The following is a 55244-nucleotide window of genomic DNA, read 5'->3' as shown; positions in this document are numbered from 1 at the left end:
ACATTATTTGTCCATATCTACTGCATCTCTGTGATCTTTATCCCTATCTATTGTTATCTGTATATACTTTTTGCTGTGTGTGTGTGATTTCACTCCTAGGCATATTCCCAAAAGAAATGAGTACCCATGTACACCAACAGATATGTATGGATAAGTAGATTGGGACATATTCATGGAATGGAATCCCATATACCAATGAAAAAGGACAAAGCACAGCTACATGCCCCAACATGGATAAATCTAATAGACAATGATTAACAAAAGAAGAGCAATTGAAGAGACAACAGATGGTAAGAGTCTACTTATATAAAGTTCAAGAACAGACAAAAATAATCTGTGGTGGTGGAAATGGGTTAATTCCAGGGTTGGGAGGATGGTACTGACCAGAAGTGGACATTGGAGAATATTCTGAGGGACTGAAAAGGTTTCCATGTCTTGATTACCCTCCCTCTGAAGAGAGGAGAACACTTCCTGAGACACTAGCTTGCTGTACTCCCTCTTTGCCTGACAAAGAATAAATCTGCTCTTTCTTTCTCCTTCGAAACTCTGTCTCCGTATCTCATATCAGCATTGTGTACAGAGGACCAATATTTTGGCGTCAGTAATGGTCTTCTGAGTTTGTACGAATCTACAAACTCGTTGAGTTGCACATATTCATTATGCACAGCTTTTTTTTTTTGTATGTAAAAAATTACTTAATTAAAAGAAAAGAAAATAGAAATAACCTTCTATGAATGAAAGGCATCAATCTGGTCTCTGATGGAAGGAAGTAAGATTCAGGTGGAGAATATAGCATGATCAAGTTGTTGTTGGGCATATGTTGGGGCCGAGAGGCGAATGCAGAGAGAAAGGCCATGGTGGGACATTCAGCATCTCACAAACGTGGGCCTCCATCTGGAAGAGATCAGCTCAGTGATTTGATAACTTCATCTTTGTAGGACTTGATCAAAAAGCAGCTTATAAGTAATAGCTAATGTGAAGACATCTATAGCTAAGATATTTCTTTAAAAAGCAGAAGAAAAGAGACTTCCTTCTTCTGATCCCTTCCCCTGCTCCCCGCAAATTTGCAAGTTTATTTTGGTCAGAAATAGCAAATCAGAATGGAAACTAACACCTTGGCCCTCTTGGCCCTGTTCGGACTTTGCACTTCCAGCCTGGCTGGGTTGTTGGTCCATGAACTAAATTCTGAATATTGGCCCTAATGCCCACTTATTCTGGAACTCATCATTCTCCTTCATGTGTCAAGGCTTATTTAATCTCTCCAGCATCATCTGAAATCACATATCCTTCAAGAAACCATTTATTGTGGATTATCAAAAACACTAATTTGAAAAGATACATGCATCCTAAAGTTCATAGAAGCATTATTGACAATTGCTAACATATAGAAGTAACCTGAGTGTCCATCAACAGATGAATGGAAAAAAGATGTGGTATACACACACCCTGGAATACTTCTAAGCCATAAAAAGGGATGAAAATTTGCCATTTGCCATTTGCAGCAACATGTATGAACATGGAGGGCATTATGCTAAGTGAAGTAAATCAGGCAGAGAAAGATAAAAACTTTATGATATCACTTAGAGGTGGGATCTGAAAAATACAAAAAAACTGGTAAGTATATAATAAAAGAGAAGCAGACTCACAGATGTAGAGCACAAGTTACCAGTGGGGAGGAGGGGCAACGTGAGGATGGGGAAGTGGGAGGTGCGACAGTGTTTTCATTGTCACATCTGGGGGGGTGGTACTGCTAGCCTCTAGTGGGTGGGGCTTACAACAGGCTCCCACAGCAAAGAATAATCCAACTCCAATGTCAATAATCCCAAGATACAGAAAAAATATGTAGAGCATAATTAAAAATTTTCTAACATTAGTAGGAGCTCTGAGCATAGAGCTTATATGTAACTTTTATTTTCTTCTATTTCAAATCCATGTTTCTAAGATTTCTATAAGAAAGGTACTTTAAGATTTTTAAACATCATTTTATTATGAAAACTTGCCAAGCTGCAAGAATTGTACAGTGAATGCCCATGTACCTGAGAGAGGCTGGGACCTGGGACCCTTCGTTGCAGTGGTTCCACCTGGACAAACATCTCCCTGAACAACAAAAGGCAAAATGGGACTAATAACTTCACATATGCACAGATGGGGGCAAATTATGAACAATAAGATACAAAAATGCCACAAGCCAGTTGCCATTTCTGAGGGGTGGGAGCAAAATCAGGTCCTGCACACGAACCTGGAATCTTCAGTGAACATTTTACTTGTGTTTTTACAATGTATCTCCATGTCTGCATTGCCCTCTCACTTCATTCGTTCATCTTACTTTTAAAAATTAATTCATTTTTTTATTGGAGGATAGTAGCTTTACAGAATTTTTTTGTTTTCTGTCAAACCTCAACATGAATCAGCCACAGGTATACATATATCCTTTCCCTTTTGAACCTCCCTTGCATCTCCCTTACCATCCCACCCCTCTAAGTTGATACAGAGCCCCTGTTTGAGTTTCCTGAGCCATACAGCAAATTCCCATTGGCTATCTATTTTGCATATGGTAATGTAAGTTTCCCTGTTACTCTTTCCATACATCTCACTCTCTCCTCCTCTCTCCCCATGTCCATAAATCTATTCTCTATGTCTGTTTCTCCACTGTTGCCCTGTAAATAAATTCTTCAGTGCCGTTTTTCTAGATTACATATATATGCGTTGCTGCTGCTGCTGCTAAGTTGCTTCAGTCGTGTCCGACTCTGTGCGACCCCATAGATGGCAGCCCATCAGGCTCTTCTGTCCCTGGGATTCTCCAGGCAAGAATGCTGGAGTGGGTTGCCATTTCCTTCTCCAATGCATGCATGCATGCTAAGTTGCTTCAGTCACGTCTGACTCTGTGTGACCCCATGGACAGCAGCCCACTAGGCTCCTCTGTCTACAGAGTTCTCTAGGCAAGAAGACTGGAGTGGGTTGCCATTTCCTTCTCTCATATATGCGTTAGAATATGATATTTATCTTTCTCTTCCTGACTCACTTCACTCTGTATAATAGGTTCTAGGTTCACCCACCTCATTAGAACTGACTCAAATACGTTCCTTTTTAGGGCTGAATAATATTCCACTGTGTATATGTACCACAGCTTCTTTATCCGTTCATCTGCCGATGGACATCTACATTGCTTCCATGTTCTAGCTATTGTAAATAGTGCTGCAATGAACAATGGGATACATGTGTCTTCTTCAATTTTGGTTTCCTCAGGGTATATGCCTAGGAGTGGGATTGCTGGATCATATGGTGGTTTTATTCCTAGTTTTTAAGGAATCTCCATACCGTCTTTCATAGTGCCTGTATCAATCTACATTCCCACCAACAGTGCAAGAGCATTCCCTTTTCTCCACACCCTCTCCAGCATTTATTGTTTGTAGACTTTTTTGGTGATGGCCATTCTGACTGATGTGAGGTGATATCTAATTGTAGTTTTGATTTGCATTTCTCTAATAATGAGCGATGTTGAGCATCTTTTCATGTGTTTGTTAGCCATCTGTATGTCTTCTTCAGAGAAATGTCTGTTTATATCTGTTTCCCACTTTTTGATTGGGTTGTTTGTTTTTCTGGTATTGAGTTGTATGAGTCTCTTGTATATTTTGGAAATTAATCCTTTGTCAGTTGTTTCATTTGCTATTATTTTCTCCCATTCTTAGGGTTGTCTTTTCACCTTGCTTATAGTTTCCTTTGCTGTGCAAAAGGTTTTAAGTTGAATCAGGTCCCACTTGTTTACTTTTGCTTCTATTTCCATTACTCTAGAAGGTGGGTCATAGAGGATCTTGCTTTGATTCATGTCATCGAGTGTTCTGCCTATGTTTTCCTCTAAGAGTTTTATAGCTTCTGGTTTTACATTTAGGTCTTTAATCCATTTTGAGTTTATCTTTGTGTATGGTGTTAGGAAGTGTTCTAACTTCATTTTTTACATGTAGCTGTCCAGTTTTCCCAGCACCATTTATTGAAGAGGCTGTCTTTACACCATTGTATATTCTTGCCCCCTTTGTCAAAAATGAGGTACCCATAGGTGCATGGGTTTATTTCTGGGATTTCTATCTTGTTCCATTGGTCTATATTTCTGTTTCTGTGCCAGTACCATATGATTTTGATGACTGTAGCTTAGTAATATAATCTGAAGTCAGGAAGGTTGATTCCTCCAGCTCCATTCTTCTTTCTCAAGACTGCTTTGGCTATTTGGGGTCTTTTGTGTTTCCATAAGAATTGTGTAATTTTTTGTTCTAGTTCTGTGAAAAAAATTCATTTGGAATTTGATAGGAATCACACAAAATCTGTAGATTGCATTTGGTAGTATAGTCATTTTCACAATATTGATTCTTCCTACCCAGGAACATGGAATATCTCTCCATCTGCTTGTGTCATCTTTGATTCTTTCATTAGTGTCTTATAACTTTCTGTGTAACAGTTCTTTTGTTTCCTTAGGTAAATTTATTCCTAGATATTTAATTCTTTTTGTTGCAATAGTGAATGGGATTGATTCCTCAATTTCTCTTTCCAATTTTTCATTGTTAGCATATAGAAATGCAAGTGATTTCTGTGTATTGATTTTGTATCCTGCAACTTAAATTCACTGATTAGCTCTAGGAATTTTGTGACATTCATCTTATTTTTTAAAATGCATTTCAGAGTAAGTTGCAGCCTTAAGTTGACCGTCTCTGTTTCTGTATTTAAAAAAAAAAATGCTGTTCTCTTTAGTTTCTCATTAGAATACTAGAAGATGGTCCCACAGTAGCGGTTACAAAATCCCCAATTCTCCTTGAGAAATACCAGAGATAAAGACATATAAGTTCCTATTTCTGTTCTCATTTTGTCATGATGGCTCGAAGTCTCTTTTTGCCTTTGAGTGGTAAGTCATTAAAATATTTTATTCTCTCTTAACAAAAACAGATATTGTATATTAATACATATATGTGGAATCTAGAAAAAAGGTACTGATGAATCTATTTGCAGGGCAGGAATAGACACAGGCACAGAGGATGGATTTGTGGACACAGGGGAAGGTGAGGGGCAGGGAGGCAAGAAGTAGGTGAGACAAATTGAGAAATAGCATTGAAACATACACTTTATCATGTGTAAAATAGATAGCTAGTGGGGAGATGCTGTATAACACAGAAAGTGCAACTCAGTGCTCTGTGACAACTTTGAGGGGTGGACTGGGGTGGGGGGCAGTGGGGGTGAAGTTCAAGAGACAGGTGACATATGTATACTTAGGGCTGACTCACGTTATTGTATGGCAGAAGCCAACACAACATTATAAAGCAATTATCCTCCAATTAAAAATAACTTAAAAAATAATAAAAAATTTTAAAAATATATTTTATTCTCTTTAAATAGAAATAGCAAGGACACTTCAACTCTCATACTCTGTTTTCAACACTGTGGCTTGGGCAGGGGGCATCCACCTGGTTTGTTCTTTTAAACCATGGCTGAGGTATGTGTCCTATGGAAATACCTGGAGGAATTAAGATAGGGCACTTCAAAATGATTTCATCAGGCAATGGGGCTCTTCAAAGCTTGCAATCTCTTATACTCCATCATACAAGGGGTGGTTGTTGTTGTACTGTGCTCAGTCGTGTCCTACTCTTTGCAACCCCATGGACAGAGGAGCCTGGCGGGCTACAGTCCACTGGATTTTCCAGGCAAGAATGTTGGAGTGGGTTGTCATTTTCTTCTCCAGGAGATCTTTGCCACCTTGTCTCCTGCAACTCCTGCATTGGCAGGCAGATTCTTTACTACTGAGCCAGCTGGGAAGCCCTTGCAAAACATGAATCTCATGTAAGAATGGATTATTTCGTGTCAGGGCCAGGTTTTTGGCATGGAAAGCTGTCCCGTGCTCATTGTTCTTCCTGAAACTGAGTTTGATTCTTCCGGATCTATTTGCTTAGTGAGCCAGAATTTCCATACTTGGGTCCTCTAAGTCTCTTAGCTGATGACTCAGAGCATGCAAATTGCTTGTAAATTTACTGAGCGTGCAGATTGCTTGTAAAATTGCAATGTTGCTCTTTCTGTATGAACGTACCTTGATGGGAACTAAAAATTGATGAGTATCTTTCTTGTTTCAGAGAAATCACGTTTGCTTCCTGCTCCTAATTTTGGAAGCCCCAACATGTATTTTATAAAACATATTGAAATTGCTCCTCATTCCATGCTATGTGTTTTTGTTTTACTAAAAATACAAAGAGGACTTCTAGAATTATACTTTTTAATTTACTTGCCCATGATAAACTCGTTCAATTGTCCAAGTCCTGTGACTTTCTCTTTTGGCCACACTGGATCTTACTTCCCGGACCAGGAATCCAATCCAGCCCCTCAGTAACGAAAACACAGAATCCTAACCACTGAACGACCAGGGAATTCCCCAACTCTTTTGACTTTTATGAAACACTTGTCCAGTGAGAAAACCTAACTTCTGCATTATTTTCAAATAAAATAAAGTGCTAATGAATGTTAAATTCAACAATTGACGAAGCCACATTTTGCTACCTATGTAACTATATAGGGGCTTCCTTGGTGGCTCAGACAGTAAAGAATCTGCCTGCAATTCAATTCAGGCAGCCCAGGTTTGATCCCTGGGTCATGACAATCCCCTGGAGAAGGAAATGACAATCCTCTTCAGTATTCTTGCCTGGAAAATCCCATGGACAGAAGAACCTGGTGGGCTATAGTCCATGAGGTCGCAAAGACTGAGCAACTAACACTTTCACTTTGCTTTTTTTCATAGACTTATAAAAGGCATTAAAGTAAATAATTATTTGTCAGTATTATTCAGCTTTCTAAATTTTCACGTTTCATCCATTTTTATCCTTGACATCTCAAAAATATTTTTATCAATCTGTGAATGTTTGTTGATTATGATCAACTGACTTTTAGCTCTCAAGGACCAAACAGTCTCTAGAGAGCCAAAATTGTGTTGAATGTGCTTAATGTGTTTAGAGAAAGTATTCAAGAGCTATTTGGGGGAGGAAAGTAAAGTCAGCCTCGACAGATTCAGGCCACCAGAAAGTATTTAAAAAATTAAACTCCCCTTTTGTTTTCTCCCCCAGGACTTTCCTGCTTAATTTTCTCTCTGAATATTCCTAACGCATCACTTCAAGGTACGTGGGTGATGGGCAGAATGAATCTGGAATAGTTTGTGTAGCCTGTGTTTCTACAGATGTTGGGTTTTTGTTTTTTTTTTTTTTTGGACCGCACCCAGAGGCATGTGGGACCCTAGTTCCCTGACCAGGGATCAAACCCATAGCCCCTGCACTGGAAGGTGGAATCTTAACCACTGGACTGCTAGGAAAGTCCCTATAGATGTTTCTTTACAAAGCAGTTTGAGGATAAGCAGAACAACTTTCTCTTTCCCCAAATTCAGAGTTAAAAAGAGAAACATGGAAATGGTAAGCATTTGCTCAAACTCATGTGACTCTCCAAGTAATTCTAGCCTTCACAGTTTTTCCTACCATGCTACATTTATGACACTTAAAAACAAGTAGCTTTATTGGCTCATTCTTACTGTGTAACTGAGGCTATTTACACAAAGAATCCACAAAAGTCAGAAGAACAATTATATAGAAATAATAAAGAGAAAACTATTCTTTTTATTATGTGTGCATGCTAAGTCTCTTCAGTTGTGTCTGACTCTTTGCAAAACCCTATAGATTGTAAGCTGCCAGGCTCCTCTGTCCATGGGATTCTCCTACATATATATACACACCTATTTATGGGCTTCCGTGATGGCTCAGTGGTAAAGAATCTGCCTGCAGTGCAGGAGACACAGGCTTGATCCTTGGGTCAGGAAGACCCCCTGGAGTAGGAAATGGCACCCCACTCCAGTATTCTTGCCTGGAGAATCCCATGGACAGGGTAGCCTAGTGGGCTACAGTCCATAGGGTTGCAAAGAGTTAGACATGGCTGAGTGACTGAGAATGTCGTACCTATTGACTTATTTATATAGTTATTTTAAAAGTATATATTAATATAAATATAGACAAATAGGTGTATATTTAAATATATATACATACATAACTATAGACATTTAAAAATATATATTATATATATAATTAAGTAAATATGTGTATATTTAAACACATGAGTCACAGTAAAAAGAGTGATCATCTTTTATTATTTCCATATAATTTTTGTGGGTTCTTTGTACAAATAGCCTATGTATGTTAAATAGTATGTACGTAAATATAAACATGCATTTACATACATAAGTAGGTAAATAGATATAGATACAGACCAAAATTTGATAAATGCAGATATGACTATGTATGTATTATTTACAAATGCAGTTACAGTTTATGCATTTTACAATATCTTTTTATTTCACCTAATACATCCTGAATATCTCTTGTCAATCAGACATAGCATTCCATTTTGTTAATATACCACAGTTTATTGATCCATTTTCCTGTTGATGGACTCCTGATTTTCTGATTTTCTGATGGTTGACTATGATGAAGAGGGCTGCTGTGAAGCCTATTGAACAAAGTCTTCATGTACAAGTCTTTCTGTGGACATATGCTCTCATTTTTCTTGAGGAATTTCTCGAAGAAGAATCACTGGATCATAGGATGACCAAATATGTAGAATTATTTTCATCTTGTAAATGATAAAATGAAGGCAAAAAATTAAGAAAATGCAATCTAGCCTGGGAAATTAAAAATCATGAGACTTGCCTTGTGGTCCAATGGTTATAACTCTATGTTTTCACTGCAAGGGGCATGGGTTTGATCCCTATTCTGGGAACTAAGGTCCCTCATGCTGTGCCTCCTGGCCAATAAAAATAAATAGTTAGGAAGTATTATCTTCATGAATATTTACTGGGAGATTGCCTTGGGACATTAACTTTTTAAGATTATATTTTAAAAATTTTCTTTTTGGCTATCCTGGGTCTTTGATGCTGCACAGGCTTTTCTCTAGTTTTGGAGAGTAGAGGCAACTCTCTAACTGTGGTGCAGCTTCTCACTGTGGTGGCCTCTCTTGTCATCGAGCATGGATTCTAGGATACTTAGGCTTCAGTACTTGCAGCGCATGGGCTCTGTAGTTGTGGCAAATGGGCTCAGTTGCTCCAAGACGTGTGGGATCTTCCTGGACCAGGAATCGAATCCACATCTCCTGAACTGGCAGGTGGATTCTTTACCACTGAGCCACCAGGGAAGCCTCTAAGATTACATTTTGAACTCAGGGATGATCAGTCTGTCTTCCTGTTCACTCCTGTCCACCATTCCACACCAAGATGGTCTCCATCTCATGGCTGTCCCACTGCTCAAGAAAACCTTCTGCTAGAGAATTCCCTGGCTGTCCAGAGGTTAAGACTCCACACTTTCAACACAAAAGACCCAGGTTCAATCTCTGGTTGGGGAACTAAGATCCTACATGCCATGTGGCAGGGCCGAAAAAGAAAAAAAAAAAAAAACCATCTTCTGCTAGATTTTCTCGTACTTAGTCATCTCGGCTTGCCCTGATGACACTTGCCCTGGTCATCCTACAGAATTTCTCTTCCTGACCCTCTCTTAACTTCTGGCTTCTTTTTTTCAAATTTATTTTTAATTGGAAGGATAATTGCCTTATGGTATTGTGTCGGTTTCTGCCATACATCAATATGAATCAGCTATCAGTTCAGTTCAGTCGCTCAGTGTCCAATTCTTTGAGACCCCATGGACTGCAACGTGCCAAGCTTCCCTGTTCATCACCAACTCCTGGAGCTTGCTCACACTCATGGCTGTACATATGTCCCTTTCCTCTTGAACCTCCCTCCCACCTCCCACCCCATCCCACCCCTTTAGGTTGTTACAGAGCACTGGGTTTGAGCTTCATGCTTCATACAGTAAAATTTTCACTGGCTATCTAATTTTACATATGGTAATGTATGTTTCAATGTTACTTTCTCAATTCATCCCACCTCGGCCTTCTTCCTGTGGTTGTTCAGTCATTAAGTCATGTCTGACTCTTTGTGGCCCCATGGACTGCAGCACACCAGACTTCCCTGTCCTTCACCATCTCCTGGAGTTTGCTCAAACTTATGTCCATTGTGGAGAAGGAAATGGCCACCCACTCCAGTACTCTTGCCTGGAGAATCCCAGGGACAGGGGAGCCTGGTGGGCTGCTGTCTATGGGATCGCACAGAGTCGGATACGACTGAAGTGACTTAGCAGCAGCAGCATGTCCACTGAGTTGGTGATGTCATCCAACCATCTCATTCTCTGTCACCCCCTTCTCTGTCACCTTCTCCTTTTGCCCTCAATATGGCTTCTTACATCTATTTGCAATCCTTTCCATATGGGATTCCCTTGCCCCCTCATAAAAATATAAGCTCTGTGGAACCAGGACCTGGAGTGCTTTCATTAACTGGTGGGGAAGAGAATGGTAAACCAAGTGCTGAACCTAAGGAACACTCTGTAGTGGACCGAACACCTGCCTGATAGGATAGTGACATGGACTGAACTCACTCATTTGACCTTTGATGGATCCTTAGTCACAGATGTGAATGAATGCATGGATACCCGGGCCTGCCCTTCGAAAGCCACCTGCACGAACACTGTGGGAAGCTACTTCTGCACCTGTAAATCTGGATATGAATCAAGCAATGGGAAGAGACAGTTTAATGATCCTGGAGTGACGTGCATAGGTGAGTGTTATTCCAGTAAGAACATTCTAGAAAAAGAGTAGGTCTACTCATCCCTCCTATTGAGAGATTGGACCTAAATTTTGATAATAACTGATCAAATCAATGGCTTTGATAGTGGAGACCTACACGCTAGGCATGAAAAACAATCTTTTTTTGTTGAATAGCATTAAAGAGCCCTTAAATTCTTTAGCTCAAGGATCTTTTTGTTTAGACTGCATAGTCTTTGGATCTAAGTGCTAAGTAAGAAGGAATGTTACCAGGGATGTATAAAAGGCGTCTGTCCTCAATTTGGGATATTTTAAAGTCCATATTAATAAGGGGTTGGCAGATATGTATAGCCTAATGAGTTTTTCTCATTTGGAAACGTTGTTGTTCAGTTGCTAAGTCATGTCATACTCTTTGCAACCCCATGGACTGCAGCATGCCAGGCTTCCCTATCCTTCACTACCTCCCAGAGTTTGCTCAAATTCTTGTGCATTGAGTTGGTAATGCTATCTAACTGTCTTATTCCTCTGCTACCCTCTTCTTCCTTTGCCTTCAACCTTTCCCAGCATCAGGGTCTTTCTCAATGAGTTAGCTCTTCACTTCAGGTGGCCAAAGTATTGGAGCTTCAGCTTTAGCATCAGTCCTTCCAATGAATATCCAGGACTGATCTCCTTTAGAATTAATTGATTTGATCTCCTTGCTGTCCAAGGGACTCTCAAGAGTCTTCTCCAGCGTCACAATTTGAAGGCATCAATTCTTTGGTGCACGGCCTTCTTCATGGTCCAACTCTCACATCCGCATACGACTACTGGAAAAATCACAGCTTTGACTATACAGACCTTTGTTGGCATTGGCAAAATGATGTCTCTGCTTTTTAATATGCTGTCTAGATTTGTCATAGCTTTCCTTCCAAGGAGCAAGTTTCCTAATATACTAAAAAAAAAAAATAGAGTTCACACAAAATTTTATTACTACTATTTTGGGGTTTCAAAAAACTGTAAGCACTTACATTTGTGTTTATAGCAAAAAATTAATGAGAAGGTTATAAAGATTTGTGCATGGGAATTTGTTTTCATTATATGTTCTAACACGTTATTGCTTCGGTTTAGAAAGTAGTTTTTAGAAAGTGTTTTATAAGAACTTAACTTCTAAAACACATTAGTGGTTTTTCAAATGTTGTTCCTGATTTTTTCAAATGGAGAAATCAACTCATTTAAAAAAGTTGTTTATATATTTAGTTTTTAGGTAGAAATTTTCTCAGGAGTAGGATTATGGAATCATATGATAACTCTATTCTTATTTTTTTTAAGCACTCCACACTGTTCTCCATAGAGTGGCTGTATCAATTTACATTCCTACCAACAATGTAGGAGCGTTCCCTTCTCTCCACACCCTCTTCAGAGTGTATTGCTTGTAGACTCTGAACATAAGAATACCAACTGTGCCCAAGACACAGAAAACGTGAGCTTGTCGTAAAGTCGTCTTAGTTCTTCCGTTGTTTTCTACACAGATGAGTTCCGTGTATGCTCAGTCACTCAGTCACAGCCCGACCCCAGGGACTATAGCCCACCAGGCTCCTCTTGTCCATGAAACTTTCCAGGCAAGACTGCTGAAGTGGATTACCATTTTCCTGACCACATCTCTTGTGTCTCCTGCCTTGGCAGGTGGATTCTTTACCACTAGCACCACCTGGGAAAGCCCAGTGAATTCCATTCTGTTTTCTAAATCTTACTCCACTGTTTCCTTTGGGGATTTCTTGTATGGTGTTTCCATATTCTCTTACACTTTGTCACTTCCTCTGAGACATATTTTCTAAACTCATACTTTAAAAATGGGACCTAATTAAACTTAAAAGCTTCTGCACAACTAAGGAAACTATTAGCAAGGTGAAAAGGCAGGCTTCAGAATGGGAGAAAATAATAGCAAATGAAGCAACGGACAAACAACTAATCTCAAAAATATACAAGCAACTCCTACAGCTCAACTCCAGAAAAATAAATGACCCAATCAAAAAATGGGCCAAAGAACTAAATAGACATTTCTCCAAAGAAGACATACAGATGGCTAACAAACACATGAAAAGATGCTCAACATCACTCATTATCAGAGAAATGCAAATCAAAACCACTATGAGGTACCATTTCACGCCAGTCAGAATGGCTGCAATCCATAAGTCTACAAGCAATAAATGCTGGAGAGGGTGTGGAGAAAAGGGAACCCTCTTACACTGTTGGTGGGAATGCAAATTAGTACAGCCACTATGGAGAACAGTGTGGAGATTCCTTAAAAAACTGGAAATAGAACTGCCATACGACCCAGCAATCCCACTGCTGGACATACACACTGAGGAAACCAGAAGGGAAAGAGACACGTGTACCCCAATGTTCATCGCAGCACTGTTTATAATAGCCAGGACATGGAAGCAACCTAGATGTCCATCAGCAGATGAATGGATAAGAAAGCTATGGTACATATACACAATGGAGTATTACTCAGCCATTAAAAAGAATACATTTGAATCAGTTCTAATGAGGTGGATGAAACTGGAGCCTTTTATACAGAGTGAAGTAAGCCAGAAGGAAAAACACCAATACAGTATACTAACGCATATATATGGAATTTAGAAAGATGGTAACAATAACCTGGTGTACGAGACAGCAAAAGAGACACTGATGTATAGAACAGTCTTATGGACTCTGTGGGAGAGGGAGAGGGTGGGAAGATTTGGGAAAATGGCATTGAAACATGTAAAATATCATGTATGAAACGAGATGCCAGTCCAGGTTCGATGCACGATACTGGATGCTTGGGGCTGGTGCACTGGGACGAACCAGAGGGATGGTATGGGGAGGGAGGAGGGAGGAGGGTTCAGGATGGGGAACACATGTATACCTGTGGCAGATTCATTTTGATATTTGGCAAAACTAATACAATTATGTAAAGTTTAAAAATAAAATAAAATTTAAAAAAAAAGAATACATTTGAATCAGTTCTGATGAGATGGATGAAACTGGAGCCTATTATACAGAGTGAAGTAAGCCAGAAAGAAAAACACCAATACAGTATACTAACGCATATATATGGAATTTAGAAAGATGGTAACAATAACCCTGTGTACGAGACAGCAAAAGAGACACCGATGTATAGATCAGTCTTATGGACTCTGTGGGAGAGGGAGAGGGTGGGGAGATTTGGGAGAATAGCATTGAAACATGTATAATATGTATGAAACGAGTCGCCAGTCCAGGTTCGATGCACGGTACTGGATGCTTGGGGCTGGTGCGCTGGGACGACCCAGAGGGAGGGTAGGGGAGGGAGGAGGGAGGAGGGTTCAGGATGGGGAACGTGGGTATACCTGTGGCGGATTCATTTCAATATTTGGCAAAACTAATACAATATTGTAAAGTTTAAAAATTAAATAAAATTAAAAAAAAAAATCTACTCACCACTCTCTCTTCCTTCTACTGTTTTTTAAACAATAAATAAATATGTATGTTAGTTAGTGTTAGTCGTTCATTCATGTCCAACTCTGAAACGCCTAGCCCACCAAGCTCCTCTATCCATGGGACTTTCCAGGCAAGAATACTAGAATGGGTTGACATTTCCTTCTCCAAGGCATATTCCTGACACAGAGATTGAGCCTGGGTCTTCCACATTGCAGGCAGATTCACTATACTCTGAGTCACCAGGGAAGCCCATATTAAACTATTTTTTTTAAGTAATACGTATTCAACTATTTTTTCATGTAAAAAAATGTCTGATGTATTTATTGTTGTTTTTCAGTCGCTAAGTTGTGTCCAACTCTTTGCAACCCCATGGACTGTAGCATGCCAGGCTTTCCTGTCTTTAACTATCTTCCAGAGTTTGCTCAGATTCATGTCCATTGAGTCAGTGAAGCTATCTAACCATGTCATCTAACTGATTATTCTACTCTTATTTTCCTTGCTTGTAGTTACCCTTCATTAGCGTGGTATTAGGGCTTCCCTGGTGACTCAGACAGTAAAGAATATACCTTCCTGTCATCATCCTCATGGATGGGCTCCAACACTAGGGAAAAAAATGTTTTATATACTCCAATAAAAATTGATTTAAAGAAAGGAAAATAAATATGAGTAATCCTGTTCACTGCTCTGGCACTGGCTGACCATCTCGGTTGGGTTGGCACTTAGTGGTTTTCTAGAGGCAAAACTTTCAGCTTTATATTGAGACAGGCTTGAGCAAACCAAGGTGAGTGCCTTGAAATGCACAGACTGTGACCTGTGTGTGGCAGACATGCCACAGATGTGGCATGAAAAGGTGAACTCATGGAGCCCTGAGTGACCCCATGGAGCCCTGTCACTGACTGATTCACTTTTCATCCTTTTCCTGCCACAGATAAGAATGAATGCCTGAACAGCACAGCATGCCCACTGACAGCCACGTGTACTAACACCTGGGGAAGCTACTTATGTGTCTGCAATCCTGGGTTTGAGACACCTGCTGGGAGAGCTCACTTTACTGGCTCCAGAGGAACTTGCATAGGTAAGCAGATTCTCTGACGCCTTCCGGTGAAAATTTCCTCAGAGAAAGAGTTGAGGAAAACAAACAATGCATCAGTACAGGTCTTACTTCAATATGCTATAACCTTTCAATTCCTCAGTATCTAAACACTGTCACTTGATACAGCTGTTTATTGTGCATAACATGTATGCATGTGTGTCAGTCGCTTCAGCTGGTTCAGTTCTTTGCGATCCCATGGACCGTAGCCTGCCAGGCTGCTCTGTCCATGGGATTCTCCAGGCAAGAATACTGCAGTGGGTTACCATTTCCTTCTCCAAGGGATATTCCCGACCCAAAGATCAAACCCTGGTCTCCCACATTGCAGGCAGATTCATTACAGTCTGAGCCACCAGGGAAGCCCAAATATGTTTTAAATTAGTTTTTTAATTTTTAATTAAAAAAATTTTATTGAAGTATTTATTGCTGTTGTTCAGTCACTTAGTTGTATCCAACTCTTGCAACCCCATGGACTGCAGCATGCCAGGCTTCCCTGTCTTTAACTGTCTCCCAGAGTTTGCTCAGATTCATGTCCATTGAGTCAGTGAAGCTATCTAACCATGTCATCTAACTGATTATTCTACTCTTATTTTCCTTGCTTGTAGTTACCCTTCATTAGCGTGGTATTAGGGCTTCCCTGGTGACTCAGACAGTAAAGAATATACCTTCCTGTCATCATCCTCATGGATGGGCTCCAACACTAGGGAAAAAAATGTTTTATATACTCCAATAAAAATTGATTTTAAAAATGGAAAATAAATATGAGTAATCCTGTTCACTGCTCTGGCACTGGCTGACCATCTCGGTTGGGTTGGCACTTAGTGGTTTTCTAGAGGCAAAACTTTCAGCTTTATATTGAGACAGGCTTGGGCAAACCAAGGTGAGTGCCTTGAAATGCACAGACTGTGACCTGTGCGTGGTGGACATGCCACAGACGTGGCATGAAAAGGTGAACTCATGGAGCCCTGAGTGACCCCATGGAGCCCTGTCACTGACGAATTCACTTTTCATCCTTTTCCTGCCACAGATAAGAATGAATGCCTGAACAGCACAGCGTGTCCACTGACAGCCACGTGTAATAACACCTGGGGAAGCTACTTATGTGTCTGCAATCCTGGGTTTGAGACACCTGCTGGGAGAGCTCACTTTACTGGCTCCAGAGGAACTTGCATAGGTAAGCAGATTCTCTGACGCCTTCCGGTAAAAATTTCCTCAGAGAAAGAGTTGAGGAAAACAAACAATGCATCAGTACAGATCTGACTTCAGTATGCTAATAACCTTTCAATTCCTCAGTATCTAAACACTGTCACTTGATACAGCTGTTTATACATGTGCATAACATGTATGCGTGTGTGTCAGTCGCTTCAGCTGGTTCAGTTCTTTGCGATCCCATGGACCGTAGCCCTCCAGGCTGCTCTGTCCATGGGATTCTCCAGGCAAGAATACTGCAGTGGGTTACCATTTCCTTCTCCAGGGATATTCCCGACCCAAAGATCAAACCCTGGTCTCTCACATTGCAGGCAGATTCATTAAAGTCTGAGCCACCAGGGAAGCCCAAATATGTTTTAAACTATTTTTTATTTTTAATTAAAAAATTTTTTATTGTGGTATTTATTGTTGTTCAGTCGCTTAGTTGTATCCAACTTTTTGCAACCCCATGGACTGCAGCATGCCAGGTTTCCCTGTCTTTAACTGTCTCCCAGAGTTTGCTCAGATTCATGTCCACTGAGTCAGTGATGCTATCTAACCATCTCATCTGATGATTCTACTCTTTAGTTTCCCTTGCTGGTAGTTACCCTTCATTAACATGGTATTAGGGCTTCCCCGATGACTCAGACAGTAAAGAATCTACTTTCCTGTCATCATCCTCATGGATGGGCTCCAACATTAGAAAAAAATGTTTTTTATTCTCCCATAAAAGTTAATTTAAAAAATGGAAAGTAAATACAAGTAATCCTGTTCACTGCTCTGACACTGGCTGACCATCTCGGTTCGGTTGGTGCTTAGTGGTTTTCTAGAGGCAAAACTTTCAGTTTTATATTGAGACAGCCTTGAAGACACCAAGGTGAGTGCCTTGAAATGCACAGACTGTGACCTGTGTGTGGCAGACATGCCACAGATGTGGCATGAAAAGGTGAACTCATGGAGCCCTGAGTGACCCCATGTCACTGACTGATTCACTTTTCATCCTTTTCCTGCCACAGATAAGAATGAATGCCTGGACCCTGCACTGTGCTCACCGACAGCCAAGTGTAAGAACACCCGGGGAAGCTACTTATGTGTCTGCAATCCTGGGTTTGAGACACCTGCTGGGAGAACTCACTTTACTGGCTCCGGAGGAACTTGCATAAGTAAGCAGATTCTCTGACGCCTTCGGGTGAAAATTTTCTGAGAGAAAGAGTTGAGGTAAACAAGTGAAGGAAAACAATGCATCAGTATGGATCTGACTTCAGTATGCTAATAACCTTTCAATTCCTCAGTATCTAAATACTATCCTTTGATATGGCTGTTTATGTGTGCTTAACATGTATGTGTGCACACATGTTTATGAGTGCTCAGTCGCTTCAATCATGTTCTATTCTTTGCGACCCCATGGACTATAGCCCACCAGTCTCCTCTGTCCGTGGGATTCTCCAGGCAAGAATACTGGAGAGGATTAGTATGACCTCCTCTAGGGGATCTTCCTGATCCAGGGTTCGAATCCAGGTCTCCTGCGTCTCCTGCTTTGGCAGGCAATTCTTTACTACTGAGCAGAGATGCATTCCAAATGTGCAGCTCCTGTTAAGGTAACACATTAAGACTCCCCCTAGTGGTTGCCAATTTATTCTTATTTTAACTTGTCTTTCTGACTTATATTGAAATATTGAAGCTTAGGGCAACTCAATTAAAAAATGAAAAGACAAATTATTTTATAAAAGAATAGAGACATATATATATATGTGTGTGTGTGTGTAACTAAAGCACTTTGCTGTACTCCTGAAACTAATACAACATTGTTAATCAGCTATACTTTGATATAAAATAAAAAGTTAAAAAAAATGAAAAGATAACCCACATAATAGGAGAAAATATTTACAAATGATAAGATGGACTAGGGATTAGTATTCCTCAGCAAAAGACTTGAATAGACATTTTTTCCAAAGAATAAATACAGATGGCCAACAGGCACATGAAAAGATGTTTAACATTGCTGATCATCAGAGCAATGCAATCAAAACCACAATGAAGTAACACCTCACACCTGTCAGAATGGCTATCATCAGAAAGTCTACAGATAAATGTTGGACAGGATGTGGAGTACAGGAAACCCTTGTACATTGTTGGTGGCATTTGTATAGTCACTATGGAAAACAGGGATTCCCTGGTGGCTCAGAGGGTAAAGAATCTGCCTGCAGTGTGGGAGACCTGAGTTCGATCCCTGTGTTGGGCATATCCCCTGGAGAAGAAAATGGCAGCTCACTCCAGTATTCTTGCCTGGAAAATCCCATGGACAGAGGAGAAGGCTGGCAGGCTACAGACCACAGGGTCGCAAAGAGGCGGACATGACTGAGTGACTTCACTTTCACTTTATGGAAAATAATATGGAGTTTCCTCAAAATACTAAACATAGGACTGCGATATGATCCAGCAATTCCACTCCTGGGTATATATCTGAAGAAAACAAAAATATTAATTTGAAAAGATACATCCATCCCAATGTTCATAGCAGTAGTATTTACAAGAGCCAAGATGCAGAAGCAATCTGTGTCCATCAACAGATAAATGGATAAAGAAGATGTGAGATATAGAGACAGACATAGATACACACAGAATGGAATACTACTCAGCCATAAAAAAGAATGAAATTCTGACATTTGCAACAATATGGACTAGAGAGTATTATGCTTAGTGAAATAAGTCAGACAAAGACAAATACAAGTAAGTATGATATTACTTACATGTGGACTCTAAGAAATAAAACAAATAGATATATAACAAAACAGAAACAGACTCACAGATATAGAGAACAAACTAGTGGCTACCAGTGGGGAGAAGAAGGGGGAGGGGCAAGATAGGGGTATAGAATTAAGAGGTACAGACAAGTATGTATAAAATAAATAAGCAACAAAGACATATTATATAGCAGAGGGAGATATACCCATTACTTTGTGATCATTTTAAATGGGGTATAATCTATACAAAAATATTGAATCACTATGTTATATACCTGAAACTAATACAGTATTATAAATAAACTATACTTCAATTTTGGGCTTCCCTGATTGCTCAAACAATCCGTCTGCAATGCAGGAGACCCAGGTTTGATCCCTGGGGAAGATACCCTGGAGAAGGGAACGGCAATCCAGTATTCTTCCCTGGAGAATTCTATGGACGGAGGAGTCTGGTGGGATACAGTCCACGGGGGCACAAAGACTCAGATATGAATGAGTGACTAACACACACACAAACACACACATATACACACAAACACACACATATACACACAAACACTTCAATTGGCTAGCAGGCATGACAACCAGCAGGCATGACTGAGAAGCAGAAATCCCATAATAAAAGAAAGCTGGGAGCAAGTTGGAAAAAGGAAAAGTTGGGGAGGGAAATTTTCCGAATTTCAGACTGGGAAGAAACATTTCTGTTTTTCTTTTCTTTTTTTTAATTATCATTCTATTTCTAGGAATCAACCCTAGGTCCCCTATCCCAACCCAAGTTACATTTTCGGAAGACTATAAACAACAGGTATGTTTCCATCTTTGTAAATCTGTGTTTGGTGCCCACCACCAATATGTGGAAATAAACAGTAATTACAAATAAAATATTCTCTAGAGGGAATATCCTTAAATATAACATATAAAACAAGGGTTCAAATCAACCTCCCCACACCTGCCAGGGCACATATACTTAATGGTCTTTGGGGATAAAAAGGTGTTTCTTGATATTAATATTTTTGCATCTTCTCCTATTTCTTCCATATTTTGTTTTATCGATTGCTTTCTTTCTGAGCAACAATGCATTGTTTGGAGAATACATGGCAGCCATGAAGTGTTCTCAGTCAACACTAGTTCTGTACAGAATTAATTATAAAAAACACACCATCTGGGACTTCCCTAGTGGTCCAGTGGTTAAGATTCTGTGCCTCCAATCCCTGGTCACAGAGCTAAGATTTCGCATGCTAAATGGCATGGCCAAATTATTAAAAAAAAAAAAACAGTAAGCACCCACACCCCCTCAATTTAATCATCATTATGGTTGATATAATTTCACTGTTGCAAATGTTATGTGTTATTGCAAAGAAATCTTTCAAAAGTGACTTACAAAACAAACGTATGTTACATTGAGACAATATGGAAATCAATATTACACCCAAAAGATGAATTTTCAAAATTCAGTCCTTTGTTTCATTAAAAGTTATTTGCAGCTTGACGGAGAAGGCAATGGCACCCCACTCCAGTACTCTTGCCTGGAGAATCCCAGGGACAGGGGAGCCCGGTGGACTGCCGTCTATGTGGTCGCACAGAGTCGGACACGACTGAAGTGACTTAGCAGCTAAATTGTCCAGTGTCATATAGAACTTACAGGACTTAAAAAACATGCCTTCTAGACCATTTAGGTTAAAGTGCACTTTTGGAAAACAGACTCTCTCTAGTCACAGTCAAGAATAAAGGTAAATGGAATATTACTTAGCTATAAAAAAGAACACATTTGAGTCAATTCAATGAGGTGGATGAAACTGGAGCCTATTATACAGAGTGAAGTAAGTCAAAAAGAGAAACACAAATACAGTATATTAACACATATATATGGAATTTAGAAAGATGGTAATGACGACCCTATATGCAAGACAGCAAAAGAGACACATGTAAAGAACAGACTTTTGGACTATGTGGGAGAAGGTGAGGGTGGGATGATTTGAGACAATAGCATTGAAACATGTATATTACCATATGTAAAATAGATGAACAGTGCAAGTTCAATGGATGAAGCAGGGCACTCAAAGCCGGTGCTCTGGGACAATGCAGAAGGATGGGGTGGGGAGGGAAGTGGGAGGGGGGATTCAGGATTGGGGGACACATGTACACCCATGGCTGATTCATGCTGATGTATGGCAAAACCCCCGCAATATTGTGTACTCCAATTAAAATAAATAAATTAATTTTTTAAAAAATAAATTACACACACACAAACCAGAAAAAACAGTAGAGTAGGAGGAGAATAAATAAAGCTGGGAAAAAAAGAATAAAGGTAAATATGTTATACAGATTGTTTTTATTAAAATGGAGAGTGGAAAGACATGTCTACATCATTATCTGTTATACACAAAGGTTATATAGAAATAAAGACTTTATATAAAATATATAAAAATAGAAATACATTTTAATATTTTGACTATTATGAATGGCATTTGATTGTTTCACTTCCATCCCCCAAAGTTGATATATTTGAATTGCCCCTCCTACAATTTTAATTTTCTCAGTGGGGGAAAAAAGATATTAACTTAATAGCTGGGAATATTTAGGCATTTTTGACAGGTAAGCTCTCTAGAAACTACTTTTGAGAATAATGGGGTGGGTGTTGAACTGATTCATTCTTTTCAAATGGATACCCATTAGTCCCAAAACAATGTATTGAACTTTATTTACATTGTGTGTGTGTGCTAAACTCCAACAAGTGTGTTTAATTTTGCAGTCTTGCATTCACAGATATGTCAGAGTATTTCTCTGCCAGAGCCAACTGTTTTAATAAAGCTTCTGAGAACTTGAGAACAACCTCTGGATGCTTCTAACTGAATGAAAGCCAATGATATGTTTCTATTCTCTCCTTTTAGGTCACCACTCAGGACCCAAATAACACAAGGATTAGCTCTGTTACCATGGTGACAAAAGGAGTACCAGAAGATAACAATGTCACACTTAAGTTACAGGTTTGAAATCATTCCCTGTTTCTGTGAATGTTTCCTCACAGTAGACAATTCTCCATCTTTTTCTTCCTCCAGTATGCCGGAAGGAATTAATTATAAGTTAGGTGGGACGAGTTCTTTTTCCTTTCTGGGTCTCCACATCACAGGAGAAATTCAAACCGCACGTGTAGATTTTTAACCTTATTTCAAGAGGTCTCTCCCTTCCTACTTTTCTGAAAATAAACATTTTCCCATATTGGATGACAATTGACTGTTTCTTCAGGGGTATACTAAAAAGCTCTAAAAGAAAGCACAAATGCAGAGGAATTCAGCAGAAAAGCAAAGGTGAGACCAGGCAGCATGGGCACGTTCTCAGTCGCTCAGTCGTGTCCGACTCTTGGCAATCCCACGGACTATAGCCCACCAGGCTCCTCTGTCCATGGGATTTTCCAGGCAGGAATACTGGAGTGGGTTGCATTTCTTCCTCCAGGGGATCGTCTCCACCCAGGAAACCAGGTAGAAGGTGATGCAAAATCTAGGATCAGTGAATTAAAAACATTCAATTACTTCACAATGGAATGAAGTAAAAGTGTAAGGTCTGAGTTTCTTCCTGCTTTGTTTAAACATTCGCGTCTTTTCCCTACAAACTGTTCCCTTCTGCTATTGAGCAATGGGAATAATTCCAGAGAAAGCTCATAGTTGTGGAAGCTTCGAGAAAGGACTGGAAAATAAAATCTGTAGTCTTAGTTTCCTTTTATGATTTCCTCCTAGACAATAGTCATTTTCATATCCACTACTTTTTTGTTTATTCATATTTCATTCTTTTAAAAAATTTTATTGGTGAATCACACTCTGTTTTTTGTTTATTCCTAAGTATTCTATTCTTGTTTAAAAATTTTATTGGAGTATAGTTTATTGACAATGCTGTTAGTTTCAGGGGTATAGCAAAGACATTCGGTTATATGTATATATAAATACGAATGAATGAATATATTCATTCTTCTACAGCTTCTTTTCCCATATAGGTATTGTAGAATGTGGAGTATAGTTCCCTGTGCTGTACAGAAGGCCATGTTTTATATCCTGTGTATGTTCATCCCAGTTTCCTAATTTGTCCCTCCCTGCATCCTGTGTTTCCCCTTTGGTAATCATTAGTTTGTTTTAGAAATCTGTGAGTCTGTTTCTATTTTATAAACGCACTCACAATTTTTAAATTTATTTTTTTCCGTTATGGTTTATCACAGGATAGTGAATGTAGCTCCCTGTGCTCTACAGTGGGACCTTGTTTTTTATCCATCCTTCGTATCATAGTTTGCATCTGTTAATCCCAAACTCCCAGTCCCTCTCCCAACCCTCTCCCTCTCGGCAACCACATATCTGCTCTCTACGTCTGCACACTCACTGTTTGTATGGCAGGAAATAGCCGATTCTTTTGGCAACTTCAGCAACATCACCACCAAGCCATCTCAGGAACACAAGGAAGAAACTGCCCGTTTAGCAACACAGTATCTTCACAGAGTGCAGTCGGCAGCCTATGAAGCTGCCCTCAATCGACCCACAGGAGGAACGCTGAGGAAAGAGTCACAATTTATGGGTAAGCTGCGGTCATAGATACTCAGGCAGACTCTCAAACTTAATTGGGTTCAGGAAATGCTGGTTGAGCTACAATTTCATTGGCAGAAAACACCCTTCTCTTTCTTTACACTGGCAAAATCTGTGTATGAACTTGACATGAAATATCTTATTTCTCTTCAGAACCCTAAATTTGCATTGAATGAGGCTTGAAAGTTCATTTAACTGGACCATCCATTCATCTTTCAAGTCTAACCTATTTTTTTTTTGCATTTTATTTATTTTTTAGTATAAATGTATTTATTTTAATCGGAGGCTAATTACTTTACAATATTGTATTGGTTTTGCCATACATCAACATGAATCCACCACGGGTGTACACATGTTCCCCATCCTGAACTCCCCTCCCACCTCCCTTCCGATACCATCCTCTGGGTCATCCCAGTGCACCAGCCCTGAGCATCCTGTATCGTGCATCGAACCTGGACTGGCGACTCATTTCATCTATGATATTATACATGTTTCAATGCCATTCTCCCAAATCATCCCACCCTCACCCTCTCCCACAGAGTCCAAAAGACTGTTCTATACATCTGTGTCTCTTTTGCTGTCTCACGTACAGGGTTATTGTTACCATCTTTCTAAATTCCATATATATGCACTAGTATACTTATTGGTGTTTTTCTTTCTGGCTTACTTCACTCTGTATAATAGGCTCCAGTTTCATCCACCTCCTTAGAACTGATTCAAATGTATTCGTTTTAATGGCTGAGTAATACTCCATTGTGTATATGTACCACTGCTTTCTTATCCATTCATCTGCTGATGGACATCTAGGTTGCTTCCATGTCCTGGCTATTATAAACAGTGCTGCGATGAACATTGGGGTACATGTGTCTCTTTCCCTTCTGGTTTCCTCAGTGTGTATGCCTAGCAGTGGGATTGCTGGATCATAAGGCAGTTCTATTTCCAGTTTTTTAAGGAATCTCCACACTGTTCTCCATAGTGGCTGTACTAGTTTGCATTCCCACCAACTAACCTATTTTCATAGTGAATCTTTTGTGGCTGCATGTACTGTCACTTTTAATCCAAGAGTCACCCTAGGGTTATTAGGTACAAATCTTTATCAAGGATACACTGAAGGATAAAGCAGTCTTTACTCTTAGAATTAACAAGGCTTCCATGGGGATAAAGAGCACCTGGTAAAGTGTCTGATACCTAAAAGGATTTGTGCTGTGTACTTAGCCACTCAGTCATGTCAGACTCTTTGTGACTGTATGGACTGTAGCCTGCTAGGCTCCTCTGTCCATGAAATTCCCCAGGCAAGAATACTGGAGTGGGGTGCCATTTCCTCCTCCAGAGGATCTTCCTGACTCATTGAACCCAAATTTCCTGTGTCTCCTGCATTGCAGGTGAGTTCTTTACCTGATGAGCCATCAGAGAAGCACCCTAGAAGGATTTACTAATTGTCAAATAAATGAATGAATATATGAACAGAAAAGCTGTGGTGTTGTCATCAATTAGAGGGTAAAATTCCACTTTAAAAAATTATTTTGTTGAAGTATAGTTATCCCCCTCACAACCTCTAAGTTTTCAGGCTCTTCTTTCCTGCTGACATCATGCATAAGCAATGATATCTCACTATAGTTTTATCTGCATATCACTGATTACTAGTGGATTAGATGTCTCTATTTTATGCTGGCCATTAGGTTTCTTTTTTGTGATTATTCTGATTTATATTTTTTGTCCATTTCCCCTTATCCTTTTGCTCTTTGTCCATTGTGTTTTTGGTTTTTATCTTATTGATATTTGGGAGCTCTTTACATATGATGGACCTCATTTATGTCTCTAAATATCTTCTGCCAATCTGTAGTTTGTTGAAAGGATATTTGAGTGGAGATGTTTTCACTTTTGATTTAATCAAATTTGTCTGTCTTAAAGAGGAGGTGAGGGACATAGCAAATGTCAGGGAGGCAGTTTGTGATGCTAATTAGAGTGAATAGAGTGGGCTTGGAGAAGGCAAGATTTGTGTGAAGACTTGAAGAAGAAGGAGTGAGCTGCGTGCATATCTGGGGGAGAATGATACTGGTCAGAGGGCTTGAGGTGAGCATTCCTGGTGTGTTGGAGGTACTTGCAGAGTGACTGAAGGTGACTGGACAAGGAACTGATACAAGGCAAGATCAAGCAGGGTCTTCCTGGGAATTGTAACAACACTAACTTTTATTCAGGGAGACCCTATCTGATTCACATTTTGAAAGGATCCCACTGGCTGCTCTGGGGGAACAATGAATGCAGTTAGATGACTGGGATGAGCCAGGAGACATCTCCTGGTGGGCCAGATGAAGTCAGTGCCCCAAATCAGACTCACACCAAGGTTGGTGTCTTTTCAGCAAAAGGTCTTGATTTGCTGCCAGGGTGCATGTGGAGTTTGAGAGAAAGAGAGAGTTTGGTGCTGAAGTTGATTAGCTTATTCAAAACAAAAGAGGCTGAAGAGTGAGTATGGACAGATGAAGGGAAGAAAGATGTCTTATGATTCTTTTTTTAATTAATTTTTTTTTGGAGTATGGTTGCCTTACAGTGTTGTATTAGTTTCAACTATACAGCAAGGTGAATCAGCTACATATCCTCTTTTTTTTCTATTTGCTTCCCATTTAGGTCACCACAGAGCACTGAGTAGAGTCCCCTGTGCTAGAAAGTAGCTTCTCATTAGTTATCTATTTTATTTTTTGTTAGTTTTTAGTTGCAACATCGCATTCAACCCTTTGAGACCCCATGGACTATAGCCTGCTAGGTTCCTCTGTCCATGGGATTTCCCAGGCAAGAATACTAGAGTGGGTTGCCATTTCCTCACCAAGGGATCTTCCTGACCCAGGGACGGAATTTGCATCTCTGGCGTCTCCTGCATTGGCAGGCAGATTCTTTACCACTGAGCCACCTGGGAAGCCCATAGTATCAATAGTAATTGACATATTGTTGTTGTTGTTCAGTCACTCAGTCATGTCCAACTCTTTGTGACCCCATGGACTGCAGCAGCCAGGCTTCCTTGTCCTTCACTATCTCCTGAAGCTTGCTCAAACTCATGTCCATTGAGTCGGTGATGCCATCCAACCATTTCACCCTCTGTCGCCCCCTTCTCCTGCCACCTTCGATCTTTCCTAGCATCAAGGCCTTTTCTAATGAGTTGGTTCTTCGCATAAGGTGGCCAAAGGATTGGAGCTTCAGCTTCAGCATCAGTCCTTCCAATGAATATTCAGGACTGATTTCCTTTAGGATTGACTGATTTGATCTCCTTGCAGTCCAAGGGACTCTCAAGAGTCTTCTCCAACACCACAGTTCAAGAGCATCAGTTCTTCAGTGCTCAGCCTTCTTTATGGTCCAGCCCTCACATCCATACATGACTACTGGAAAAACCATAGGTTTGAGTATATGGACCTTTGTTGGCAAAGTAATGTCTCTGCTCAATATGCTGTTTAGCTTTGCCATAGCTTTTCTTCCAAGGAGCAAGCATCTTTTAATTTCATGACAGCAGTCACTGTCCACAGTGATTTTGAAGCCCAAGAAAGTAAAGTCCATCACTGTTTCCATTGTTTCCCCATCTGTCTGCATGAAGTGATGGGACCAGATGCCAGGATCTTAGTTTTTTGAATGTTGAGTTTTAAGCCAATTTTTTCACTCTCCTCTTTCACCTTCTTCAAGAGGCTTTTTCGTTCCTCTTTGCTTTCTGCTGTAAGAGTGGTGTGATCTGCATAAGTAAGTAAGTTCAGTCACTCCTTTGTGTCCAACTCTGCGACCCCATGTACTGCAGCATGCCAGGTTTCCCTGCATATCCGAGGTTATTTATATATTGAATTTTTCCCTCCAATAAGAGACTCGGTACCCAAATAAAGCCAATAGCTTCTATGTGTCCACTCAAACTTCATCACCCAAATTCCAGTTTTCATCTGAAGCTCCTACAGTTGTCATTTTTTAAATTTAATTTTTATTTATTTTTCTGCCACACCATGCAGCGTGTGGGATCTTGGTTCCCTGACCAGGGATCAAACCCACATCCCTCGCATTGGGAGCATGGATTCCTAACCACTGGGCACCAGGGAAGTCCTTGTCATTGTTTTTTAATGAGATGGACAAGGAGATTATGTTTTAAAATAAGTGTTTATAAGGATTTCCAACATTCATGCAGATTTTCTGTTTTTTTAGTTATTGAAGCGCTGACCATCAAGAATGGTTGCAAAACAGAAAACGAGATAGTTAAATTACAGATTGAAAAGGAGACAATGGACATCGATTGCAGTGTTGTCACTGGAGGAGGAACTGGAGGTAACAGAAATTACCTAAATTATCTCAACATCTCTAGAATTGGGGGCAGGGGAAATTTACTCTTATTTTTTATTGAGTTATACTAACAATTAATACACAATATTATACTAATTTCATGCATGCATGCATGCTAAGTCGCTTCAGTTGTGTCCAACTTTTTGCCACCCTATGGACTATAGCCCACCAGGCTCCTCTGTCCATGGGGATTTCATGCCCTCCCCCAAGGGATCTTCCCGACCCAGGGATCGAACCCATGTCACCTGTGGCTTCTGCACTGCAGGCAAATTCTTTACCATTGAGCAGTACTTCTTTACCAGGGAAGCTCAATTTCAGGCATACAACAGGCTGATTTGATGCTTTTATACATTATGAATGATCACCTCACTATACAAAATTGTTACAATATCCTTGACTATATTCTCTGTCTGTAATTACATCTTTGTGACATATATTTTGCAGTTGAAGTTGGTACCTCTTAATCCTCATCACCCTTCTTCTCTCCATGTCCCCTGCATATTTTCTCCTCTCGAAACCACCACTTTGTTCTCTGTGTCCATGAATCTGTTTCTCTTTTGTCTCGTGTTTTAGATTCCACATAGAAGTGAAAGCATGTGGGATTTGTTTTTCTCTGTCTGACTTATTTTACTAACATAACATCATACCCTCCAGGTTCACCCATGTTGCTGCAAATGGAAAGACTTCGTTCTTTTTACGGTTGTGTAATAGTCCATTGTGTATATATACCACTTCTTTATCCATTCATCTATGGGAGGACACTTTGCTTCCATATCTTGACTATTGTAAAGTGCTGCTAGGGACATAGGGGATATCTCTACTAGAATCCAGACATAGCCTTAACATCCTGCAAGTGGAAAGATTTTGGAATCTCCCCCATCTATTTTTCAAGGATGTATGGTCTAATAAATTAGGATTCTGAGTCCTACATTCCATATCTGACTCCTAAGAAACTGGCCAGATAACTCCTTAACTGGCAACACATTCTCCAGTCTCCTCCTCAGGTTCATTGGTTCTTTGCTTCCTTTCAGGTGCTGTGGTCTTTATTTCTTACAAGTCTTTCGGGTCCATCTTAGATGGCTCCTTTGTGTCTAAGGAAAACCTAACTCTTGATGAAAAGCTGGATCACTTTCAACTGAATTCCAAGGTGATAAGTGGCACCACAGGATGCAAGAAGAATTGTTCCCTGGCCAAACCCGTGAACTTCACGTTTCACCATATACAGGTGGGCAAAGTATCCACTTGTTTGAGCACCTAGAGATTTCTACTGATCATACCTATAAAGCTAGTAGTGAAAAAGTATGGCTTTTACAGTCAGTTCTTTCTGTCCAGGCTGATTTATCAGGAATTGCTGATGGAGATTTGAAATTCAACCCAGTCCTTGGTTAAGAGTTACTCCAAAAATTACATGATGGGAATTATTCCTTCAACAGACTAAAAAGTGATTTAAAAAAAACTGTAGCCTTATTTACTGTTGGGAAATGAACAAATAAACGTGACTCTTTACAATCCCATGGACCAGATCCAGCCAGGCTCCTCCATCCATGGAATTTTCCAGCAAGAATATTGAAGTGGGTTGGCATTTTCTCCTTCAGGGGATTCCTCCCAACCCAGAGATCGAGCCAGTGTCTCCTGCACTGCCAGGCAGATTCTTTACCACTGAGCCACCAGGGAAGCCCAAGATGTTCACAGTAAGATCTTTAAAGTAAAATCATCAAGTCATGTACTTTAAGTATGTACAGTTATATTTGTCAAGTATTCCTCAATAAAGCTGGAAAAAATAAACGACTCAACTTAAAAAATTAAAATACAGATGAGAGCTTCCCTGGTGGCTCCTTGGCAAATAATTCACCTGCCAATACAGGAGACGTGGGTTTGAACCCTGGTCTGGGAAGATCCCACGTGCCTCAGGGTAACTAAGCTTGTGTGCCACGACTATTCTGCGCTCTAGAGCCCTCGAGCTGCAATGATGAGCCATGTGTCGCAACTGCTGAAGCCCACGTGCCCTGGAGCCCATGCTCAGCAACAAGAGAAGCCAGCCATCACAGTGAGAAGCCCGTGCACTACAGCTAGCGAGCAGGCCCTGCTCTCTGAAACTAAAGAAAACACTGCCTAGAAATGAAGACCTAGCACAGCCAAAAATAAATAAAGAAAAAAAATTTTTTAAGTCAGATGAAAGATTTTTTTTTAATATTAGGGTTTCATTTCTGACCCCAGAATTGAAACTTGAGCCTCTAATTAATTGAAGAAGGATTTGAAAATACTGCTCTCTGGTCTTCCAGTTCTAAGTAAAAGATACTTTGTATAACAAAGCCCATAGTACATATGGTATCATGCCCTTCAAATTTTGTTAAGAGGGTAGATGTCATAGTCAGTGTTCTTACCACAAAAAGCAGAAACAAAGGGACGCAGGAAACTTCAGGAAGTGTTGGATTTGTTTTGTTGCTTTGATGGTGGTGATGGTGTCACAGGTGTACATATATCCCAATTCGTCACGTTTCATGTAGTATGTTGTGTTCAGTCGTGTCTGACTCTTACGGCCCCATGGACTGTAGCCCGCCAGGCTCCTCTGTCCATGGGATTGTCCAGGCAAGAACACTGGATTGGGTTGCCATTTTCTACCCCCAGGGAGTCTTCCCAACCCAGGGATTGAATCCCTGTCTCTTGCATCTCCTGCATTAGCAGGCGGATTTTTTACCTTTGTGTATCAATTATACCTCAGTAAAACCATACAAAAGGAAAAACTGAATTCCATGACTTTTAAAACACATTAAAAATTGTCCTCACAAGATATTTAATATACTTCCCCATGCTGTATAGTAGGACCTTGTTGTTTCTGCGTTGTAAACGTATAGTTTGAATCTACAAATGCCAAACTCCCAGTCCATCCCTCTCCCTCCCCACCCGCTCCACCCCCGGCAACCACAAGTGTGTTCTCTATGCCTATGAGTCTGTTTCTGTGTGAACAAAATTTTGCGATTATTGTAAATGGAAAGTAACATTTAAATTATATCAAAAATTAAAAACCAAAAACTTTAACATAACAAACTTTATTGGAGTATAGTTGATTTAGAATGCTGTGTTGGTTTCAAGTATACAATATAGTGGGCTTCCCAGGTGACTCTGGTAAAAAATCTGCCTGCGAGTGCAGAAGACAAAGGAGGCTCGGGTTTGATCCCTGGGTCGGGAAGATTCCCTGGAGGAGGAAAAGGTAACTCATTCCAGTATTCTTGCCCAGAAAATTCCATGGACAGAGGATCCTGGTTGGACACAACTAAGCATGCATGCATTCATACAATATGGTAATTCAGTATTTTTGCATATTATATTCCATTATAGGTTATTACAAAATAATAGGGATAGTTTCCTCTGCTATATAGTAAATTGTAGGTGCTTATCTCTTTTATTGATATGAGTTTGTATCTGTTAATCCCATAGTCCTAATTTGTCTCTCCCCTCTTCCTTATCCCCTTTGGTCATCATAAGTTTGTTTTTTATGTCTGTGAGTTTGTTTCTGTTTTCTATATTCCATTCATTTTATTTTTTAGATTCCACGTATAGGAAATAATATAAGTATTTGTCTTTATCTACCTGACATTTTGCCAAGCATAATATCCTTTTGGCCTATCTGTGTTGCAAATGGCATCATTTCATTTTTTACGGTTGAATAGTATTTCGTTGTGTGTAAGCATGCATGCATGTGTGTGTGTGTGCATGTATGTGTGGAAAGCTTCAGATTTTAAATGATAGTGTCTCATGAAGAGCAATTTTCTTTCCAGATGGTAGGGGAAAGCAGAAAGTCTCTTTGTGTCTACTGGGACGAGCTGGTCTGGTCTAATGAAGGGTGCCACGTGATCTTGTCCGACGGAACTCGAACTGTATGCAGTTGCAGCCATCTGTCCACCTTTGCCGTCCTCATGGCCTCGGTCGAGCTGAAGGTACGTGTGTAAACACACATGCCGCTGAAAGTCAGCTCTGCTGCAGGGTGGTGCTGGTGGGAGGCAGGGATCTTCAGAAAGAAGATGAAAAAACATTAGCAGAGGAACAGCTATGTATCTTCCTCTTTTTCTTTTCATTTTTTAGAATTCAAGGATAATGCTTTACAATGCTGTGTTAGTTTCTGCCGTACACCAACATTCCCTTCTCTTTTGAGTCTCCCTCTTACCTAACCCCCATCCCACCCAACCCCCATCCCACCCTGTTAGGTCATCACAGAGTACCAAGCGGAACTCCCTGTGCTATTGAGCATCTTCCAGCTAGCTTTTCTTTCACACATGGTAGTGCACTTGTTTCAGTGCTACCTGAGAAGCCACAGTGCGTACGCTCCAGTGCTGCTCTCTCAATTGGTCCCACCCTCTCCTTTCCCCTCTGTGAACACAAGTCCTTTCTCTATATCTGAGTCTCTATTCCCACCCTGCAAATAGGTTCATCAGTACTGTTTTTCAGGAAGATTCCTCTGGAGAAGGAAATGGCAACCCACTCCAGTATTCTTGCCTGGAGAAGCCCTTGGACAGAAGAGCCTGGCCAGCTATGGTCCATGGGGTCGCAAAGAGGTGGACATGACTGAGTGACTAACCCTTTCTATATATGCATTAATATAAATTTCTCTTTTTCATGTTAAAAATATACAACCCTTTTAGGACGTGTATAGTGGTATCTCATTGTGGCTTTAATGTATACAGACCTGATGACTAGTGGCATGGAGCCTTTTTTCATGTTTTCATGGGGTAGAACTTGTGAGTGAAACAACCCTTATATCTAGGAAACCTAGTCATCCAAAACCACTGCATTCAGCCTTTAGAATTTCTGGTGGATTTCTTCACATGCAGTCCTGTAGCAACCATGTGTTCCTTCTGTGCTCTGTCAAAATTGAAATCGTTCTGTCTCATCTCTTTTGGGAAGAACTTGAGTTAATGTTGCCTCTTTGCTGTGCAAACTTGGCTCTCCAATGAGATCAATAAAAGTTACAATTTTGTCAATTATCATTTTCTTATTGTTGGGGTGAGAGTCATGTTTCATTGTGATTGTCTAATCTTTTTAAAAATTATTTACATTCAGCCGCCTGGGTCTTCATTGCTGCACATGGGCTTTCTCTATTTGTGGCAAGCCAGGGCTACTCTCTAGTTGCGGTGCCCAGGCTTCTCATTGTGGCAGCTTCTCTTGCAGAGGAGCCCAGCAATGGGCTCTAGGGCACATGGGCTCCACTAGTTGCAGCACACAGGCTCAGGAGTTGCAGCAGGTGGGCTCAGTACTTGTGGCACACGGGCTTAGCTGCCCCACAGCATGTGGGACCTTCTCAAACCAGGCATGGAACACTTGTCCCCTGCACTGGTAGGCCAGTTCTTCACCAGTGGACTACGAGGGAAGTTTGGCTTGGCCACTATTGATCTGTTCAGTTTCTCACGAGGAAATTAACACCATGCATTGAGGGTTCTAAGACCCGGGTTATTGGGAACCACAGTGTCCAAAACAAAAACCAATTGGGATCTCTTTTCTCCTGCTGCGTCTAGGAGGACCCCGTGCTGACTGTGATCACCTACGTGGGGCTGAGCCTCTCTCTGCTCTGCCTCTTCCTGGCGGCCCTCACCTTCCTCCTGTGTCGATCCATCCAGAACGTCAGCACCTCCCTCCACCTGCAGCTCTCCATCTGCCTCTTCCTGGCCTACCTCCTCTTCCTCACAGGCATCAAACGGACAGAGCCCGAGGTAGGAGAATTAGCCAAAATCCTTTCTTATTTTTTATTTTGACCAGGCTACATGACTTGTAGGATGTTAGTTCCCCAACAAAAGATTGAACCTAAGCCCACAACAGTGAAAGTGCCAATTCCTAAACTGGACTGCCAGGGAATTCCCTTCTTTTTTTTTAAACAGCTTTTTCTTTAATTTTTATTGGAGTATGGTTGCTTTACAAGGTAGTGCTAGTTCCTGCTGTACAGCAAAATGAGTCAGTCACACATATACATATATCCCTCCCCTTTGGGGCTTCCTTCTCATTCAGGTCACCAGAGTGCATTAAGGAGAGTTCCCTGTGATGTACAGTAGGCTCTCATTAGTTACCTATTTTATACATAGTATCAATAGCATAATTCATACATATATAGTTTGCCCTTTTTAAATGTACATGTCAGTGGCTTTCAGTATATTCATGGAACTGTGTATTCCCTTGGGTAATTTATTACTTATTACACATTCATATCCACAAATTACATCAGCCTTATCATCCCAACCCCTACCTCTGTCTCCTGGCAATCAGGTTTTCACTCTTTTCTTTTTTCATGAATCTGAGATTTTTCAATTCCACGAATAAAAGATTATACAGTATTTGTCTCTGTCTGACAATCTCCTGAGCATAGCTCAAGGTTCATCCATGTTGTTCCAGAAGGCAGGAATCCTCCTTTCTCCTGGATAGATAGTACATTAGATATGTTGTTGGGAAATTCCATAGACAGAGGAACTTGGTATTACCTATGTCTATAATAGATATAGATATGTTGTTGTTTAGTCACTAAGTTGTGTCTGACACTTCTGCAAGCCCATGAACCATAGTCCGCCAGGCTCTTCTGTCCATGGGATTTCCCAGGCAAGAATACTGGAGTAGGTTGCCATTTCCTCCTCCAGGGGATCTTCCCAACACAGGGATCAAACCCATATCTCCTGCATTGGCAGGTGGGTTCTTTACCTCTGAGCCACCAAGGAAGCCCAGATACAGAGACAGAGATATAAAACCGTCACCCTGATCAAGATCTAGAACATGCCCAAAACTCAGAGTTTTCTTCATGTCCCTTCCCCAGTTAACAGTCAATTTAAAAACTTACAGACTGAATGAACGATGCACAGTGGAGCTGGGTCTTGAGGGTCACTGATTTATGATTCCAAGCTAGCAGGTTTGATATCAAACATGTGTTTCATGCAACAGCATCTCCAAGGAGTGAGAGGTAGAAACCAGGAAGTGAATGGAGTTTTGCAAAGATTGAGAGGTTGCTAGAAAGACTCAGGACATGATTCCTAAGAAAAGAGGGTTTTATTCACCATGAAAAGAGAGTCAATGGTCCAGGAGAGATCATGAGCAGTGTCGAGGAAACCCAATTCCCCTCAGACAATGGACAGCGGTCACTGTTCTCTTCAAATGTGTGGGAAGCAGTGTCCTCAAACAAAAGCTAGGTTATACTTTAATCAAAGACATGGGGTGGGGGCAATCATTTCCCTGGTGGCCCAGTGGTTAAACTCCACACTTCCAATGCAGGGAGCGTGGGTTTGATCCCTGGTCAAGTAACTAAGATTCCACATGCTGCATTGTGCAACCTAAAGAGAGGGGAAAAATTGACTTTTTCAAGTTCCAGTGGTCCTAAAGACATGCAGGGAACATTCAGTGAATATGAAGAAGGAGGGGGGAGGGTTTGCTTACTACAGAAAAGGTCATTCAGAGCAGATGCTTTCATAGTGGAGGAAACCAGGAGCTGTTGGATCAAAAGGGAAAACTATGGGGCTTTATGCAGATAAGCATATTGGAGGAGTCACTCATTCACTCACTCATTCATGTACCCAACATATATGCCACACAGACCAGAGTGACTTCAGTTCTGGGTAGTGATCAAGATGGAAGAGACAGTGATCACGGCAGGACAAGCAGGCCATAAGCTTTCTACGGGGATTAATTTCATCCTCAGAAGGGGAAAGGGGGCAGGGAGGTGGTTAAGGGTTCTTGGGATGGAGACAGCCCTGGCCAGGACCAGCTTCATCCGACTCAGAGAAGTCTAGCATCCATTAGCCAACAGGCAAAGGTCTATCTGATTTCTGCAGTCCTTAACACACTTTGAATATTGTCATCTTCCATTTTAAGATGGACAAAGATCTCTTTGAACTTTAGCTAGTTAGCTATTTTTGGCTGCGCTAGGTCTTCATTGCTGCGAGCTTTCGCTAGGTGCAGTAAGTGGGGGCTACTCCTTGCAGTACACGGACTTCTCACTGTGATTGTGTCTCTTGTTTCAGAGCATGCGCTTTGACCGCTTTGACCGAGAGCAGGGCTCTCGGTCTTCCGTAGTTGTGGTGTTTGGGCTTAGTTGCCCCATGGCATGTGGAATCTTGCCAGACAAGAGATCAAACCTGTGTCCCCTGCATTGGCAGATGGATTTTAAGCCCTGGACCACAAGGGAAGTCCCCCATTCAACTTTAAACATGATACATTTTCAGTTTTTCTTGGGTGGCCCAAGTGACACCCTGCCAAGGCATGGGAATAGACAAGGGGGACCATCCATCTGTTTGGAGACATGACTCTAAAGAGAAGAAGGACATGTGAAGAAGGCTAAGGAGCATCTCTCACCAAAGTTACCCGGAGACAACCCTGGTGAAGAGCAGATGGTGAGGTCATTGCACCCAGGACCACTCCAGTGCCCCCTCTCCCCCCAGGTGCTGTGCAAGGTCGTCGCCGGTGGATTGCATTACCTCTACTTGGCCGCCTTCACCTGGATGTTCCTCGAAGGGCTGCACCTCTTCCTCACTGTCAGGAACCTCAGGGTGGCCAACTACACCAGCGCAGGCAGATTCAAGAAGAGGTTCATGTACCCTGTAGGCTACGGGGTCCCAGCAGTGATTGTGGCTGTGTCTGCAGCGATCAACCCCCAAGGATATGGCACCACTAAGCAGTGAGTCCGGTGCTGAAAATGTGCTGTCGGGGACGTGGGTACACACCTGTCTTGGGAAACTGAGGGTGGAAGGAAGGGTTGAGTAGGTCACGACTCAGGCTGAGAACAAAGATGCTGAACATTTATTTCTCCAGCCCCTGGGGCGAAGTGTTTCATATACACCATTTCTCATGTCTATCAAAACAACCCTAGAGGAAAGTGCTCCAATTGTTCCCATTTTGTATACTAAGCAAACTGAGGTTCAGAGAAAAAGGTGAACGACTAGTGTAAAGTAACATGGACAGTAAACTGGAAGGAACATGAATTTTTATTTTTTATATAAATGTCTACATTTATAAATGTCACATGTTTATAGATCTTTAATACTTCTATTACTGAAAGTAATAACTGGTTTTATAAAAAATAATATTCTAATAAAGAACCTCTGTAATACCACTAAGCCCAGTATGTGTTAGTCATTCAGTCACATCTGACTCTGCAACCCCATGGACTGTGGCCCACTAGGCTCCTCTGTCCATGGAATTTTCCAGGCAAGAATACTGGAGTGGATTGCCATTTGCTACTCCAAAGTATCTTCCCGACCTAGAGTTTGAACCCATGTCTCCAGTGTCTCCTACTTTGCAGGTGGATTCTTTACCAACTGTACCACTTGAGAAGCCCCTTAAATATATATATATATATATATATATATATATATATATACTTTTATAAAAATGGGATCATGATAAAGATATTGCATGTAATTTGTTTATTCCCTTAATACTCTCCAGACCAGAATACTGGAGTGGGTAGCCTTTCCCTTCTCCAGGGGATCTTCCCAACCCAGGGATCAAACCTAGACCTCCCACATTGCAGGCAGATTCTTTACCAGCTGAACCACAAGGGAAGCCCAAGAACACTTGAGTGGGTGGCCTATTCCTTCTCCAGGGGATCTTCCTGGCTCAGGAATCAGGAACCAGGGTCTCTTGCATTGCAGGTAGATTCTTTACCAACTGAGCTATCAGGGAAGCCCAATATATATATAATATACATGTAAATGTATATTTTTTTTTATAAAAAACGGGATCATGATAAAGGTACTGCATGTAATTTGTTTATTCCCTTAATAATATATAGTGGACTTTTTCCACATTACTACAGATACACATCATCATTCAATGTATTACGTTGTATATTCTTACCATCTTTATAAAATTAATCTCTAAGTGATAGACATCTGAAATTCTTTACAAATTTTTGCTGTCATAACCAAATGCTTCCATAAACTTGAAGGAGCATGAATTCTAGACTTGATTACCTGATTCCAGTTTTCAAGTTTCCTCACTTACTAGCCTGGTGACTCTGGAGACAGTTAAATTCTTTCCTAGGTTTTCTCACCTGTAAAATAAAGAGAGTAATACTATCTACTTCCAAGTATTAGAATGGTACCTGACACATGTAAATGCTATATGCATGCTCAGTCGCTTCAGTTGTATCCAACTCTTTGTGACCCTATGGACTGTAGCCCACAGGCTCCTCTGTCCATGGGTTTCTCTAGAATACTGGAGTGGGTTGCCATACCCTTCTCCAGGGCCTCTTCCCCGCCCAGGGATCAAACCCAAGTCTCTTTCATCTCCTGCATTGCATGTGGATTCTTTACCAGTGAGCCACCTGGGAAGCCCAAGAAGTCCTATATAAATATTCTCTATTGCAGATCATGTATTGTATTCCATTACCTTTCAAAATGCTGCCACTGTTGCTTTCTGTTTTTCAGTTGCTGGATCAACATAGAGAAGGGGTTTATCTTGAGTTTCTTAGGACCCATATCAGCCGTCATCTTGGTAGGTTTGTAGTGTGCGTGTGTCTGCCTCAGGTGCCATGTGTGTATAGAGTATGTGTGTGTGGTATGTAGTATTCAACTTAATTTGAAGGTCAAAAGAGGTACTATTTTTTATTTTTTATTGCAATACAGCTGATTTACAATGTTGTGTTAGTTTCAGGTGTACAGTGAAGAGATTCAGCCATATATATAATGGAAAGTAAATGGGAAAAGTATATTATATATATATATATGTACACACACACACACACACATATATATATACTTTTCAGATTCTTTTTCATTATAGCTTACTACAAGGTATTCAATATAGTTCCCTATGCTATACAGTAGGTCTGTATTGTTTATCTGTTCATATATAGTAATGTACATATGTTAATTCCGACCAACTAATTTATCCTTCTCTCCACTTCCCCTTTGGTAATGATAGTTTGTTTTCTGTTTGTCGGTCTATTTCTCTTTTGTATTTAAATTCATTTGTGTATTGTTTTTAGATCCCACATATAAGCAAGAACATAATATATTTATCTTTCTCTGACTTAACTTCACTTAGTATGATAATCTCTAGTTGTAACCATGTGGCTGCAAATGGCATTATTTCATTCTTTTTATGACTGAATAATATTCCATTGTATTTATGTACCACATCTTCTTTATCCATTCCTCTGCTGATGGACATTTAGGTTGCTTCCATGTCTTGCATACTATAAATAGAGCTGCATGAACACTGGGGAACATGTATCTTTTCGAAGTATGGCTTTCTCTGGGTACATGCTCAGGAGTCGGACTGCTGAATCATATAGTAGTTCTAGTTTTACTTTTTTAAAGAATCTCCATACTGATCTCCATCCCGGTTTTACCAGTTTACATTCCTACCAACAGTGTAGGAGGGCAATCTAAGTACTATTTTAACATTCATTTGTTTCCTTTTAATAGTAGATGTTTGAGCATATGTCTTTATTTAAATTTTTTGAGCATATTTTTGCCATCAAAAAGTCTACAAACAATAAATGCTGGAGAGGGTGTGGAGAAAAGGGAACCCTTTTATACTGTTGGTGGGAATGCAAACTAGCACAGCCACTGTGGAGTATAGTGTGAAGATTCCTCAAAAAAAAAACTGGAAATAGAACTGCCATACAACTCAGCAATCCCACTGCTGGGCATACACACCAAGGAAACCAGAGTCAAAAGAGACACACGTACCCCAGTGTTCATTGCAGCACTGTTTACAGTAGCTCAGACATGGAAGCAACCTAGATATCCATTGGTAGACAAATGGATAAGGAAGTTGTGGTACATACACACAATGGAATATTACTCAGCTATAAAAAATAATGCATTTGAGTCAGTTCTAACAAGTGGATGAAACTGGAGCCTATCATACAGAGTGAAGTAAGTCAGAAAGAAAAGCACCAATACAGTATATTAACGCATATATATGGAATTTAGAAAACAGTAATGACAACCCTATATGCAAGGGAGCAAAAGAGACACAGTTGTAAAGAACAGATGTTTGGACTATGTGGGAGAAGGAGAGAGGGGGATGATTTGAGAGAATAGCATTGAAACATGTATATTACCACATGTGAAATAGATGACCAGTGCAAGTGTGATGCAAGAATCAGGGCACTCAAAACCGGTGCTCTGGAACAGTCCAGAAGGGATGGCGTGGGGAGGGAGCTGGGAGGGGGCTTAAGGATGGGGGTACACATGTGCACCCATGGCTGATTCATGTTGATATATGGCAAAAACCACCACAATATTGTACAGTAATTAGCCTCCAATTAAAATAAATTAATTAATTTTTAAATAATAAAATTTAAAAAATTTTTAAGGAAAAAAATTTTGAGCACATTTAAATGCTGATGAATAGAGAAGAAATCATCCTTGTATCTCTAATATCTAGCATACCGTACTGACTAATCATCAGACTATATCCTGAGTCGAACAAACATAAAAACTGAAGAAGATTTAAGAACACTTGGTGAAATCACTTCCAAATCACATAATTCTATCATATTCACAATTATATTTTTATACACCCACTCATTTGTTTATTCAACAAATATATATTAAGTATGTATGGTATCGGAGTGGGGTGCCATTGCCTTCTCTTGTCGTGGAGCACAGGCTCTAGGCATGAGGGCTTCAGAAGTCGCAGCACATGGACTCACTAGTTCTGGCACATGAAGTTAGTTGCTCCAAGGCATGTGGGATCTTCCCAGACCAGGAATTGAACTCGTATCTCCTGCATTGGCAGGCAGGTTGTTAGCCCCTGTGGCACCAGGGAAGTCCTCAGCTTCTCTTTTATGATTCAATTATTTTGACATATGAACTTGTTGGTTGTTGCTGGAGGGGAAGAGAGTTGAAGACTGTGTAGGATTCAGGCATATGTCACTGCGACCAACATCTCATCCACTAGAATTCAGCCACATGCCCCAGACTATCTGAAATGAGCCTGGAGAATACCTGCCCATGGCCCATGTGTGCAAGGAAAGGCGTTGGTGGAGACACTACATTGCACTGTGTGCCACCTGGCCACCCACGCATGTTCTTTTGTGCCTTTCAGGAGCTCCTTGGTGGTATTGTACAAGTATCCCCAGTCTGCTCCAAAGGAATTTCAACATATATATTTTTTAACTTTTTGGCTGTGCTATGAGGCATGTGGGATCCTAGTTCCTGACCAGGGATGGAACCTGCGTCCCCTGTATTGGAAGCATGGAGTCTTAACCACTGGACCGCCAGGGAAGTCCCCAAGTTGCAACATATTCTAACTATAAAATCTCATACCTTTTCCCATGATCTTCAGTGCTTTCTAGTTTGACTCTATTTTTTTCTTAGGGAATAGTTGCCCTGCAATGTTGCACAACAAAGTGCATTAGCTACAGCATGTAGCATGTTAGTCACTCAGCCATGTCCAGCTCTTTGCGACTCCATGGGCCATAGCCCACTAGGCTCTTCTGTCCATGGAATTCTTCAGGCAAGGTTACTGGAGTGAGTTGGCATTCCCTTCTCCAAGGGATCTTCCTGACCCAGGGATTGAACCCTGGTTTCCCGCACTGAAGGCAGATGCTTTACTTTCTGAGCCATCACATATATCCCCTCTCTCCTTCCCACCCTCCTTCCCACCCACCCCCATCTCACCCCTCTAAGTCATCACAGAACACCCAGCTAAGCTCCCTGCACTCTACAGCAGGTTCCCACTAGCTATCTGTAGCTCTCTACACATGGTATCTTCACACATGGCAGTACACATACATGAGATGAAACGACAGCCATCAGAATGGGAGAAAATATTGGCAAACAAAGCAACTTACAAGGAATGAATCTCTAAAATTTACAAACAGCTCATGAAACTCAATATGAGAAGAAACACACCCAATCAAAAAATGGGCAGAAGACCTATGTAGACATTTCTCCAAAGAAGACACACAGATGGCCAAGAGACACATGAAAAGACGCTCAACATCATGAACTATTAGAGAAATGCAGATCAAAATTACAATGAGTAGTTTACCTCACACGGGTCAGAATGGCCATCATAAAAAAAAAAAAAAACCTGACTCTGTATATTGGTCCACAATTAGCATCTTATTTTTTTTCTTTCAGATAAACTTAATCTTTTATTCGATAACCCTGTGGATTTTGAGAGATCGACTTTCTTCCCTCAATAAAGATGTGTCCAAGATACAAAACACAAGGTAAAACGGGTTTAGACAGTTTAATGGGCTTAGCATCGGTTGTAGTCCTAAAGGATTGCTTTTTCAAGCATGCATGCATGCTCAGTTACTAAGTGGTGCCCAACGCTTTGCAACCTCATGGACAGTAGCCCACCAGGCTCCTCTATCCATGGGATTTCCCAGACAAGAATACTGGAGTGGGTTGCTATTTCCTCCTCCAGGGAATCTTCCCAACCCAGGGATCAAATCCACATCTCCTGCATCAGCAGGCAGATTGTTTACCTACTGAGTCTCCTGGGAAGCCCCTAAACAGTCATCTGTAGAGAGTTGCCTACCCTGTTAGGAACCACTGTCAAATGAGAATCACCCTTAAAATCATATGCATTTGAAACCTTGAAATTAATGAGAAGATTCATAGAAACAGAAAGTAGAATTGATGTTGCCAAGAGATGAGAGTATGAAGAAATGGGTACTTATTGTTTAATGGATACAGTTTCAGTTTTTCAGGGTGAAAAAAAAGCTCAGTAGAAAGATAGTGTTGCTGGTAGTACAACAATGTGAATGTATTTAATGCCTATGAACTGTATGTTTAAATATAGTTGTAGTAAATTTTGTGTTATGTGTATTCTGCTGCATCAAAATAAGTAGTGGTAAAATACCACACTTGCCTGGGAAATCCCATGGACACAGGAGCCTGGCGGGCTACAGTCCATTGGGTCACAAGAGTTGGACATGACTTAGCGACTAACAACCACCACCACCACAAATTATCATTCCAGTTATAAACATTCATATTAGAGGAAAACACCCATGGAATAAACTCATGTTCATCTATTAAAGTTTTTACAATGACAATGATAGCATTACTTCCAAATATTGCATCACAACCACAGTTTCTCCAAGTCCATCTTGGCTTGAGAAAATTTCACCAGTAACTGGAGAGAATAGGCTTCCCAGGTGGCTCAGTAGTAAAGAATCTTCCTGCCAATACAGGAGATCTAGGCTCAATCCCTGGGCTGGGAAGATCCCCTGGAGAAGGAAATGGCAACCCACTCCAGTATTCTTGCCTGGAAAATCCCATAGACGGAGGAGCCTGGAGGCTACAGTCCATGGGGTTGCAAAGAGTCAGGTATGACTTAGCAACTAAAGAACAACTGGAGAGGAAGGCAGATGGGGCCTGAAGACAGGACAGACAAAATTCAAGAGAGAAGGTGGTGAGTTGGTGACTCTCCTTCTTGGTGTTAATAGGATGCTGACGTTTAAAGCCATTGCTCAGCTCTTCCTCTTGGGCTGTTCCTGGTGCCTTGGCTTCTTTCTCACTGAACTGATAAAGGAACCCATCAGATCCATCGTCGCCTATGCGTTCACCATCACCAACGTCCTGCAGGGAGTCTACATCTTCCTGGTCCACTGCGTCCTCAACCAGCAGGTAATAGGACCCATCCTGTCTTCTTCCCAGCTCCCAGCTGGGGTCCTCTCATGCGTTCACCTGGCTAGCCCTTCTCTCCCACATGATGCCCTCCTGCCTGATGGTGTATTCCCATTTTCCCCAAGCCTACCATTCTCCACTGAGTCCGGGAGTTCAAGCCCCTGTTTGTAGAACCTTTTTTATGTATCTGTAGGATGAGGTGAGATCCACATCCTACCACTCCGCCATCTTGATTCCCCTTTGGGCATTCAAGTCTCCGTTTTCCAATTTTCCAGTTTCCCAACTCATGAATCTGTAATGAGTATTGGATGGTAGTGGCCCCATTCTTCTCAGATCATGAATATGGGGTCTAACAGCAGCAAAACTAAAGTTTGGGGGACAGTGGTTTCCATTTCTTACTATTCATATTGTATGTTAATGATTATTACTTGCTTGGCTCTGGGGGATCCAGGGGCTGCTTTCTGAACAGTGAAGAAATCAGAAATGGGAAACAACATAATTAGACATGAATAACCAACTGTGATTTTCACCTTGGGGAAAATTGTTAGGGAGATATTAAACTACCAAGTAGGGCTTCTTTAGACTTGACGGTGAGGGGCTTAAGGTGGGTAGGAGACAACCAGCCAAAGAAGGGCAGTAAAGCTGATGTGGAAACCCTTGCCAGTCCCAGAACCCAAAGATGTGTAGTGAGGGCAGCGCTCTGAGTGTAGGAGAATGTGGTGGTAGTGATGATCCAGGTGCCAGCATTGGCCGGACCACATAAACTTTTTTTTTTAATTTAAATCTATTTATTTTAATTGGAGGCTAATTACTTTACAATATTGTATTGGTTTTCCCATACATCAACATGAATCCGCCACGGGTGTACACGTGCTCCCCATCCTGAACCCCCCTCCCGCCTCCTTCCCCGTACCATCCCTCTGGGTCATCCCAGCGCACCAGCCCCAAGCATCCTGTATCCTGCATCAAACCTGGTAACAATAACCTTGTATGTGAGACAGCAAAAGAGACACAGATGTATAGAACAGTCTTTTGGACTCTGTGGGAGAGGGAGAGGGTGGGATGATTTGGGAGAATGGCATTGAAACATGTATCATACCACATAAACTTTTTAAGCAGTGATTTTGCACTGCATTCTGACTTGATAAATAGATAGATATTGCTAGGTTTCACTCCAGTGGGGTTGTATGGATCTCAGAGAGACATGTAGCCAGGTATAAATGTAAGAGTTGAACCATAAAGAAGGCTGAGCGCTGAAGAATTGACACTTCAAACTGTAGTGCTGGAGAAGACTCTTGAGAGTCCCTGGGACAGCAAGGAGATCAAACCAGTTAATTCTAAAGGAAATCAACCCTGAATATACATTGGAACTGATATACATTGGACTGATGCTGAAGCTGAAGCTCCAATACTTTGGCACCTGACGCTAAGAGCCAACTCATTGGAAGACCATGATACTGGGAAAGATTGAGGGCAAGGGGAGAAAGGGGCAACAGAGGATGTGATAGTTGGATGGCATCATCGACTCAATGGATGTAAGTTTGAGCAAATCCCAGGAGATACTGAAGGACAGGGAAACCTGGTGTGCTGCAGTCCATGGGGTCTCAAAGAGTGGGATAAGACTTAGCAATTGAACATCAACAACAACATTGAGAGGAGGAAGCAGTTCTCAGTGGTTACAGAAAACTGCTCATGCTCTTAAGGATAATATAAATGTTGAGTTATCATTAGCATAAAGGTGCACAGGCTGATCCACAAATAATATCTCTGTAATCACTCATAGGGGCCTCCCTGGCGGATCAGATGATAAAGAATCTGCCAGCAATGCAGGAGACCTGGGGTTGATCCCTGTGCTAGGAAGACCCCCCTGGAGAAGGGCATGGCAATCCCTCCGGTATTCTTGCCTGAAGAATTCCATGGGCAGAGGAACCTGGTGGGCTACAGTACATGGGGTCACAAAGAGTTGGACATGACTGAGCGACTAACACACAGTCACTCATAGATCAATCTATCTGATATGGCCTCCTCGGACCATCTGCAAATAAAAATGGGGGAAAGTACTATTTTCGGTAGCATTGTGCATATAGCCAGAAAGCATTAACATGCAAGATTTTTGTTTACCATCTTTTCAGGTGAGAGATGAGTACGTAAAGTGGCTTAGGAGGATGAATAAAAAGACAGAGTCTGACAGCTACATCCTTTCCAGCTCTACCAGCCAAACCCACATGGTAAGATGATTTCCTCTCCTAGTCCATGCTGTTTCCTAATTTGAATTATTCTCTTCAAACCCGTCGGCAGTTCGGTCTGCCTCTCCCCCAATAGTGTGACTGGACCACACATTGACTCTTGGCACAGGAACCTGTTAGCATCTCTGTCTCAGCTTACTGTGCAATATCTGACACTGAGCATCTCTAGGGTGGGGTAATAGTATACTTACCCACACATAATCTGCACAGTGAAAGATTTCGTTTTTCTGGGATTATTGGTTTCTAAGTGCAAGGGCTTCCCTGGTGGCTCAGTGGTAAAGAACCTGCCTGCCAATGCAGGAGATGCGGATTAGATCCCTGGCTCAGGAAGATGCCCTGGAGAAGGAAATGACAAACCACTCCAGTGTCCTCACCTGGGAAATCCCATGGACATAGGAGCCTGGCAGGCTATATAGTCCATGGAGTCCCAAAAGAGTTGGACACAATTTAGCAACTAAATAACAACAGCAATCTGAGTCCAAACCTTGGAGTTACAAAAACGTGAATAAAACTCTTTCTTATTTATATTATACTGTAACTAAGATATCCTTGTTCATGAGTTCCACAAGTTGCCAAACAGGTTTCACTGCTGGTAGGCTCTGAGCCTTAACCAGGCCTGTGCTTTGTAAACCTTCAGAGAGGCCACAAAACTCGGGACTTGCCAAACATGTTTAGCCAGGATCTTTTTTTCCAGCAGAAAATGTCTTTACATTTTGTAGAACACTGGTGTTTTTTAAAAAAAGAAGACATAATTTAAGGACTGTTGGCATAGGCAAAATAGTACTTGAAGAAAGTGATAGACATCACGAAACACTTTTCTTCTTTTACTTGATAATGATGAAGGAAAATGAACGGAGGGATAAATAAGACGAGTTTAGGTGAGATGTAAGAGCATGAGAGCTTGGTTTTAGATCTACTTCCAAAATTAATTTGGATGTGAATTTGAGGTCAGTCTCCTCATGGGTGAGTTAAGGGGACCAGACTTCATCAACTTATGCTTACTTTCATATCTTCAACTTTCTGAGATACAAAAAACAAAGTTAAGTACATTAAGCCTGGAAGAAAAACACTCAGACTTGCCCTGGGATCCATGCTTCAATATCAATCTCATCTTTTTGTCAGGAAATTCCCATCAAATGATTTCAAAAATTACTTTCAGGAATATTTCAGCATTAATTATATTTCTGTCTCTCCCACAAATTCACACATGGAGGTGGAGAAATCATCCGACTTCCCAGGGAAAAGAAGCAATACTTCAGTCTGAATGTGACAAGTTCTTCCATATCATCCTCCCAATCACCCTGGAGAAAGAATTAGCCATATGACTCAATCATCCATGAGAACTGATTTATCCTACAGGAGAACTATTGGCAGAATGTATGCTTAGGTTGAGTAATATTTTGTGTAGTGTTGCAGTGTTATTTGCAAATAATTAAGAATAGTGTTTTCAAGTATTTTACGCAGAGACATGTAGATCTTAAATCTGGTGAGTTTCCAAATGTATATACGTGTATTTGTTGTTGTCGTCTAGTTTCTAAGTTGTGTCCAACTCTTTGTAATCCCATGGACTGTAGCCCACAGGCTCCTCCATCCATGGAATTTGCCAGGCAAGAAATAATAGAGTGGATTGCCATTTCCTTTCCCAGGGAATCTTCCCAACCCAGTTTTGAACCCAAATCTCCTGCTTGTATGTCTATCAACTATATCAATCAAATCAAGATATGGAGTATTTGCATTATTCCTGAAAGTTCCCACGTAATCCTTTCAATCATGTATCCCCAGTCTTCCACCCCAGAAACAATTATTCTGATTTCTATAGCAACAGATTAATTCTGTCAGTTCTTAAAGCCCCTATACATGGAATAATACACTGTGTCTGCCTGGTGTCTGCCATGTTTCTCTCATCATGATTTTAGAATTCATCCACTTCATGCATATGTTGCTAGTCTGTGCCTTTTTATTGCTAAGTACCATTTCACACTATTGTATATCACAATTTGTTTATCCATGTTCCTATTGATGTCTATTTGAATTATTTCCATTTTTCTACGATGAATAAAGATGCTATGATCATTCTAACATAATATTTGTGTTTGTGTGTGTGTGTGGCCGCATGTCTCATTTTTCTTGGGTAAATACCTTGGGTGTAATTGCTAGGTCATATGTTAATGATCCACTTTCAAAGAAACTGACAAAACTCTAAAATGTTTGCAATAGTTTACAATAACCCCGGAATATTGAAGAGTTTCACTTCCTCCACTTCCTGAGCACCACTTGATATTATCAGTACTTTGACTTTTATCCATTTGCATGGGGGACAGAGGTATTTCATTGTGGTTTTTAAAATGTTGAGCACCTTTCCTTGTGTTTCTTTTTCATTTGCATGTCACCCCTCATTAAACATTCAAGGGTTGTTTGCAGGAATTGAGCATGTATGATGCATATGAGTCCTTGTCAGGTACATGCATTCAGATCATTTCATTTTCTTAACTTCAGTAGAGTTGATTTTGTTGTTGTTGTTATAGTCGCTCAGTCCTTTCTGACTCTGTGACCCCATGGACTGCAGTCTGCCAGGCTCCTCTGTCCATGGGGTTTCCCAGGCGAGAAACTGGAGTAGATTGCCATTTCCTTCTCCAGGGGATCTTCCCCACCCAGGGATCAAACCTATGTCTCCTGAATTGGCAGGCAGATTCTTTACCACTAAGCCACCAGGGAATCCCCACTGTATAGCAAAGTGAGTATTTTTCCTAGACTGTGGATGGTGTCATCCCCTAGGTAGTGTCTGCTCTGTTTTTAGCTCTCTCTGCAATGTGGATTTGGTCCTAATGAGACAGCAGAGCTATTGTCTTTGCAAACGTTATAATGCAGTATCTCCTTGCTGTCCAAGGGACTCTCAAGCATCTTCTCCAGTACCACAATTCAAAAGCATCAGACAGTTAGGATGATGATTTCATGGAGTCTAGGAAAAGCCCCAGCTCACATCTGGCTCTGAGTCTAACTCCTCTGAATCTAGCTCAACCTCCCATTGAGGCAGCAGCTGCCAGTGTACCAGGGGGAAGATCCACTCCAAGCTCACTTTAGAACCATTCCCAACTAAAGCAAATGGGCTCACATAGATAGTATACAGACACTCCCAACAAGGACTTGCCTTCAGGACTGGGAAAGGTTACTGTTTCAACCAATTTCAAAACGGCAAAGGGAGAAAGTGAAACACAATGAGAAGGCCGAGGAGTATGTTTTGAATGAAAGAACAAGATGGAACCTCTGGGGCTATCTTAGGATCCTGTAATCCCACTCCTGGACATGATCAGAAAGGATCCTTGAACCCCAGGGTTCATCGAAGGTCTGTTTACAATAGCCAAGACATGTTGTTGTTCAGTTGCTTGGTCGTGTCCCACTCTTTGCTACCCCATGAACTGCAGACATGGAAGCCAAGACATGGAAGCAACCTAAATGTCCATCAAGAGAGGGGTGAATAAAGAAGATGTGGTACATATATACAATGGAATACTACTCACCCAGTAAAAATAATGAAGTCATGTATTTGCAGCAAACTGGATGGGTCTAGAGATTGTCATACTGAGTGAAATAAGTCAGACAGAGAAGGAGAAATATCGTATGATATCCCTTATTTGTGGAATTGAGAGGGTAACAGGAAGGAAGGCCAGAGGTCCCCAAGCGGCAGGAGGAAATAAACTGCAAATGGCAGACTTTTTCCCCTTCTCTGTTGACAAAATCAGTTCTGCTTAAGACTAACCTTTTGTTTTCTCAAAACTTGGGCTTCTAATGGCTCAACAAACCAAAGTTCATGTCAATTGTTTTATGGCCGGGGATGACATCGTGCCATCCTATCTCAAAAATGCATATTGTGGGAGAAGAACCTGGTGAAACTCTCTCAGCCTGGAGGTGTTTCTTTTATCTGATTAGAAAGAATCCCAGGGATGGCGGAGCTTGGTGGGCTGCTGTCTATGGGGTCGCACAGAGTCAGACACAACTGAAGCGACTTAGCAGCAGCAGCAGCAGAAGCTCTCTAATAGACATAAAATGCCTTGCTTAAAACTAGCAAGGGGACACTCTTTCCATCTCCTTCTGGTGTCTATGTCAGAAGCTTTCTCTATCTATATTATACTTTAATAAAATTTTGCTACACAAAAAGCTCCAAGTAGTCAAGCCTTGTCTCTGACCCCGGATTGAAATCCTCTCCTCTGGAGGTCACAAATCCTGGTATAATACACGGCTTGGAGCAGCAACCGTTCATCTTGGGGGCTCCTCTGGGATCTTCAAGACAAGGTAAGGATGCTTGGAGTTCTAGTTCTCGGTTCTCCTAGTAAACACACTTTCCACAGCACTTTACTAACTCTATGGTGTGCCTGTGTGTGTGAAAGCAGCATGAATAAGATGTGAAATTGGCCACGGAGCCATCACTGAGCCCTGTTCTGCGGTTTTGTGGCGCCTCATGATGACCAAAGGCAGCCCCAAGGGAAGCCTTGTTGGAGGTTTATACCGACCTGCCAAGGCCAAGAGGCACCCAAAGTTCCTGCAAGGGGAGAGGCCAGAAATGGGTGAAGTGTGTGAACCAAACTTTCTTTCTCCAGTCACCTTTGCTGGTCTCTTTGACCATTTCACTACTGCCTGAGGAATTAGAAATACTAACCAAACATGTCAGAATTTAGACTTTCAAAGGACTTGGAATCCATGCTGTTGGTTGTTTTATCATGCACTACAGACAGATGGTGACTGCAGCCATGAAATTAAAAGACGCTTACTCCTTGGAAGGAAAGTTATGACCAACCTAGATAGCATATTCAAAAGCAGAGACATTACTTTGCCAACAAAGGTCCATCTAGTCAAGGCTATGGTTTTTCCTGTGGTCATGTATGGATGTGAGAGTTGGATCATCAAGAAAGCTGAGAGCCGAAGAATTGATGCTTTGAACTGTGGTGTTGGAGAAGACTCTTGAGAGTCCCTTGGACTGCAAGGAGATCCAACCAGTCCATTCTGAAGGAGATCAGCCTTGGGATTTCTTTGGAAGGAATGATGCTAAAGCTGAAACTCCAGTACTCTGGCCACCTTATGTGAAGAGTTGACTCATTGGAAAAGACTCTGATGCTGGGAGGGATTGAGGGGCAGGAGGAGAAGTGGACGACAGAGGATGAGATGGCTGGATGGCATCACTGACTTGATGGACGTGAGTCTGAGTGAACTCCAGGAGCTGGTGATGGACAGGGAGGCCTGGCGTGCTGAGATTCATGGGGTCACAAAGTGTAGGACACGACTGAGCAACTGAACTGAACTGAACTGAACTGACAGACAAAAGCATGTTCGGTAGCTAGGTGGAGCTCTAGCTCCTGTCTCCACCCCCCATCTAGAGCAGGGAGGGACATCGCTGGTAGAAAAGGCCACTGGATGCTGCTTTTTCTCTCTTACAGATGGGAGCTGACAGTTCCAGCCTCGCTCCTTTGAACTGCATCCTGAAAAACCGGGATAGATTCGACCCCCAGGGCTTAAAAAGACTCACCTGATCTTCCTATGTGATACTGCATGGCCATGGTATCCATTGGAGGAAGGGAAACAGTGGCCGGTTGGAGCATCTTTAATTATAATATTGTCTTACAATTAGACCAGTTCTGTAGAAAACAAGGGGAATGGGTAGAAGTAGCATATGTGTTGCCTCTTTTTCTCTCTGAGAGACATGCCAGACTTACGTCCTAAGGGTATAGATTTGGGTGTGAAACCTTCAGCTCCCTCCTGTCCTCCTACTTTGCCCCCATATTGGGGGCTTCCAGCTGAGCAAACTGAAAGTCAGGGCACCCCTCAGGGGCAGGTTGCCTCTGTCTTGGTAGAAAGTCAAACTGAATTTCAAACCGCTCCAGTCTCAGTAGCAGTTCAAACTGCTGTCTCAATATAACCTCGGACTACTCTGGTTTCAACTGAAACTCAGACAATCAAAGTGAAAGAGGCTCAGACAGCTAAAACTAAGAGTGACATACAGCATGAGATGGAGGACAGGAGACAAAGAGATAAGGAAAAACAGGTTTCTCCAATCTATCCTTGGGATCAAAAGTGAAGGGCAGCCAAAGAGGCTGCTGCTGCTGCTGCTAAGTCACTTGAGTTGTGTCCAACTCTTTGCAACACCATAGATGGCAGCCCACCAGGCTGAGGAACAGCCAAACAAGATGTTGCCTCTCCATGAAGCACCCACCAGGAAAAATAATCAATCTGTGAGAGTTTCAAATGAGCCCTTTTCTTATCAAGAAATACAAAGAATCAAAGAAGACCTGGGAGACTATTTAGAGGACCCAGAAAAATATATTAGAGACTTTAAGGGTGTTATTCTGCTTTATGACCTTACTTGAAAGGATGTGATGTATATCCTGGGGCAGATGCTAACTCCTGACTCAAAAACTTGAGCTTTGGAGAAAGCTATTGAGTTATGGAGTTATGGAGATGAATGGCTTGGTAATAAATTAGCAGAAAAGAGGTAAGACAAGATAGCCACCCTCCCTACTGGAAATCAGGTGGTCCCAACTATAGAACCAGACTGGCTGCCATACAACCCAGCAATCCCACTGCTGGGCATACACACGGAAGAAACCAGAATTGAAAGAGACACATGTACCCTAATGTTCATCGCAACACTGTTTATAATAGCCAGGACATGGAAGCAACCTAGATGTCCATCAGCAGATGAACGGATAAGAAAGCTGTGGTACATATACACAGTGGAGTATTACTCAGCCATTAAAAAGAATACATTTGAATCAGTTCTAATGAGGTGGATGAAACTGGAGCCTATTATACAGAATGAAGTAAGCCAGAAAAAAAAACACCAATACAGTATACTAAAGCATATATATGGAATTTAGAATGTTGGTAACAATAACCCTGTATGTGAGACAGGAAAAGAGACACAGATGTATAGAACAGTCTTTTGGACTCTGTGGGAGAGGGAGAAGGTGGGATGATTTGGGAGAATGGCATTGAAACATGTATATTACCATATGTTAAACAGATCGCCAGTCCAGGTTTGATGCATGATACAGGATGCTCGGGGCTGGTGCATTGGGATGGCCCAGAGGGATGGTATGGAGAGGGAGGTGGGAGGGGGGTTCAGGATGGGGAACACGAGTACACCCGTGGCAGATTCATGTCGATGTATGGCAAAACCAATACAATATTGTAAAGTAATTAGCCTCCAATTAAAATAAAAAATTCATATTTAGAAAAAAGAATCAGACTGGGACTATAGCACAGTAAAGGGCGATGGGGTCAGAGTCATTTTGTCAGGTGTATTCTTGAAGGACTCAGGCAAGCATATGCTAAGACTTTAAACTATGCCAAATTGGCAAACATAGAACAGGAAGAGAAGGAAACACCTGGTAACTTCCTAGACAGACTGTGAGAAGCCCTTCACAGATTCCCTGAGATTGATCCTGAAAGTGAAGAGGGAAGAGTGATCTGAAAGGACAGATTTCTCACTCAGTTGGCTCCAGATATCTGCCATAAGCTACTAAAACAAGTGTATGTATCAAATCAGTCTTCAGATAATTTGTTGCAACTGACTCAGACAGTTTATTATGGAAGGGAATATGAGGAGAGGAAAGAAAGGCAGAGAAAGACCAAGGAACAGACTGAAGCCCTAATAATGACGGTCAGAACCATTCTGAGACAGACTGAAAAAAGTGCCCAGAGGGACCCTGGTGGAAAGGGATGGATTTGTTATTACTGTGGAAAGGAGGGGCACCTCAAGTGGGATTGCCCTCAGGCTTCTAAGCCACCCCTGGGTGCATGTCCTGTCTTCAAAAGACCGCACAGGAGAGACTGCCCCCAGAGACATAGGCCCCAGAGGTCAGACTCTCAGGACAATCAAGACTGAAGGTACCCACACAAGCTCCCATTCTAAATACACCTGAGGAATCCCAGATATTAATAACTGGTGTGTGTGTGTGGGGGGGGGGGCAATCTGTTTTCTTCCTTTTGGACACCAGGGCAACTTACTCTGTGCTTACTGAAGCCCCTGGCCCACTTTCCCCCAATCCACTACTGTAATGGGACTGTCTGGATGAGCCAAATGTTACTATTTCAGTTGTCCTCTAAGCTGCAACTGGGACTCTGTGCTGTTTTCACACGAGTTTCTGATCGTGCCAGAGTCTCCCTCACCCCTTTTGGGGAGGGATATGCGGAGCAAGGTCCATGCCTCTGTTTTCATGAATATGAAGCCCTCTATTTCTTTCCCATTAATTGAACAAAATGTAAATCCTAGAGTGTGGGATGATGGAAAAACTGTGGGCCAAGCCCAAAATGCTATTCCTGTCACTGTCAAGCTCAAAGACGCTCACATATTTCCACATCAAAAGCAGTATCCTCTAAAGCCCGAGGTTAAAGAAGGGTTAAAACCTGTCATTGAACATTTAAAGGAGCAGAGGCTATTAATTCCCTGCAACAGTCCATGCAACACTCCTATTTTGGGTGTGAAAAATTCAAATGATAAATGGAGATTAGTTCAAGATTTACAAATAATAAATGAGACTGTGGTTCCTTTACACCCCATGGTGCCTAATTCTTACACTTTATTGTCTGAAATTCCTGAATCAGCCAAATATTGTTCAGTCATTGATTTGAAGGCCTAATCATACCCAAAGGGATGAGAGCCATAGGCCCAAGAGAATTAAGCCTATACCAAATTATCCCCTACCTATTACTTTAAGACAATCGAGAGGATTTGGGGTCATCACAGGTACTGCAGCATTTGGATTCCGGGTTATGGGAAACTTGTCCAGCCTTTATATAAACTTATAACTGAAACTCAACAAGCCCAAACCAACAAGATGATTTGGTCTCCAGATACTCAAATGACTTTTAAGGCTCTTCGATCTGATCTCCTGCATTTCCTGCTTTAAGCTTGCCCACGGGATCAGAGTTTAATATGTTTGTCACTGAAAGAAAAGGTATGGCCTAGGGAGTTGTGATACAACCTCGAGGACCTCACCAGCAACCTTTAGGATACCTGAGTAGAGAATTAGATGTAGTGGCATGTCGGTGGTCAAGTGTCTAAGAGTAATTGCTACTATTGCTTTAATAGTACCTGAAGCTCTTAAGTTTTAATGGGCGAATTCTTACTGTACTGACTTCCATGACGTCAGTGAAATCTTAAGCTCTAAAGTTAATATCTGGATGACAGACAGTTGGCTTCTTAAATATCAGTCATTGTTGTTAGAAGGACCAATAATTAAGCTTAAAGTTTGTGAAAACTTAAATCCTGCCACTTTCCTTCCTGAGAAAAAAATGAAACACCCGATCACGATTGTTCCCAATTTCTAACCTTAAACTATACAGCTCAGGAAGATCTAATGGGTACTCTATCAGATCATTCTGACATGAAATTATTTACAGATGACAGTTCTGTTGTTTGGGATGGGAAGCAGAAAACAGATTATGCTGTGGTG

At 41.3% G+C, this 55244-nt stretch overlaps 1 protein-coding gene and 1 long non-coding RNA gene across 2 annotated transcripts; one reads left to right on the top strand and one right to left on the bottom strand.

Moving 5' to 3' along the window:
• The first annotated feature begins 4762 nt into the window (after window positions 1–4762).
• Window positions 4763–47882, top strand: LOC147368702 (adhesion G protein-coupled receptor E3-like). Its single transcript, XM_086409754.1, has 19 exons — window positions 4763–4891; window positions 7089–7139; window positions 10511–10663; window positions 15023–15169; window positions 16212–16358; window positions 17389–17535; window positions 19860–19921; window positions 22008–22103; window positions 23496–23673; window positions 27849–27968; window positions 29015–29208; window positions 31763–31921; window positions 33494–33688; window positions 36389–36624; window positions 38378–38444; window positions 42053–42144; window positions 43372–43552; window positions 45685–45780; window positions 47012–47882. Exons 1-19 carry the CDS (start codon window positions 4858–4860, stop codon window positions 47060–47062), a joined length of 2406 nt encoding a protein of 801 aa, XP_086265880.1. The 5' UTR covers window positions 4763–4857; the 3' UTR covers window positions 47063–47882.
• Window positions 31286–36554, bottom strand: LOC147368703 (uncharacterized). The gene is made up of 2 exons (XR_015166756.1): window positions 36425–36554; window positions 31286–31992 (listed from the first exon to the last, which is right to left on the bottom strand). It is a non-coding gene; the product is annotated as an uncharacterized LOC147368703 (long non-coding RNA).
• Window positions 47883–55244: the final 7362 nt, after the last annotated feature.

Source organism: Bos grunniens, chromosome 7 (assembly GCF_055505025.1).
Source record: "Bos grunniens cultivar Pamir isolate PY7600 chromosome 7, Bosgru_T2T1.0, whole genome shotgun sequence".
NCBI lineage: Eukaryota > Metazoa > Chordata > Mammalia > Artiodactyla > Bovidae > Bos > Bos grunniens.
This window is presented reverse-complemented; position numbering and strand designations above follow the sequence as displayed.

What these genes read in the sequence shown, in the direction of transcription:
- LOC147368702 (XM_086409754.1), top strand. Translation starts at nt 4,858, where the DNA reads ATGATGGCTCGAAGTCTCTTTTTGCCTTTGAGTG. An exon ending in TCTCTTTTTGCCTTTGAGTG is followed by an intron (nt 4,892 to 7,088) that starts GTAAGTCATTAA and finishes TTTCTCCCCCAG; the next exon opens with GACTTTCCTGCTTAATTTTC. An exon ending in ATGTCACACTTAAGTTACAG is followed by an intron (nt 22,104 to 23,495) that starts GTTTGAAATCAT and finishes TTTGTATGGCAG; the next exon opens with GAAATAGCCGATTCTTTTGG.